Source organism: Pinus tabuliformis, chromosome 8, assembly GCF_031772625.1.
Source record: "Pinus tabuliformis cultivar Carrire ecotype Pingquan chromosome 8, CPIR1, whole genome shotgun sequence".
NCBI classification, from domain to species: Eukaryota; Viridiplantae; Streptophyta; class Pinopsida; order Pinales; family Pinaceae; genus Pinus; species Pinus tabuliformis.
Window position 1 is genome coordinate 889,421,784 of NC_142294.1, and position 72,089 is coordinate 889,493,872.

At 38.4% G+C, this 72,089-nt stretch overlaps 1 protein-coding gene across 1 annotated transcript; it reads left to right on the top strand.

Moving 5' to 3' along the window:
* The first annotated feature begins 3,080 nt into the window (after positions 1-3,080).
* LOC149238402 (peroxidase 1-like) lies at positions 3,081-57,053 on the top strand. Its single transcript, XM_089369552.1, has 5 exons — positions 3,081-3,386; positions 3,507-3,671; positions 3,776-3,845; positions 56,763-56,843; positions 56,932-57,053. The coding sequence occupies exons 1-5, from the start codon at positions 3,081-3,083 to the stop codon at positions 57,051-57,053; spliced, it is 744 nt and encodes a 247-aa protein (XP_089225678.1).
* The last annotated feature ends 15,036 nt before the right edge of the window (positions 57,054-72,089 follow it).

The window sequence follows — 72,089 nt, forward strand, 5'->3', positions numbered from 1 at the left end:
ATTATTTCCATAAATTGATTTCAATAATTAACGTGACGGCCTTGTTGCATATCAATTTTGCAATTTAAATATCCGGATGCCGCATTCTAATGGATATTGAAATTGTTGTGAAAAAGGCTAGATTCAAGGTTTTCTTTTCCTCACAATAAATAATAGTAATAAATCCTTTTGTGTGTCCGTGGCAATAGAGGTACATTACCTTTTGTATTAATAATATTTCTCCTTACGACGGGTTTGCGATAACAAAGATATCGGCGGGCGAACATCAAATAAAGTGGGGCGCCAATTTTGGGAGAATTACGTCAACACATGGACAACTTGTGCCAACTCATTAAAATAAACAACTATCAACTTGTGCCAACTCAGTAAAAATCTCAAATGGCAATGGGTTGAAATGATTGAATTAAACAATTCCAATGTAAAATAAAATAGAATAAACTAAATCAAGAGTATGATGGAACCTTTCTTTATTACCACATTCTCACAATACTATGGGTCACTAATTTACAATTGAACTTGTCAAATAGAATAGCGTAGCGTTTATACATAGACTTGATAAAAACCATATATCATGGATTTATTCATTTACAAAGCAAATATGTTTACACGTATGTACAACCTGTAATAGGTTGAAGAAGGGTCTACCAGTGTCTACTTTTTGTACATCAATACTTTTAATAATGATTTTTTTTATTAGGCTTATGTTTATGTTTATGATAATTAAATATTAAAGATGATGATTTTATTATTATTATTATTATTATGTTTATGATAATTAAATATTAAAAATTGATTTATATTATTTTGAAAATTTTTATCATAAAGTTTTTGATAATTTTGTATTTTTTAAAATTAAAATTAAAATTAAATGTTATTAAAAAATATATATTTATATTGAAAATATTTTTAATAAGTATTAGGAGAGATACTTATTGTTTTTAGAATATTATTAAAAATATTATTTTTTAATATTATGATAAGTAATATTGAAATTTTTTTAAGTGTTATATTTTTTTTGAATAATGGTAATAAATTAATCTATATTTACTAATAAAAGCAAGTGATAATTATTTAGGTTGTGTGATGGGAACAATTTATTGTAATTTCATGTTATGAGATATTTATCTATAACATGATTATCTACTTTGATTTCTTGGAATAACAAGTAGATGTTAGTGGACTTAGCATGTTATTAGATATTTGTCTATAACATGATTATCTACCTTGATTTCTGAGAAGAACAGGTAGATGTTAGTGGACTTAACATGTTATAAGATATTTGTCTATAACATGATTATCTACCTTGTAGATGTTGGTAGATGTTAGTGGAGGTAGATGTTGGTAGATGTTAGTGGACATAGCTAGTACTAATAGATGTTGTATGTGGACGTAACTAGTACCAGATTTGTACAATAAACCACATAAAAAAGGAAAAAAAAATTAAGAAAAAGTAAGTCGGAATTATCTCCAATATTAATTAACCTCTCAATATGTTACAATATTCTTTTGAAAATTGATAAATAAATAAAATAGATTTTTTATTTTATTATCTTTTATATCCGTAAGTGTCACTACTATTACATTAGTTACCCCTTAAATGGATATAATTAATATTTTATACTCTCTCTACTTAGGTTTAATTCCTAAAATGAAAATTCATGAGAATTACTCTATTTCAAAGAATTATAATGGCAATAAATTGGATTGATCTCAAGTGTAACCTATAAATTATTTTAAACTCCATAATTTAATTATATATCTTCATAGTTAAAATGAAAAAGACAATAAACATTATTTAGAATTTTTGTCAGGGCTTATGGAGTATTAATGATATTATATCTATCTATATTTTATAAATATTCTTTAAACTATTTGTGTTTGATTTATATGGACAAATTTATTAACAATAAACATGTGGTTAAGGGGAAAGTTAAATTGTGAGTAGGTAAGTCTTGGATTAAGTATGGTACTCTTTTTATTTATGTTATTCTCCAATAAAAATTCATGATGATTACTTCATTAAAAAAATTATAATAATAATTTATTGATCTCAAATGTAATCTAAAAATTATTTAAAACTCTAATTAATTTAGATTTAATTACACTTTTATAATTAAAACGAACCAACAATAAACATTTCATTTAAAAATTTTGTTACTCCTATAGAGTATTATTAATATTATATCTATCTATATGTTATAAATAGTCTTTTTTAGAAAAAAAAGAAAAACCTAAATTGAAAAACTTGTGTACACTAATAAAATGATAAGAGATTTATTGAATTTAAAAATTAAATTATAATTGAAATACTATTTAATTTGATATTTAAAACTAAAATTAAATGTTATTAATAAAGTTTTCAGTAGTTGTATAATTTAAATTCAAATGTAAAAACATTTAATTATTCACCTGCAAAACATCATATTTACAACACTGTAATGAAGTCAAAACAATTGTATCCACAAAAACACAAGGAAATCAGCACACTTATATTAGGTTATGATTTTAGGTCACATCCAAAATACACCGTAAATCATTTAGCATTTCCTGTTCGGCGGTGACTGAACTCTGAAACAACTTTTAGTATTTTATCCAGTGGTTGACTTTTGAACCAAGATATACACAGTGCAACTTCATAAAATAATAATCTCGTCTTATCACAACGAGCTTACCACGTCGTATCTTTCCAGTTATAGAGCAGCTGTACGAAAGAATATGTGATGAATCTATACACAGACATTTCCACGTTGTATCTTTGCAATGATAAAATAACAACCTGCGAAGGTCCGGATAGGCTGTATTATTGCATAAAATAATATGTAATCATGATCCTGCTCTACCTAAATCCAAACTGGAAACCACGTTCGCCTTGCCAAGACGAACCCCTACGAAGACTTTTCACTATTCGAACTCGCCCACAGAGAATTGAACCCTGCAGCACAACAATACCCATCCATATAAATACCCATCCCTTCACATTCAGATTCTTCTACTCCTTGTTTCTTCCTCCACATTCTATAGCGCCACTGCTTACCATCAATTCTCCTTGCCCGGCCCCGCTTTACTGCCCTGAAACGCCAATGTCGAAGCTTCATCATCAGCACTGTAAATCAGCCCTCCTCCTCCTATTATTTTGGTCCTTAGATGCTGTTGCACTAAGCGTGGACCTTGGAGTTGTTAATGAAATAGTGGGTGGTCAGAACCTCGGAAATGCCAAATCTAAAGCACCGGGTTTTTATAGTCATCAACTTACAGTGGGTTTCTACCGTTGGAGTTGTCCAGCTGCGGAATCCATTGTGTTTGAGGCTGTGCGAAATGCATACATGAAGAACAGTGGAGTAACTCCTGGGCTCATTCGAATGCATTTCAATGATTGTTTCGTCAGGGTAAGGCGCAATACTCATCAATCCATCATACCATACATGGATTTATCAACATTTTCTCCTGCCTCTGTTAATACTTTATCACCTATTGGTTTCAGGGATGCGATGGGTCTGTTCTCATAGACTCCACTGCCAGCAATACCGCAGAGAAAGAGTCCAGCTAACAATCCAAGTCTTCACGGATTTGATGTCATTGACGCAGCGAAATCAAGATTAGAGGAGGTCTGCCCAAACACTGTTTCTTGTGCAGACATCCTCGCATTTGCTGCTAGAGCTAGCGCAAAGCTGGTAATTTTATTGTCTTTTCTTTCGCTCACAATTTTATGGAAAATGTCCTGCACGACAAATACGCAATATTGAAAATCCACTAATTTTTTAATAAATGTTGGCAGGTATCTCCATACAGATATGGTCTTAGTTGGGATGTTCTGGCTGGACGGAGGGATGGAAGAATTTCACGAGGTTCAGATATTCCGGGAAACTTTTTTCCAGAGGAAAAAACCATCATGGATTTATATTAAGAAAATATAAAGATCTGCAATACATAACATTTTTTAGGGGGCAATGAGATGCCCAGAAACAGATACTATATAAAGGGACAGATTTTTCCAGTTCATCAAAACCTAAAGCAGAAACATACCCATATCTACTTATCAGATTTGATACAGAAACATTCAGCCGCAGAAGTAACAAAACGACTAAGGAATGCATGATAATACACATTCATATAGAACTGAAGCTCAGTGAGCTCGCAAGCCTTGCCATGGATAAGAGTCACATTCCATTGATACTGAAATCCTGAATAAGGAAAGAGATTCCTTCATGCATGACTGATAATGAGCACAGACCTGGCGGCATGCCAAGACCATCCTTTGAGAGGATATCAGCCTGGGTGTTCCTGGAACGGGGAATATGCTGAAACGATATCTGGTTTATTGAGTTCCGAAAGAACATGATATGGCTTAGCCATCCAAAGAGGTGTGGATTGTTTATGAAACTCAAGCCATTTACATGATCAATGAGCGATTTCCAGTCACAGAAGATTGAAATAGACTAGATGCCTAATAGACGGGAAACTTACCTCCCCCATTTTTCAATGTAACACATCTAACCCAAATCTTTGCAACCAAAGGTCTGTCACAGGAAGAGATGGTCATACAGTCGGGTACGTACTAATTATTGTGAATGTTTATTAACACACTGTATTGCAACCACTAATTATTATGAATGTTTATTAACAAACTGTATTGCAACCAGTTCCAGTACCTAGCAGTCCCAGTAGTAATATTGTATTTAAAATCATTATTAGTATTTTTCGGAAAATTTTATTAGTAGAAATGCTGAAGTTTTAATTATTGAGTATTTAGAAGAACATAAAAGCGTTAATTTGTAAATTATAAATCACAACAATTAAAACTAACTCAAATAGTATGAATATTGCTATATAAATGTTCATCATTGTAATTAATTTGTTATGTTAATGCGCCGAGCTTATCTCGATTGCAGATTGCTGAAGTTGGTTGACGTGGCTAGTGGGCTCATCTGTCTCTGTTGCCATTCCGTCAGTTGACAATTCAATTAATACTTTCAATATTCCGACTACTCCACAGCTATCTTGATTTCCGGCGGCAAGAGCTAACCAGCCTGCCATAGGGCATTAAATGCCCGGTTATATGCACACTGAATCTCCCGAACTTTATCTATGGAACATTTTGTTTCTTTTATAAACACCATATTTGGGTTTTCTTCTTTTATTCTATTGCTGAGATTCCTTTGTTTTCTTTTACTTCCTAGACCCCTAATATTCCAGGTTGTGAGCTTCATAATGATGGGTTTTTAAATGAGTAACTGGTGAGATCTTTCATCTTACCTGAGTTGAGCATGAGTTTCCCACACTCTGTTAGCAGCTCATTTTGTCTCTTCCTTCCTCTTTTCTTGCCTGGGTTCTTGGCCGAGTGTCCTGACGCTTCCTCCATTGATTTGACCCCTCTATGTTCCTGGCTATCATGGCTTCTTTTGACTCCAGTGGTTTTTGTCTGAGATCTCCAGAGGAAGAGTTGTTGTACTCTATCAAACTCCTCTTGTGGTAGGGAGTCTATCCCTTTGTTGGTTCCCTAGTCTAAGAATTTTTCTAGATCAAGATTCTCCCTCTCAAGAATCTCCTGTAGTTCATGGTCCTCTGTTCCAACTTCACTTGGGGTCATCTCCTGGTCCCTGCTTGATTCCATATTGCTTGGTATAGTCTCCCTTTGTTCGTTGTTTTCCTGTATTATTTCCATATTGTCCTCCTTTTCCTTCTCTGTGGGATGGTTGTCTGGTGTATCATCTTTTCGAATGTTCCCTCCTTCTTCTTCTAAAATCTCAAAACTGTTGCGACTTGGTATCTTGTTCTCACTGGGTTTCTTTTGGTACTTTCTTCCCCCTCCTTTCCCTCTGCCTCCCATCTTGGTGAATCCTTCAGGATCTTTGCCTGTATTGGTTCTTGGATTATCCTCCCTTTTGTTTTGTGGGCAGTCCCTAAAGAGGTGCCCATGTTCATGACATTTCCAACATCTAAATGGGACATGTTCATAGTCCACCGCCTGTACCCATTCCTCATCGTATACTTCTAGGACAACTTCATCCGGGAGTGCTCCCGATAGATCCATTTCCACACATATTCATGCGAAGGAGGTATATTTACCTCGCAGAGTTGCCTCTGATATTTTTAGAAAATGTCCTAATTTATTTCCTATTGCTTTTAAGGATTCAGGCAGCCAATAATCTAGAGGTAAGGAGTATAGTCTTATCCATACCAGGACTGATGTGAACGTTTCTCGTTCTGGGACAAAGTTCATCACCCAGGGTCGCATGTATAGGCCTGCAACAACATAGAAATAGGGTCCTCCTTCAAACACTCTGTCTTTGTCCTCTAGGCTAGTGAAAACCACTGTGAAGAAACCCTTGGACCCTAGATGCAGAGTTATTTCTCCCTTTGGTTTCCAGTTGTTTCTTATCCATGTGTACAGATTCTTCTCTGTAGGCCATATACCCATAAACTTGCATATAATAGCATAAGTCGCCATGTGATCTCTGTGCGCCTGTAGTGCAGGATCATTCAGAACCACCCGGGGTTTGATGGTTGACTTGGGTTTACAGGGTCCTGTTGCAGATTTGTACTCATTTCTCTGACTGTTGTCCCCTGGTCTCTCCTCCCTTCTGACCTCCCCGTGAGTCTCTTCCTGTTCATCGGAATTGCTGCTTTCTGGTTTTTTTGTGTTTGTCTTCTTTTTTCTGCCTCCAAGGGTTTCCTGAATCCATTCAAAATCGTTTCCTTGCTTCTGTTTGATACGACGTTACTATAGGAGGGAGTGGAACTCCCTCCTCCCAGCCCCTCCATTGCTACCAGCTCGCTCCTTTTGTTGCTCCCTGTTCTAAACCCTAACTCCTTCTTGCCTATCTCCAGGTTTTTCAAAATCATGTATCATAGTATACATACCAATTCTAATTTTCCTCTAGAGGCATGTATTTCTTAGTCTTCTTCTAGAAAAAACTTATATTTTTGCAGCTCCACTTTCATTTCTAGTAGGGATGTACTTGGATTGATTTAATAATGAAGTTTGGTGTCATTTTTAGCTTATAAAGCTTGGTCTCCTTCATAAGACTTTGAATATCCTTGGGCTTGGCCATCCCAAGAGCCTTAGCGCAGTTTTGTATAATTTTATTTTCTTCTTTTCACTTCTTATTCACATGCATCTCGTGTTCTTGTTTTTCTTATTTCTGCATTTAGTATTGATGCTTCTTTTGCGGTAGGATTGGGTTAAATGATTGAATTAAGTTATTTTGCAGGTTATTTATAGAGTTACAAGTGTTATGCATCCTTAGAACAACTTTGAAAAGTCATCTTCATCATTGAGCTACTTGGATTGGTTTACTAGTTCACAAATATAGAATTTCTGGAAGTTCCTTGTAGCAAAATAGTAGTATTTTTCTGCTATTTTTTAGAACGTGTTAATGAGCTTCATTTGAGTTGATTCCACATGTATTAGGTCATAAAAACATTCAAGTAAATAAAAAAAATTACCCCAATGCATTTCACTTGATTAGGTTAGACATTTGATAGGTTAACTAGCTCATTAGTTCTTGAATTTCCAATTTTTAGACTTGTAATTTTCTGTTATTTTTTAGCACATGTTCACAGGGGTATTTTGGAGTGATTCCACTTGGAATGGAGACTTATGATATCCTAATTAATAACAAAAAAAATTCCATTCTATTTGAATTTTATTTACTTGGGGATTTAGCAAGATTCTCGCTCTTGTAGCATTACACGCCTCCTGTAGCAAACTTGTAGCATCACTTTCCTCGCCAATCTTGATCCCCACCGCAACTTTAACTTAGTATAGATTCTTGTCTTTGAGGTTTCTGCGAGTTTCATTATTGCTTAGATTATCTTCCGGATCCATCGCATACGGATTCTTTTTCATCGACGTTTCGAACCAGCAACGGTGGTTCATCGACGTTTCGAACCAGCAACGGTGGTTAGTATAGATTAACAATTATCCCTAGGATCTAAACCAATGATTGGGGAAGACCAAATTCCACTTAGTATTTGCCTTTTTACACCTGCAACACATCTCAACAATTTGGGTTAATGAACAGATTTATGAATTGAATAACATAATAATGATTTCCTTGATTGCCACATGAAGTATATAATGAACTATGTCAATGAATCTAACCTATTTGGATGCAATGACTTAGTACATTATCTTTCCTTCACGCATGTTAGATTAGTTTACTTTCTTTATTCTTAAGTTAAGACTAGGTTCCCTTTTCAATGCAAATTTCACATCTTGCAATTACGCTAGTGTTTGATTTCCATTTCTGCAATTAGGATTAGTGTTTACATTTGAGCAAGTAGCATTTTTTAGGATTTGGTTTCATGATATTCACTCCATTACATCATATCAACGAGAGTACGACACATTTTATGTTGCACATATAGTGTCGACACCTGTTAAATTTGTACGAACCCCGGGTTGATAATTTAAGTTGGTAGCCTTGGGAGTTGCAACATTCTTGTTGCAATGCTAAGGTTCATCACTTTTTCACACTGTTTCCAGGGAGGTGTCAAAGTATGCATTATTTTCTTCCCTAGTTGATTCATTTCTTTTATTTTTTGCAAAAATACACAAAGTTTTCATTAGGCATATTTCATTTCAAGAACAGAAAATTCCATTTCATTAGCATTATAATTCATTTTTTTATAAAAAAAATACTTCTCCAACACCAAACCCCCCCCCCCCCGCCTCATTTGATCACGTGGTGCAGTAAAAGCCACACCACCGTCCACTTTTGCAGGTAGAAGAAGAAGAGGTGGCAGAGAAGCTAGAAGAAATGGATGGAGATGATGATAATGAAGAAGATCATCTTGGATTTCCCATTCAAGACACTGAAAACACAGTTCATACGAAGAACACCCCTCCATATTTCCTTCCCAACTTCCATGGTATGAGGTCAGAGGATTCATAAATGTTTCTCTTTGACTTTGAAATATTTTGTAGATGTTATGGTTACATATTAAACACTCAAAAATTGAGATTGTTTCTAGAAACATTGAAGGATAGAGCTCTTAAATGGTTCATGAGTTTAGGGACTAATTCAATAAGATCATGGAATGATATGAAAAATATATTTCCAGAAAAAAGATAAAGATCATGATCTTAAAGAAGAAATATTTAAAATGAATCAAAAAAAAGATGAGAGCCTTGAGTATCTAATAGAGAGGTTCATGTATAATGTTAAGAGGGAAAAATTACATCATTTAGGATTTGACAAACTAAAAATCCTCTTACTTAGAACAATTATGGATGAGTGGATTGATCTCCTTGATCTCATGAATAGAGGTGATGTATACCAATTATCAATTGAAGAAATTTGTGAAACATGCAAACACATATCAAGAGTAAGGACAAGAGTAAGTATATCAACATCAAGATTGGTAAGTAAACTAACATGGAAATTTGGTTGATGACTTTAAAACATAAATTATTAGCAATCTAAGTGAACAAGTAGAAATGTTAAGAATGCAAAATGAGAAAAAAGAGGATGCTGATATTTTTGTTATCCATACAGAATCACATGCTACTAAATATTGCCCATCATTACCGAAGTTGAAGGAAGTTTACTAAGAGGACAATGGAGAGAGTCAATCACCAAAGAAGATATGTTATGTAGCTCCAAGAAGACCATGGTAGCCTAGTCAACCTAGGATGATGTAAGAACCTAATTCAGAATTTCAAGGTTATGCACATCCATCTCAAAGTAATTGGAACACATCCTTTCCTTGGCAACATTTGTCATCTCAACCCCAAACTAATCTTGGCAACAAGGTTGGGAAGGACCTTATGGGAGAAATACACAATATCCTCAATATCCTCCATACCCAACTCTATGTTATCCGTACCATCCACCTCCACCACAACCACAACCCCAACCACATCCATCTCAAATATACACTCCCAATCAACTACATGTACTACCATTTCAAAACCCACACAAGGAAGTAGCCCAACACGCTTACAATGTTGAGGTACAACACTTCCTAACATCTCCTCTTGATCTCAATAGTATTCATCTTTGCTCAGGAAGAGTGTTACAAAAAAAGAGATTATCTTTATGTCATTGAAGGACAACATTGAGAAAAAGAAGATTCAAATAAGAAGACCAAAGAATCATGGGTTGCATTTGATGAAGAACAGGCATCAGAATCAGAGATAGAGAAAGTTCCCTCATGTTTACCATCAAATCCTCCATGTGTTTAAGATAATAATCAACAAAAAGAGGAATATTTGAATGACATGGTAGAAGAGGACACAAAAGAGATCCAAATGTGCAAGTGGACCAGGGGCATCACAACTATATTGAAATATGGTTCCATACAATCATCAAGTTGTAGCAACACACTCTTCTTCAATAATTCCTAATCTCATCTCAGTCAAAGCAGTTGGTCTCTCATATTCAGGTACATGTCAAAGAATATATTTTGAGCCTACACATGATTTTAACTGTAATCTTGATGTGCACATGGCTCCATTGGATGTATTCCTATACTTGAAAGAGATTTTGTTTTTTCAAGTCGAGTAGGATAGAAAAAGGAAATAAAAAATGAAAAAATAAGAGGAAAAATAAAATCTTAAGTGAAAACCTCCTTTGAGGTGCCTAAGATTGACTTATTGATTGAAAACCTCCATGAGGCAGTCAATGGGTTGGAAGAAGAGAAAAAAAAAAAGATCCTAGCTGAAAACCTCCTTTGAGGTGCCTAGGAAAACCTACTCGTTGAAAAGCTCATTGAGGCAGCCAGTAGGTCTAAATGAAAATAAAAATGAAAAAATTATTTGCTCCATGTATCTCCCTCTGATGAATGTAGGTGCTCTCCAACCTTTGCAAGAAACAACAGCAATTTAGCATAAAAAGAAAAAATTGATCAAAAACCTAGTCAAAGGAAGTCAAACTTGGACTTTTTCCTCATTTACACAGATGCTCCAATAGGACCAAGGCTATGTCAATCTATCACCCTCATCCATTTCCAACATCCACCCACAATTCCCAAGCCTTTCTCATGCATTTTCCTCGTTGTCCTAAAATGCTACAGGAGGATTTTGTTTTTAACACGGGAGGCCAAGATACACAGAGCACAAAATTATTTTTATCATATCTTGAAAATAGTGCATCAATTGGTCAATTCATTTGGTGGGGAGATGCATATGGATGATGGTAACATGCTCAATCAATTTCAACAAATTCCAATGCACACTTTTCAAGAAATTAGCCTCCATCACCTACAACCATTTTTAAGTTTTCACGATATTCGTGCATACATTGGAAAACATTGTATATGGGGAGGTGTATAAGGATGATGGAAACATGCTCAAAACATTTCAGGACAATCTAGTCTATCATTTGAGAGATATGAATAAAACAGTTATGCTACAAGAGAATGTCCTAAAATACTACAGGAGGGACCAAATTGCTACAGAAACTCACCTACAAACTCTCCTCCATCCTTCCATTCATACCATCTGATATAAATGCCCCTCACTCATATAACCATCTCTCTCCACCCTCCAATCAACCAAAAAGACAAATTTCACCTCCTAATTGTAATGCTACATGAGGAGTTTTTGCAGCTACAGGAGGGAGATCCAATGAGAAGAACATCCCAAAATGCCATGATGCCTTGAGGAAATGATGAAGAATTCCCTCCAATTATTTAATCATCACCCATCCATCACTCATCCACTCCATTTCACCTAAACTTGCTCAAAATGTTCACTTTGTCTTACCTAAAAAACACACAAAGACCATTGTTCTCCATTTTTCCATTCTTCACACTACCTCCTCATGACTCCAACCTTGTTTACATGGCTTTTCATCACTCCCCTCAACACTGCCATGTCAACTGAAGACTAGGAGAAAGGATCAACAAGCTACTACAAGTAGAAACTCCTCATGTAGCAACCTGTGTAGTCAAAATAAATCTCTGGTATTTTTTCACCCCCACCAATAGGAAGCATGAGGGAGGATTGTTTGCACCTAGGAAGGGACTCATCACCTTCAGAAAAGAACTCCACTAGTAGATATAGCCCAGTGATGAGAGAAACACATGCACACACACAAGAACATCATTAGTCAAGGTGCAATCAAGTTCAGAAGACATGAACAACAACCTTACCTATGTTTAGAAATAACATACAATCAACTACAACACTCACATCAAGAGCATCTTAGGAGTAGAGAAACAACAACAACAAGAAAACCTAGAGGAACTCCAACAAATTATCACATGCAGCTTCAGTATCATCAAAGTTAGCCTCTACAACTACAGCAGCATCCTACACAGAAAAATACACTCATGGTAAGATACAGGTATGCAACTCTAAAACCTCACCCTTTGAACCTGTTCTAGCTTAAGAAAATATTAAAAGTGTGAGAAGGAAAGGTCTTTTATAGCCAAAATTAATAGCAGGAAGCCTCGGTCTTATCTAACAAGTCACTTAACTTTTCTCCAAAGGAAATCCACACATGTGGGAGATAAATGAGACAAAAGTGAAAAATACTTAAGAAAGTAGGATGTTATCATGGAGTTCAAAAATTAGTTGGGGGCCAACTCAGTTAACTCAAAGCACTTTGAGTTTATTTTGCATGCAATAAAATAAGAGAAAAATTTGAAAAAAAAATAACATAATGAAAAAAATCAATGAAAAATAAAAATAAAAGAATAAAAAATTGAACCCACCACCTCTTGGCATGCAAGGAGTAGCTTCTACAGAAAGGAACATCACTGCTATAGGAAGAACAAATTTTCTACGCGAAGCTAACAGAGTGCTACAACAAGGAAAATTTCGCCCAGAATAGCTACTAGAGCCTTGGGAAGCAAGGAAATATTCAAAGGAAAAGGCAAGGGTGCATGTTGTAATTCTTCTTTCCCCAAACTTGAAACAATATTGCCAAAAATTTCTTCTACTACAATAGCGTCCACTGCATATGAGCCTACAGGGTCTACAAAAAGTGCTATAGGAAAGTCACAAGTTGTTATAGGAAGCTTGTTAGTGGACATAATTTCCCTCAAATCCTGAGGAGGAGGAAAGAATCATGAGGGAAAGGGTAAGTACAAATTTTCTCCACCAATACTTGGCATGAAAACCCTTAAAACACTCTCAATTATCAAAAGCATACTTTGTAGCTGCCACATATTTAAATCTTAGTAAAAAGGATTAGTGAATTTGTGTCATTAAGGATGAAGTGTCTTGGGTTGCATGTTGAATTCTACCTTCTCCTCATCATCATAAAAAGAACATTTATTATTCCTTTGTTTACATAAACACTCTCACTCCTATAGTAGAAAAGAGAAACTCCTTTGTTTCACATTGATAAAATTTCATTAAAGTTATGAGATGAGGGGAATCAACACATACTTCCAAAATACTAAAACCGAGAGGGAGAATCAAAGGAATAATGGGAAATTGAGATAAACATAAATCTTATCCAACAATGGCAGTTACATCCACATCGGTATGGAACATCATGAAATTCAGCTGAAGCATAAGAAAATAACAATAGTGTAAGAACATGGATAGTGTTATCACTTGGAACTTTAGTTCATGTATATAAGGTTGTCCATAAGTTTTATATAAAGCTTTGAAGTCTTGTGAATAGGTTTATTAGTATATGTCAATTTGAAATTTGAAATTCAAGAGGTATTGATGTGAATTCGTGTAAAGGAAAAATCATTAGACACCCTCCATCATTGTTAGTTAAAAGCATGTCATGTCATTGGTACTTGCGCAGTTTCGCAGCGCAGGTTTGATTGGTCAGTTTAGCTGCGAAATGATGTTTTCGTGTTTTCGTAGCGTTCTGTTTGTCAGCGATTTCGTAGCGCATCTTATTAAATTTGAACTGCCCGCGCTACGAAATCGGGGTTTCAGGGTTTTTTGTAGCGCTTTTCCTTTGAATGTAAAATCCGAGAGTATTGAGTCATAAGTCCGTTCATGATTGTTAGTTCACATCCTCTCCATGTCATGATAAACCATTATTTCGCCATAAGGCCCGAAGTCATGTTTTTGAGTGTTAGTTTAGGGGATGTTACAAGAGATGGTTATATCATAATGGGTTCTTCGTATTATGTAAACATGTTTGCTGTATGAGAAGCCCAAGTTCTTATTTAAACGGACTACTGCAAGCGAGCCTGCACTCCAAAGTCGAAATTTGTTTTCGTGCTACAAGCTACCATTAGTTTCCTGTGTAAAAATATTCAAAGCAGCATGGAAAGAAAGGAACACCGATCTGGTAAGTGTGTGAGGACAGAGCCGGAGGGGTTAGATGTTAATCTCAGGAATGAAGAGGTAGCAAAGGCCTTTCGAAGTGCTGGCTGCTGGCGGTTTTGCGAAAAATTGAAGGGAGGACATGCAGAAGTGACCAAGGCTTTCGCATTAAACTTCACTGGACTGAATTCGAAGGTGGCAATGTTGGAGTTTCCGGTGTCTCCTGAAGTTATTTCCATTGTCACTGAAATTCCGAGGGGTGGCCAAGAATGGTTCAAAAACTTCAAGTTCGACATGGGTCCCTGCAAAGAGTTTTTGAAGGCACCTTATGTAGATGAAGACCTCAACAAAGCAGTCCCAAGGAGTTATATAAAAGAGAATTATGCTATGCTCTTGACATGTATCCAGAAGTACCTGACATGTGAGGGTAGGTACAATAAAGTTTACTCCTACCACTTCAAACTTCTGTTACACTTCACAGGTAAGGCTTCAATAGACATACCTTTCTATTTGTTCAGGAACATTAGCAAAATGTGTGATAAGATTCAGTTAAAGAAAGATGGTTGTGAAACATCCCTTTTTCATCATGGTCTAGTAAAATTGCTGGTGTTGGATAGTTTACAAAAAATTGGTAAAGATTGGGATTCATTTGTGTTTATGGCCGGTTTCCCAAGCAAAACAGGCCTCACTCCATTACCTGTGAGAGAAAGAGAAGAGAAGAGTGAGGAACCCACTTTGGCTGAACTTAGAAGAGAAGTGACAGACCATAAGAAGTCTAAAACTAAATCAAAGAAATCAGAGAGGTTTGTGGCAGCTAAAGAGACACCTGAAGCATCAATGAGGAAAACTCCTAAGTCATCTAGAGTATCTGAAAAGGAAACCCCTAAGTCATCACCTAAGGAAACACCTCAGTCATCAAAGCAGAAGACTCAGAAAAGGAAAGATGAAACTAAGTCCAGTGAAGTTGAAAATATTTCAAGGGTGAGAACTAGAGGCCAACTAAGCAAGGAGAAAGGAAAGTCAGTCCCTGTGGAAGAAAGTCCTATTTCAAAAGGTAGTTTAAATGACTTACTTGAAGCCATTGAACTAGAGCAAGATCATCCAATACAAATTGAACCACTAGAATTTGAGCGAGATCACTCGGTGCAACCAATGCATATTGATCTAACTCAGTCCTCACCTGAAAGTTCTAAAAAATCAAGGGCTTCTAAAAGGTTAAAATTTGAAGAGCCAAGTGAAGAATATGCCTTTAAGCCACGCAGACCAGTGACAAGAAGGCAAATTAAAGAAGTGGAGAAAGCTCAGAAAGAGAAAGCACCTTTAGAAATGCCTAGGACGGAGGTACTTGAAGTTTTCACTGAAATAGTTCAAGCAGCCAAAAGCAAGAACAAGGATAATAAGGTTATCATCAGTCAAAGTGGAAATGTTATTGCTATTAAGAAACAAGCTGGAGCAACAAAGGAAGAAATACCTCAGATTAAAAATGTTTTTAAGGAAAAGGCAGTAAGATATACAAGTTATAAAAAGGCTGTAATGAAAGGCAGAACAAGTTTGATTAGCCAAGCTGACTCAGTATCTGATGCATATGTGTGGACAGTGCCAGCTCTGAAGCAGGCAAAAATCATGAAACAAATGAATACAAGCTTAAGAGCAGAAAACAAGATGTTAAAGGAAGAAGTCAGCAGCTTGAAAGGGAAGCTAGGCAAACTAGCTAAATGATCCAAGGGGAAATTTGCTTTCCAAATTTTGGTATATTTTGGCTGTCATCATTTTAAAACTTGTTGAAACTTTTTGAAGTCCTTACACCTGTGTAGAATGGCTGAAGAAATCACAGAGTTAAGTTATTGTTGCTTTAAGGTTCATATGCTTAGTTTTGATTACCTACAGCAGTTTCGTAGCGCGCTACGAAACTGCTGTAGATGACTGTTTATGTAAAAAACTTGAGTTTGAATGCTGAGGTCAGCAAATCTTAAAAGGGATGGCTCGAGGCTAGCATGGAGACTATAGAAAGTCATTCAGATGTTTAAAAAGGTGCCAGGTGTAAGTATTCGAAGAAAAGGTGAAATTTTGTCTTTTGTTGAAGTTTTCACTTTATGTCCGAATTTTTAGGGTTCTGGTAGGGTTGCCGAGGTGTTGAGTGGTACACCTGTTCAGTTATGGGATGGCCAGATCATAAGTTTTCTTCCATCATACGGGACTATCAGAGGATTAAATGGCTTGAAACGTGATCTTAAATGCATCAACACTAATGGGAGGCAGAAACCGTGAACATAGGGTACAGATTCTTATTGGTTGATGAATCATCTACACATCAGGCATCCGAAGCTGCTCATCCAGTGAATGTGTTTTCAGTTTGGTTTGGATATTATTGAAGGGCTACAGGTGTCAAGTTTCAAGAACGCAGCAATGTACACGAGGAGATAGACTTGAAGTTTCAATGTAATGGAGTCCTCTGTTTTCGTAGCACAATATCTTTTGTAATTAATTAGTTTGTTTAAGATATAGATAAGGTAATTAATGATAGAATTCCGAGCTCCCTTCATGCTTGTTGAGGAGTCTCAGGTAGTAGTATTTTGGTTTGCTATATATAGAAATGACTCTTATGTAAAAAAGGTTGGACATTATATACAAAAACAGAGTTGTTTTGGGCCATTGTAAGACTTGTGACAGTAATAGTAAAACAGTGTTGATTTCTTCTCAAGATTCTCGATGGATTATTGTGTTCAAATGTAATGGTGGTGTTTTATATCATATGTTCTTTTACAGCCTTGTTATAGTACAATCACTCAGAATTCATATCCTATGCTCTGACTTCCTGTGTATTTGGCAAGCTGTGGTTTTTATGGAATATGTTTGGACATGTAATGCAAAGAGCCTTGACTTCCATGAAATGACTTTGTTTTTCTTGTTCACTTAGTGTATGAGACTCCATAGCCCAATGAAGACCAGTTTGATATGTTTCCAACCAGCTTTTGCTTTTATGAATGAGTAAAGAGTTAGCCATCTGTTGTAGTGAAGGATTTTTATCAAGAGTTTGTGAGAGAGCCCTCTCTGATCAAAGAGGCTAAGCTTTGATCTAAAGTTAGGTTGAAAGAGTTACATGAAATCTTGCTTGGTTGCAGCCCTCAGTAGTGATTTTGTGATAACAGATAGGTTGCTCAAAGGATGAGCAATAGTTTCAATAGGAGGTATGGTGGGCCTCTAAATTAGACACAAATTAAGGCCCATCTAACCTTTCTTACGCACTTGAAGGCTATATTAAACCTCTCCTTATACACTTAATAATTTTTTTTTTGCTTTAATATGTTCTTAGGAAGGCTTAGAGATGATTTCATATTGTGTCTAATATTATTTATTTTTGAAGAATATTGTGAGAATATTGGGCAGATTATGAAGATTTGAAGGAGGAGATAATCTAGGGACTTTCTCCCTACTATAGGAGGATCAAGAATGGATAATAAATGAAAAAAATATCAAGAAACCATTGACAAATTCTAGAGCTCTAGTGATTGAGAAAATGTAGGAGTGTGTTCCCTGTCATTTAATGCAGATTCCTAGTGTTGGGAACCATATCCACTATTTGAGGGATTTTGGAGGGTAAAGCTTCCTCCTTTCAAGGAAAATTCTTCCTCATCATTTTGTATAAGTACCAATTCAATTTTTCCTCTAGAAGCATGTATTTCTTAGTCTTCTTGTGGAGAAAACTTGTATTTTTGCAGCTCCACTTTCATTTCTAGCAGGGATGTACTTGGATTAATTCAAATAGTGAAGTTTGGTGTCATTTTTAGCTTCTAAAGCTTGGTCTTCTTCATAGGGCTTTGAGCATCCTTACGCTTGGCCATCCTAGGAGCCTTAGATCCCTTTTGTATAATTTTATTTTCTTATTTTCACTTCTTATTTACATGCATCTCTTATTTTTGTTTTTCCTATTTTTTCATTTAGTATTGATGCTTCTTTTGTTGTAGGATTAGGTTAAATGATTGAAGTAAGTTATTTTGTCAGTTATTTATAGAGTCAGAAGCATGATGCATCCTTAGAACAAATTTTAAAATTCATCTTCATCATTGATCTACTTGGATTGGTTTACTAGTTCACAAATCTAGAATTTCTGGAAGTCCCTTGTAGTAAAATAGTAGTAATTTTCTGCTATTTTTAGAACGTGTTAATGAGCTTCATTTGAGTTGATTCCACTTGGATTAGTTCATAAAAAAATTCAAGTAAATAAAAAAATTACCCCAATGCAATTCCACTTGATTAAGTTAGGCATTTGATAGGTTAACTAGCTCATTAGTTCTTGAATTTCCATTTTTTTGAGTAGTAAGTTCTGTTATTTTTTAGCACATGTTAACAGGGGTATTTTGGAGTGATTCCACTTGGAATGGAGACCTGATACATCTTAATCAATAAAAAAATGTTTTCCATCCCATTTGAATTTTATTTACTTGGTAATTTAGCTAGATTATCGCTCTCGTATCGTTATAGGTCTCCTGTAGCAATCATTTGTGGCAAACCTGTAGCATCACTTTCTTTCACCAGTTTTGATCCCCACAACAACTCTGACTTAGTATAGATAAATAATGACCTTGTTGTAGCAGCTACAACCACCCTCCAAAATTTTTTCGTACACCAATTTCGGAGCCTCCCTTGAGAGTTTCACTTGATAACTGCGCACACGCGGGTTCGATCTGTGAGCTCGTGTGAGTCCTCGCACCCGCCTTGTTTGTTCATTTCATTCAAGTTTCTGAATGCTGATTTCTAATTCATGTTTGTGACCATGTTCTGGTTATGCTCAAAATCTTCACTTCGTATTTACTTGTTGTGTTCGCTATGAAAGCATCTGTTGCACTCACACACGGAGTCTCGTTCACTGTCGTGCAAGTGTCATCTCGATTAATGAATGGTCAATCACGAGTGTTGCGCTTGTTACTTGCACCATCGGTCAGTCATGTTGAACATGTGTCTCTGGATGGTTTGAGTCGTTTCGTAACCGAGTCAATTGAGTGTGTGTTTGCATGATCACCTATGCTGCGCTATGCATCTTTCGATCGTTCACACACTTAGTCATTTTTGCTGAAGTTATGACGACCAGACTCCCCTCTGACAACCTGACCATCACCCCGCCATCGACTCGATCGTCTGTCAACCAAAACAATGCAAAAGCGCCAAGCTAATATTTTCAAGTTGCATTTCCCGCAAGCAGTTCAATTGAATTCCATGCTGACCACCCAGACAGTCGGACCCGGTAGTCACCCCGGGACTGACTCCCTTCAAAAATTGCAGAGAGGCCACTGACCTCACTCAATCAAATAACTGACGAAATTTTGCAGACAGTCCGGATAGACACCAAGCTCTGATCCCTGTCTTATTCAGAAAATTGCGCGGTTTTCCTAGTCAGACATCTGGACACTTGACCAGCTGCTCATCCAAGGAATTGTGTAGTTTTCATGAGCAAGCCTTTTATTGTCCAGTAGCCCACTCAACTCAGAAATTGCGTAGAGATGATCAACAGGCTGACTTCCCAAATTCAATGCAATTTCCCCGCCAGCAGCTCCTAGCAACAGACTGCAAGTTCCCTCCAGGAATTGCGTAGTTTCTACTATCAGTGACTAAGCATTTAACTTCTAGTTCCCTCTGAGAATTGCACAGTTTTGGATGCCAGTGACCCCAATAGACAACTACCAATTCCCTTTGGGAATTGCGTAGTTTTGGCTGCCAATCTCCTGGGCAATTCCTCCCAAAATCTACGCAATTTCTGCTTGCTGACCCTTCATGCACCCCGACCCATTCCTCTGGAAAATTGCGCAAATCTGGCCCGTCTCCATCACTTAGTGACTCTTGCGCAGTTTTCATTAGTAGTTCCCAGAGCCATCATCCCACTTCACAACCTTGCCGCCTCTCTTGGTCGCCTGCATCCGAAATGATCATGTGCCATGGTAGACTAGGAGGTTTTGGATTTGATGTCGTCTCGTCATGAGTGACTACAAGTATAGGTACACCAACAAACATTGCAAGATGACGAATGGGATGAATGAAGGGAGCACATGCAGAAGGACAGGTTCACCAAAGGACGAACAAACAAAGCATGTGAAGTAGACGAACGGGATGAACATGCACCTTCACGAACAAATGAGCATGTCAAGCCTTCCAGCATGCAAGCAAGGAACAACATGCTAAAGCTTCATCAAGTGAACCAAGGACCATCAAAGACTCTACATAATTCACCATGTGGAGGTGAAGCTATGATACACCATGAAGACATCCATCACCCAACATCACTGTAGCTCGACATGCACTCTAGAAGCAACACGAATGTACCAGCACTGTCATGTCAAGTCATGTTGAGTCATGTCACCCACATCTCCACTATGGGCTATGTTGTCAATCAATGTGATGTAACGTGGAAGTCCAAGAGACCCACTTGTTGAACAAAGAGTCATGTAAGTCAAAAGTCATGGAAGCCAAATGGTCATGAGGGTAGTTGAACATCCAAAAGGGTCAGTTTCACCCTTGGCTATAAATACCCCCTCATTTGTACATGCAAAGGACTTTTCACTTCAGCTCCTCTGACATAGCCAAGAGAGTCTATAATCTTTTCTTTAAGGAGTAAGTAGTGGATCCAACGTCCCACACTTGAGGTTAGTGATGTATGGTGTAACGATGTGTCTTGGAACTTTAGCTTAGTTCAGAAGCTTGCTAATAGGCCAACACGTTTTCACACATGTATTGTATCTGTTGTAAGAATGATCTTTAACACTTGTAATGCATGTTGCTTTAACTTGTGTTCTACATCTGAGCTGCTTCATTTGTTGTAATGCATAATCTATTAATGGAAATGTGGTTTATATGATGTTAACATTGTCCCGCCCGTGTAGCCTTCTCTCTCGGACTTCAAACACACCTTTCACATGAAGCTTGTTGTAACAACCGTTGCACTCGTTCGGACTGATCCATTGAGTGTTGTACGTTTTATCTTACCTTGTATGTTCTGACTTCTGCATCCATGTGGACTGCTCCTACGAAAGATGTGCACATCCTGTGGTGTTGTGTGTTCCTATCAGTGTTTGGATTGCTCCCAATCGACCTGGAACTCACTCTCACCCTCTCCCTCGACAATGAAATAACCATTGACACAAGTACACTTACACTCACTAGGCACACGAAACTCACTTCCTAAAGACAAAGCAGACCACTCTCCTGTGCCGAAAGCAAGAGTTGAGGCAAATCTTTAAAATAATGGCAATCGGGCCATCGTGCCGGATGGGACTCCTACACCAAACGGTGTGAGGTCTAGCTGTGACTTCATTCTAGGGAGATCCCCTGATGTTCGTGGGTCCAGCACCATCAACATTTTGGTGTAGAAGGAGGGCTAAATGACAAGTTGAGTCCTCACATTTGATTCAAATCTCTACATATCTATAATGACTAACTACCAAGTTTCTCTTTCGGATTGTATGTCCTATGGAAATGATTTCATCATCTTGGAAAAGCTCTCGGATAACTTGTCTGATAAACCATTTGAAGGTGGAGGCTACGTAGCCTTGGTTAGGCACACGATCGGTGTGGTAGGCTCATGCGAAAGACATGGATTCTTTGAAGAATACATGAGTTGCGTGTTTTTCATCTACACGCTTCGAGGGAACCACATGCATTGGTGTGCCATGCTGCCAGAAAAATATATTCATTCTCTTTCTCATCTGGTCACAGAGATAGACTGTGATTTTAATCACTTTAACTGGAAAGCACTTGATCAAGAAATTCTGTAATTACGAAAAGAACACGATGAATCCGTTGATCAGTTTTACACACGCTTTTGTAATATTGCATACCGATTCCCCAAAGATGATATTGATTGGGAATTTCTTGATGGAAGATTTGAGTATCTTCTTCACATATCCGAACCCCGCTCAACACACTTCGGTGATGGAGCTGCGAAATCACAAGCAGACACAATTGTTGTCACAAGTGACTGTCTGCCTTCACCTCATCAAATAGCTCCACCATCGTGAAGTGATGTGGGAGATCATGCACACACCTCTGTTGAACTTTCACATCCTCCCACCCCACCTGCTCCTGAGATTTGTGCAGATTTGGCTTGCAAGCCTGTTGGTTGTCATGTGGACTCGTTCCCTCGACCTCTATCCTCACGTTATGTTGATCCTCCGGATTGTACTGTCTTGTGTTCTCCCATGACAGACTCCTCATCTGTTGTGAACAAGGATCAAGCTGTCGACGGAGTTGGTGTTATGCAGCCAACCTGTGCCATCATTCATGATGAGTGTGTGCGGGAATCTAAAGAAGAGCCCATGGTGAAGGATGACTCCCTTCTAGTCGCGCCTCATCCACTTCATCCTGACATCCCTTGTGATTCTGCCACTGCTGATTTCTCCTGTGAAAACCCATTTCTAGATGTTTCTACTTTTGATCATTCACAAGACACCTCGGATGTCAGTCTGTCATTACAGTGCAGAGAGGGAACATCTTCCTTGGAAAATACGTTCAATTTGTCATTTATCTTTCTTGAAAACACAGAGGGTGAACATATTTTCTTCTCATCTACCCTTTGCCCGATTCCTCAAATCATGAGGATGCCGACAAACATCCTGGATTTTGTGACTTTGGTTGTTGTGATCTATTCACTTCCTCATCCGATCACGATGTGGATTCAACCATTGTTAATATATCCAAGACATTGGTCTATGATGATCTATCTACTAATGAGGTCGAAACCCCCCAGACTATCGAGGCACTTCAACCTGAGCTGATGGTTATGTCAGGCCCTCATTGTCCTGAGGTTGGTTTCACTTCCGGTCAGGAAATTGTTGAAACACTCAAGGCTCCTCATCACTCTCTGCTTTGCATTGAAGATAAACCAAACACCCAGATTTCACTTCCTCTGCTCGAACTACACGATCCCATCGCTCATGCATTGGAGGAATCCTACACAACAAGCAGACATGCACAACATAAGTGGCCTACCTTTCTCACATTTGCTTGCACGTCACAGTCAAGAGAATGCACACCCTTAACATCTGCATGCAGTGTACCACAACACCATCGTAGCTCTACAAAGTGCATGTCATGTGTGTTCACTCATCTTTGTTCTATGGTCACTCGTAAACTCAAAGTGTGTATGTCTTCACTGTTATATCTTTCTTGTTTGCTGGTTCGAATAGTTGTCTTGTCCGCAAACCATGCCTTCACAACATGGGTCAACCAATGTGCCGATGGCTGCATAGGAAGTATCAACTCACGTGAGATGGCCCATGCACCATTAGCTTAGGAGTAGGAGTAGGGTTTGCTTTTTTGCTTGTCTTTGCTTTCTGGTTTGCATGACTGTTTGCTTGCTAACTTGGTTGCTTTTCTTGCTTGTTGTTGTTTTCACTTTGTTTGCTTTGCTTACTATTTTTGTTTATGTTTGTATTTTTTGCTTGGTATATTACTATTTTTGTTTCCGGAAATAAGTGTTGCCAACTACTACATTCTGGATTTTGAATAGAGTATGTGGCTGAAATTTGAGGAAAACGCATGACACTGCAGCACTTGGCAAATATTGTGTCTGCCTTCTCTGTGCTTGGTTGTAACCTTCAGCTGATGAAGTCCTTACGGAAAATATGAACCATCTCCAAGGGAAGTTTCGGTCCAACCGTGAACCTGTGTACACACTGGGAAGCCCCATTCCTGTACCAGCCTTTTGCTCAGTGTGTTTAAGCTCATCCAACTAGTAGAAACGGAGAAGGGAAAATTTTAAACGAGCAAACCTATGTTAGAGTTATTACATGCTTCTCTAAAGGAACAACCTATTTTGTTCTCAATAAGTCGTGATCTTTCTTCCGCCCCAAAAATAAATAAGTTTCTATGAACAATCCTCTTGAAAAATACAAAGGCGAAAGAAGAGAAAGGCTTCCTACGCAGAGAGATGAAGCATGCAACTCCACTAGGGTACTGACCAAGCTCGCTGGCAGTGGATCAATGTGTGTGTTCCTGCGTGACTCCGTCGGGGTATTGTCCAGGCCGACTGGTAGCGGAGCAACACAAGAGATAAAAACTTATACTCTGAAAATCTTCAACTCGCGAGCTTAACTACCCTTCCTGGATTCGAAACACTGAGATCTAGGCTGAAATTTTGATTGTGTTTGACTGAGTTGGCAAAGAGTGAACCATGTATGTCCATGGGGTAAGCGGGGAAGATGAAGTAACCTGCATAGCGATTCAATACTCCTCAAAAGACCAAGGCCCTGTGCTAGCAATGAACCGAAACAAAGAAGCTGGAGTTCTACTAGTGTGTCGCCAAGTGTTGTATCAGCTACAACCACCGTTCAAAATTTTGGCCTGCACCAATTTCGGAGCCTCCCTTGAGAGTTTCACTTAATAAATGCACACACGCAGTTTCACTCTGCGAGCTCGTGTGAGTCCTCACATCCACTCTGCTTGATCATTTCATTCAAGTTTCTGCATGCTGGTGTCTAAGTCATGCTTACGACCATGTTCTGGTTATGCTCAAAGTCTTCGCTACATATGTGCTTGTTGTGTTCGCTATGAAAGCATCTATCGCACTCACACATGGAGTCCCATTCGCTATCGTGCAAGCATCATCTCAATCATTGAATGGTCAATCTCGAGTGTCGCGCTTGTCTTTTGCACCATTGGTCAGTCATGTTGAACATGTGTGTCTGGATGGTTTCATTCATTTCGTTATCGATTCATGTGAGTGTGTGTTTGCATGATCACCTATGCATATTTTGATCTTTCACACACTTAGTCATTTTTTATGAAGTTCTGACAACCAAACTCCTCTCTAACAGTCGGACCATCACCCTGCTATCGAATGGATCGACTGTCAACCAGAACAATGCAGAAGCACCAAGATAATCTTTCCAAGCTGCGCTACCCGCAAGAAGTACAATCAACTTCCATGCTGACCACCCAGGCATTTGGACCTGGCAGTCTCCCCGGGACTGACTTCCTTCAAAAATTGCACAGAGGCCACTAACCTCACTCGATCAACTGACTGAGGAAATTGCGCAAACAGGTCGGACAGACACCAAGTGCCCGTCCTTGTCTCCTTCAAAAAATTTCGCAGTTTTCCCAGCCAGTCATTAGGACAGTCGACTAGCTTCTCATCCAAGGAATTGCGCAGTTTTCATGAGCAGGCCTTCTATTGTCCAGCAGTCCGCTTAGCTTAGAAATTGCATAGAGGTGATCAGCAAGCTGACTTCCCAACTTCAATGCAATTTCACCACCAGCAACTCCTAGCAGCAGATTGCCAGTTCCCTCCAGGAATAGCACAGTTTCTCCTGCCAGTGACTAAGCAGCCAACTACCAGTTCCCTTTGGGAATTACATAGTATCCCATGCCAGTGACCCCAGCAGCCAACTGCCAGTTCCCTCTAGGAATTGCGTAGTTTTGGTTGCTAGTCTCCTCGGCAGTTCCTCCCAAAAACCATGTAATTTCCACAGGCTAACCCTTCATGCAACCCAGCCCGTTCCTCTGGAAAATTGTGCAAATCTAGCTGTCCGGCCCCCTTTGTTTGTTCATTCTAAAAAATGCACAGAGCATGCCTTCCTTGCCTTCCTACAGCCTAGACTGACCCTCCCAAAATTTGCGCAATTTTACCTCCCAGCCGAGCCAGACCTCATAGGCAGTCATTGTCGACTCACATTTCTTGTCTCCATCACTCAGTGACTCTTGCATATTTTTCATCAGTAGTGCCTAAAGCCATCATCTCGCTTCACAAACTTGCCGCCTCTACCGGCCACCTGCATCTGAAATGATCATGTGCCATGGTAGACTAGGAGGTTTTGGATTTGATGGCATCTTGTCATGAGTGACTGCAAGTACATGTACACCAACAAACATGGCAAGATGACGAATGGGATGAACGAAGGGAGCACATGCAGAAGGACAGGTTCACCAAAGGATGAAAAAACAAAGCATGTGAAGCAGATGAATGCAACAAACATGCACCTTTGCGAACAGATGAGCCTGTTAATCCTTCCAACATGCAAGCAAGGAACAACATGCTAAAGCTTCATCAAGCAAACCAAGGACCATCAAATACTCTACGCACTTCACCATGCAGAGGTGAAGCTATGATACACCATGAAGACATCCATCACCTAGCAACACTATAGCTCGACATGCACTCTAGCAGCAGCACAAATGTACCAGCACTGTCATGTCAAGTCATGTCGCCCACATCTCCACTATGGGCTATGTTGTCAATCAGTGTGATGTAACGTGGAAGTCCAAGAGACCCACCCACTTGTTGAACAAAGAGTCATGTAAGTTGAAAATTCATGGAAGCTAAACGGTCATGAGGGTAGTCGAACAGCCACAAGGGTCAGTTTTACCATTGGCTATAAATACCCCCTCACTTGTACATGCAAAGGAGTTTTCATCTCAGCTCCTCCCACATAGCCAAGAGAGTCTGTAATATTTTTTTTGAGGAGTAAGTAGTGGCTCCAACGCCCCGGATTCAGGGTTAGTGATGTATGGTGTAACGATGTGTCTTGGAAATTTCACTTAATTCAGAAGCCTGATAACAGGCCAGCACGTTTTCACACATGTATTTTATCTGTTGTAAGACTGATCTTTAACACTTGTAATGCATGTTTCTTTAACCTGTGTTCTACATCTGAACTACTTCATTTGTTGTAATGCATAATCTATTAATGGAAATGTGTTGTATATGACATTAACAATGTCCCACCCATGTAGACTGCTCTCTTGGTCATTAGACAGACCTTTCACATGAAGCTTGTTGTAACAACCATTGCACTTGTTCAGACTGGTCCATTGATCCATTGAGTGTTGTAAGTGTTATCTTACCTTGTATGTTGTGACTGTCGCATCCGTGTGGATTGCTCCTCAGGAAGCTGTGCACGTCCTGTTGTGTTGTGTGTTCCTAGTAATGTTAGGACTGCTCCTAATTGACCTAGAACTCACTCTCAACCTCTCCCTAGACAGTGATAAAACCATTGACACAAGTAGACTTACACTCACTAGGCATGCGAAACTCACTTCCTGAAGACAAAGCAGACCACTCTCTTGTGTTGACAAGCAAGAGTTGAGGCAAATATTTTAGATAATGGAAATCGGGCCATCGTACCAGATGGGACTCCTACACCAAACGATGTGAGGTCTAGTTGGGACTTCATACCGGGTAGATCCCCTGATGTTGGCGGGTCCAGCACTGTCAACGTTTTGGCACTAGAATGAGGGCCGGATGACAAGCTGATTCCTCACATCTATTTTGAATCTCTACATATCTATCATGACTAACTACCGAGTTGCTCTTCCAGAGAGTATGTCTTATGGAAATGATTTCATCATCTTGGAAAAGCTCTCGAATAACTTGTCTCATAAAAAATTTGATGGTGCAGGCTACATAGTCTTGGTTAGGCACACGGTCGATGTTGTAGACTCATGCGAAAGACATGGATTCTTTGAAGAATACATGAGTTGTGCTTTTTTCATCTACACGCTTCGAGGGCACCCCATGCACTGGTGTGCCACACTGCCGGAAAAATCTATTCATTCTCTTACTCATCTGGTCGCAGAGATAGACCGTGATTTTAATCACTTTAACTGGAAAGCACTTGATCAAGAAATTAAGAAATTACGAAAAAGCACCCGATGATTCGTTGATCAGTTTTACACACACTTTTGTAATCTTGCATATCGATTCCCTGAAGATGATGTTGATTGGGAATTTCTTGATGGAAGATTTGAGTATCTTCTTCACGTATCCAAACCCTGCTCAACACACTTCAGTGATGGAGCTGCACAATCACAGGGAAGCACATTTGCTGTCATAAGTGATTGTCTACCTTCACCTCATCAAACAACTCCGCCACCACGGAATGATGTGGGAGATCATGCACACACCTTTGTTGAACTATCACGTCCTCCCACCCCACCTGCTCCTAAGATTTGCGTAGATTTGGCTTGCAAGCCTGTTGGTTGTCACGTGGACTCGTTCCCTCAACCTCTATCCTCGTGTTATGTTGATCCTCTAGATTGTACTGTCTTGTGTTCTCCCATGCCGGACTCCTCACCTGTTGTGAACGAGGATCAAGTTGTCGACGGAGTTGTTGTTATGCAGCCAACCTGCACCATCATTCATGATGAGTGTGTGCGGGAATCTAAAGAAGAGCCCGTGGTGAAGGATGAATCCCTTCTAGCCGCACCTCATCCGCTTCATCCTGAAATCCCTTATGATTCTTCCACTGCTGATTTCTCTTGTGAAAACCCATTTGTGGATGTTTCTACTTCTGATCATTCACAGGACACCTCGGATGTCAGTCTAGCATTACAGTGGAGAGGACGCATCTTCCTTGGAAAATCAATTCAATTTTTCATTTATCTTTCTTGAAAACACAGAGGGTGAACATCTTTGCTTCTCATCTACCCCTCTGCTCGATTCATCAAATCATGAGGATGCTGACAAACATCCTGAATTTTCTGATCTTGGTTGTTGTGATCTATTCACTTCCTCATCTGATCATGTTGTTGATTCAACCATTGTTAATATATCCAAGACACTGGTCTACGATGATCTATCTGTCAATGAGTTTGAAACCCCCCATATTGTAGAGGCACTTCAACCCAAGCTGGTGATTATGTCAGGCCCTTGCTGTCCTGAGGTTGGTTTCACTTTCGGTTAGGAAATTGTTGAAACACTCAAGGTTCCTCATCACTCTCTGTTTTGCATTGAAGATCAACCAAACACCCAAATTTTGCTTCCTCCGCTCGAACTACACGATCCCATCGCTCATGCATTGGAGGAATCCTACACAGCAAGAACACCTGCACAACATAAGTGGCCTACCTTTCTCACGTTTGCTTTCACGTCACATTCAAGAGAATGCACACCCTCAACATCTGTATGCAGTGTAGCACAACACCATGGTAGCTCCATAGGGTGCATTTCATGCACGTTCACTAATCTCTGTTCTGTGGTCGCTCGTAAACTTGGAGTGTGTTTGTCTTCACTATTATATGTTTCTTGTTTGTTGATTTGCATAGCTGTCTTGTTCGCGAACCATGCCTTCACCAACATGGGTCAACCAATGCGTTGGTGGCTGCATTGGAAGTATCACCTCACATGAGATGGCCCATGCACCATTAGCTTAGGAGTAGGAGTGGGGTTTTCTTTTTCACTTGTCTTTTCTTTCTGGTTTGCATGACTGTTTTCTTACTGACTTGGTTTCTTTTCTTGCTTGTTGTTATTTTCACTTTGTTTGCTTTGCTTACTATTTTTGTTTACGTTTGTTTGTTTGCTTGGTATATTACTATTTTTGTTTTCGGAAATAAGTTCTACCAACTACTATGTTCTGGCTTTTGAATAGAGTATGTGGTTGAAATTTGAGGAAAACTCATGACACTACAGGACTTAGCCAGTATTGTGTCCGCCTTCTCTGTGCTTGGTTGCAACCTTCGGTGATGAAGTCCTAACGGAAAATACAAACCGTCTGCAAGGAAAGTTTTGGTCCAACCGTGAACCTGTGTCCATACTGGGAAGCCCCATGCCTGTATTCAGCCTTCTGCTCTGTGTGTTTAAGCTCATTCAACTAGTAGAAATAGAGAAGGGGAAAATCTAAACAAGAAAACATATGTCAGAGGTCTTACATTCTTCTCTGAAGGAACAGCTTCTTCTGCTCTCAATAAGTCGGGATCCCTCTTCCGCCCCAAAAATAAATAAGTTCCTATGCACAATCCTCTTGAAAAATACAAAGGCAAAAGAAGAGAAAGGCTTCCTACGCAGAGAGGTGAAGCATACAACTCCATTGGGGTAGTGACCAGGCTCGCTGGCAGTGGAGCAATGTGTGTGTTCCTCCATGACTCCATCGGGGTACTGTCCATGCCTACTGGCAGTGGAGCAACACCAGAGATGAAAACTTATACTCTAAAAATCTTCAACTCGCGAGCTTAACTACCCTTCCTGGATTTGAAACACTGAGATCTAATATGAACTTTTGATTGTGTTTGATTAAGTTGGCAAAGGGTGAACCATGTATGTCCATGGGGTAATTGGGGAAGCTGAAGTAACCCACACATCGATTCAATACTCCCCGAAAGACCAAGGCCCTGTGCTAGCAATGAACCGAAACAGAGAAGCCAGAGTTCTACCAATGTGTCGCCAAGTGTTGTAGTAGCTAAAACCACCCTCCAAAATTTTGGCCTACACCAATTTCAGAGCCTCCCTTGAGAGTTTCGCTTGATGACTGCACACACACAGGTTCGCTCCGTGAGCTCCTATGATTCCTCGCATCCGCCTTGCTTGTTCATTTCATTCAAGTTTCTGCATGCTGGTGTCTAGTTCATGCTTGCGACCATGTTTTGGTTATGCTCAAAGTCTTTGCTTCGTATGTGCTTTATGTGTTCGCTATGAAAGAATTTGTCACACTCGCACACAAAATCCTATTGACTGTCGTGCAAGTGTCGTCTCGATCAATGAATGGTCAATCACGAGTGCTGTTCTTGTAACTTGTACCGTTGTTCAGCCATGTTGAACATGTGTGTCTGGATGGTTTGAGTTGTTTCGTCGTCGAGTCATGTGAGTGTGTGTTTGCATGATCACCTATGCATCTTTCGACTGTTCACACACTTCGTCATTTTTGTTGAAGTTCTGATGACGAGACTCCCCTCTAATAGTCGGACCATCACCCCGCCATCGACTCGATCGACTGTCAACCAGAACAACGTAGAAGCACCAGGCTAATCTTTTCAAGTTGCGCTGTCTGCAAGTAATTCAATCAATGTCCATGCTGACCACCCAGACAATCAGACCCAACAGTCACCCCGAGATTGACTCCCTTCAAAAATTGTGCAGAGGCCACTGACCTCAGTCGCTTAACTGATTGAGGAAATTGCACAGACAGGCCGGACAGACACCAAGTGCCCGTCCCTGTCTCCTTCATAAAATTACACAATTTTCCTAGTCAGTCATCCTGACAGTCAACAAGTTGCTCATCCAAAGAATTGCACAATTTTCATGAGCAAGCCTTCTGCTATCCAGCAGTTCACTCAACTCAGAAATTGCACAGAGATGATTAGCAAGTCGGCTTCCCAGCTTCAGTGCAATTTCCCTACCTACAACGCCTATCAGCAGTCTTCCAATTCCCTCCAGGAAATGCGTAATTTCTACTGCCAGTGACTGAGCAAGCAACTACTAGTTCCCTATGGGAATTGCATAGTTTTGGATGCCAATGACCCCAGCAGCCAACTACCAGTTCCCTCTGGGAATTTCGCAGTTTTGGCTGCCAGTCTCCCGGGTAGTTCCTCCAAAAAACTGCGCAATTTTTGCCTATCCAACACTAGAAAATTGTGCAAATCTAGCTATCCAACACCCACTTCCCATTCGTTTCGAAAAATGCGCAGAGCACGCCTGGCTTGCCTTCCAGCAGCCCAGACTATCCCTCCCTAAATTTTTGCAATTTTGCCTCCCAGCCGAGCCAGACCTCACAGGCAGTCACTGTCAACTCAAATTGCCCGTCTCCATCACTCAGTGACTCTTGCACAGTTTTCTTCAGTAGTGCCTGGGCCATCATCTCACTTCACAACCTTGCCGCCTGTCTCGGTTGCCTGCATCTGAAATGGTCATGTGCCATGGTAGACTAGGAGGTTTTGGATTTGATGTAGTCTCGTCATGAGTGACTGCAAGTACAGGTACACCAACAAACATGGAAAGACGATGAATGGGATGAACGAAGGGAGCACATGCAGAAGGACATGTTCACCAACAGACGAATGAATGAAGCATGCGAAGCAGATGAACACGACGAACATGCACACATTCACAAACAAATGAGCCTGTTAAGCCTTCCAGCATGCAAGCAAGGAACAACATGCTAAAGCTTCATCAAGAGAACCAAGGACCATCGAAGACTCCAAACAGTTCACCATGCGGAGATGAAGCTTTAATACACCATGAAGACATCCATAACCCAACAACACTGTAGCTCGACATGCACTTTAGCAACATCACGAATGTACCAGCACTGTCATGTCAAGTCATGTTGAGTCATGTTGCCCACATCTCCACTGTGGGCTATGTTGTCAATTAATGTGATGTAACGTTGAAGTCCAAGAGACCCACTTGTTGAACAAAGATTCATGTAAGTCGAAAAGTCATGGAAGCCAAACGGTCATGAGGGTAGTTGAAAATCCACAAGGGTCAGTTTCACCCTTGGCTGTAAATACTCCCTCATTTGTACATGCAAATGACTTTTCACCTCAACTCCTCCAACATAGCCAAGAGAGTCTGTAATCTTTTCGTTGAGGAGTAAGTAGTGGCTCCAACACCCCGCACTCGGGGTTAGTGATGTATGGTGTAACAATGTGTCTTGGAACTTTCGCTTAATTTAGAAGTCTGCTAACAGGGCAACACGTTTTCACACATGTATTGTATATGTTGTAATACTGATCTTTAACACTTGTAATGCATGTTTCTTTAACCTGTCTTCTACATCTTAACTGCTTCATTTGTTGTAATGCATAATCTATTAATGGAAATGTGTTGTAGATGATGTTAACATTGTCCCGCCCATGTAGACTGCACTCTTGGACATCATACAGAGCTTTCACATGAAGCTTGTTGTAACAACCGTTGCACTCATTCAGACTGATCCGTTGAGTGTTGTACGTGTTATCTTACCTTGTATGTTGTGACTGCCGCATCCGTGTGGACTTCTCTTCCGAAAGCTATGCACGTCCTGTTGTGTTGTGTGTTCCTAGCAGTGTTGGGACTAGTTAGGACCGGTGTTCTGATCATCCCTGATCATCCTTTTGTAATAAAACAGTTGTTATGGTGTGTTCTCATGCAAAAGAAAAAATGATGAAATCTCTATCAAATTGTGGACTAGTTAGGACCGATGTTCTGGTTAAGGCCATTTTGATTTCTTCAAATGATTGCTTGGCCTCTACTGTCCATTTGATACTTGAATCCTTTTTAAGCATGTTATTTAGTAATCTAATGAGTCCTGCTAAGTTAGAAATGAATCTTCTTAAAAAAATTATCTTCCCTAGAAAAGCTTGAAGTTCTTTAATACTTCTTGGATGAGGTATCTGTAGTATAGCTTCGATCCTAGAAGGGTCAATTCGAATGCCATCCTTGGATATGATGTGACCTAAAAGTTTACCTTCCTCCAGACCAAACAAGGACTTCTTTGGATTCAAGGAAATGCCATCTTTTCTGCATTTTAAAAAGACTTGTTTGAGATGGTCTAAGTGTTGTTGATTAGATTTAGAAAAAAAAACAGTTAAATCATCCAGATATATAACAAGAAAATCATGAATTTCTTTGGCAAAGGCAATGTCCATTGCCCTTTGGAAGGTTGCTCCTGCGTTTTTTAGTCCAAATGGCATTTTGATGTACATAAAAGTGCCCCATGGTGTTGTAAAAGAAGTTTTTTCTTGGTCATCAGGATGAACCAAAATCTGGTTATATCCTAAAAACCCATCTAAAAGTGAAATTCTAGAAGAACCCACTACCCTTTGCAAAATATGATGCATTTTGGGTAAAGGGTAGTTATCTTTAAGAGAGACCTTATTCACATTCCTCATATTAACACAAAACCTTATCTCCCCAGTCTTCTTTCTAGTAGGCACTAAGTTAGACACCCACTCTGAAAATATAATAGGGGCAATAATCCCTGCTTCATACATGCGTTTAAATGGTAATAGCACAGGGTTGATTCTTCTAAGTTTTTGTTTGAAGGGCTTTTGATTTTCTTCAGAGGTATAGTATGCTGGATAATGGAGGTGTCATATGACTTCAAATCCTCGTAACTCCAGGCAAAGACATGCTGGAATTCCCTCATAAGCTCAACATACTTTAGCTTCTGATCAGGAGGTAAAGACTTCGACAGTTTTATCATTTTTGGATTGTCCTCTGTACCTAAGTTGTATTCTTCAATATCTACTTTTAATGGTTCCATTTTAGGTTTCTTGGGGATGTCATTTGAATCAAAGAGGTCTTCTAGGGGAGTCAATCCTTTAGGCAAATGATTGTCTTTTAAGTTGATAACCTCTGTTTCTTCTTCAATTATCTCATCAAGGTCCATTTGTTTCAGGTCTTGAACTTCTTTTTGTGTGAATTTTGTGGGATGAAGCATATTTATTGAATCTTCCTCAAAAATGTTTGTTTCTACCTCATCTATTTGATTAGAATTAATAACTGTATCAACATCTATGTAACTATTAGAAAACTCTTCATCTAAAGTTAAAAAGTTATTGATCTGCTCATCACTATCAAAGACCTGCCAGTTCTTCAGATTATCAGGGATGGCTGGTCTATGCCTAATTTCAGCAGTAAACTGATGATTAGGTTCGAAAGGTAATTTGCAGGTGCTAGCAAACATGGCCAGGCTGTGGGCTTGCAAGTTGTGTTTTCTAGGAATTGTAGCAAGCTGAGTTTCCAGAAAAGTATTAAGGATCTCTATGATTGTTCCTCTATAATATCCTAATCTAGGATCCCTAGTTAGATATTTCCCTTTAATCTATTTGATTATTAATTCTGAATCTCCTATGACAGATACTCTGATTTCTCCTAATCCTTTGACCAGTTTAAGACCCAACAAGAGAGCCTCATACTCTGCCATATTATTGGTGCACTTAAAATTTAATCTGTAGGCATGGCCTTTAGCATGATCATTTTCTAAATTGTACACCCAAACTCCTACTCCTGCCCCTAGTTTATTGATTGAGCCATCAAATTCTAAATGCCAAAGAATTTCATGCTCATAATTGGTGTCAGGGGTGGTAGGAATTTGTTTAACAGTGGGATCTGGTTTTTCTTTGTTATTTGATATTTCCTGAATGTGAACACTTGATTTTTCTTTTTTAATTTCTTTTGGTTCTGCTGCTAAAACTTCTAAAGTATTGGAAGGATTGGTTTCTGCATTGTAAAGAATGAATGAGTCCATATCAGAGTGTACTGAGTAGATGGGGAAATTTTGTGGTTTTTCCTAACTACTTACTACATATTTCATCAATGTTTCTCTGTATAGCTTCTTTGGTTGGCCGAAAACCGAGATAGTAGCATATGACATATCTAATTGAAGAGATCCCTGAAGCTTAGCACCCCAGGACCTGGACAATAACATGCCATATTTTGGTGGTATATCTGCTACCACTATATCCATTAAAATTGTTTTTGCAGGGTATTGAACCAATGAGACACACAAGTCTTTTATTAATCCTAAACATCTCACCTGACTAGAATCAAAAGAAAAGAGATCTTTGTATGGTCTAGTGATGTCTAGGTCTAGTTTTTCCATTACAAACTTGGGCATGAGGTTATGAGATGCCCTAGAGTCAAACATGGCATTGTGAAGAATCTTATCATGTATGTTTAAGCTCACATAGAAAGGAGGAATTCCTCCTTCTAATGGTTTTCCATTCACTTCTGGGCCAAAGATTAATTCAGGCTGGTCATCAAAAACATTAACTGAGTCTTTAGTTCCAGTAATTTTCAGTGATCTATTGATTTGAGTTCGGTAAGCATCATGTTTAGCTAATTTAGATAATGGGACAACAATTTTTAGCTTACCTACTTTAGTCTCCAGATTAAAGGGTTTTTCTGTTTGGGCCTTTGGATTTCGAACAACATTATTCTCTTTGTTTTCTGTATTTTCTGTGTTTTCTGTGTTTTTCTCCTTTTCAGGAGTGGAATCATGATTTGTTGGTTCTCCTAAATCAACTTCTAGAGGTTCTTCCACAGTTCCCTTGGAAGGAAGGGGAGTGGAGGGCTGTCTATTGTTTGGTTGATTATCAGAGACATCTTCAATTATTGGGTTAGAAGGATTATTGTTTGATCTAGAAAGAATATGTACAGGTGTGGTGACTGTCTTACCTTTTATGGGTTGTTTTGGAACCTTTTGTTTGTTTGCTTCAGGAACATCAATTCTCCTACTTCTTAAGTTGTATTGCTTATGCACCTCAAAGATGGTTGTGTCATATCCTTCCCTAAAGTCGAATGATTCACCTGACTAAGTTTGAAACTGCTTAAGAATGTGGGCCTCTTGATCTTCTTGGGTCAAGAAAACTTCTCCTTCATTACTGAGTCCCATTAGATTAATTTGAGTATCTTCTTCTGGTTCTTCAGAGTTGGAAGCTTCTACATAATTCTCCTGGAAAGGGGGTCTAATGTTTTGGTCTAGACCAGTCTTCCCAATGTTCTGGTTTTGATTTTTTCTGAAGTTAGGATTTCTCCCAATGTTGGTTGGCTGACCTTCCCAAGGAGCTTTCCTTTCAATTGTTTCCACTCTATCTCCTAGTCTATCCATCCCTTTAATTATAGCATCTAGCTTCTGTTCAAAGGGTGAGGATTCTTCCTTTAATGGTATTCTCCTTTCAATCCTAATCTTGGCTCTTTTAGACATCAGGTTGGCTTCAACACTGACTGCTATGCTTTGCATATCTTCCAAAGTATGAGGGGCTCGTTCCCTCAGCTGGAAAGCCATGTCAGAATCAAATCCATTTGGGAATTTGATTAAGGCTAAATCAGGTGGGGGTCTAAGATTTTGAGGGATGGCATTATAGACATTGTTGAATCTAGTGCAATAATCCTGCACAGTTTCTTGTGTTCCTCTTTTTAGGTTTGCATACTCAGATAGAATCTGAAGAGGATCTTTCTTTTTCTCTTATTGGTTCAAGAATTGTCTATAGAGAGTTTCTACGTTGTATATATTGTTTGCTGCTAGAGCTCTGAACAAGGTTCTAACTTCCTAGTTAAACTTTGAACAAATATTCTCATCCGCACATCATCAGCATCTATTTCATAAATTTCAAAGTAATCAGTCATTTTCTTGGTGTGTTGTTGGGCTGTATAGGTACCAGTACCATCAAATTGAGTGATCTTACTTTGGTAATCCTAGGGCATGGCACCCAGGTTTGTTGGTAGTACTAGGGGGGCATATTTGTTTGCCATTGTTGTAGGTAACGAGGAAACAACAGCTGGGGTTGGAATGACAGTGGGTGTTTGAGTTGTGGTTGGATGGCTAGAAGGGGTGGTCTGATGTGGAGTGGTTTGAGGTTGAGATGAATGAAGAAATGGTGATGAGTTTGCAGAGGCAGAAGTGACTACATAGGGATTAGGTGTTCCTTCAGTGGTAAGATCAAATTATAATGAGTTCTGCAAATATCTGTCAATTGACGAATTGACAGCTTGAAGTTGTAATTCTTCGATGAACAATGGGTCTGGGATCAGGTCAATTAATTCAAAATCAGATGAAGTCCTAAACAAAGAGGTCTCAAAGTATTCATCAAAGGGTTGGTCTTCAAGGTAAATCCACCTAACAGGGCAAGATGTGGACCTAAAGGTGGGCCGAGAACTAGCAGAACTTTCTTGACTTTCTTGTCTCCAAAGAATTTTGGGGATTAGATTAGGGTTCTCAAACACTTGTGGTGGATTGGGATCAGCATTAGCTCTAGTGTAACGAGTCCTTTCTGAACCCAGGTATTAAGGTTTTGTTTTTTGTTTTTCTTAATTGATATCAACAAACAACTTCTGTGATTTATTTAATATGCTTTAGATTTAGGATTTAAACTTTCTTAAAGATTTGTTATGATTGAGGAATTGATTTCCCCAGTGGAGTCGCCACTATGTTATCACTCAGATTTTTCTTGAAGTTGTCATAAGAGGAAAGGGGTCCGAGGTAACCACAAACCAACTTTTAAGTACATAATCTAGCCAATTTGTACTCAGAGAGGGCTCTGTCTTTATGATTTAGCTTTGTTTTATAAGATATTAGGCTAGTTATGAAAGCTTGGGGTTTTCTATTGTGTTTGGTGATGGAATTTAGGAGCGGATGGATAGAACAGAGTATCTCAGGCCATTGGGCTATGGAGTCAACTGCATATGGCTAAACTGGATTAAGATGATTCAACAAAGGAGGGCTTCATAGGGCAAGATAGCTAAACAAGGAACAAATGGTAACTTGAAAGGGTGAAATGGACTTAAAAGGGAAGAAGGGCAGTTAAGAATCCTTCAACATGTTTTAAGAAGAGGGAAATTGGGTGATCACTAATAAAAAGAAATTAAGAATTTCTTATTAAATGGCCACAGTGAATAAACTAAGAAACAAGGAGCAATTAAGAATTCCTTGCCTATGATAGCTTAGAAGAAAACATTTAGAATAAAAACGATTTTAAAGACAGATTGCAATTAAGCACTTTCTAAAATATACTTTTTCGTTTTAATATTCAGATATGAAACACAAGTGAAATATTAAACCAGAAAACAATAACACATAAGATATAGAATACTTATTTGTCCGGTGTTTGACACATGAATCCTATAAAAGTCCTTTGCTTTATTTCTTCATCCAACCAGCCATACAAAATTTGTTCAATAGCTTTTCTTTTCCAAAATAATAAGTCTACAGAAATGTCTAAGAATCCACACTAAGTACTCCGAATGAGGGAGTATTTATACAAAGATTTACAATAAAATATCTCATAACTGAGAGAGATATAATCTAGGATGACTAACTAAATTTTACATAAAAGTAGAGACAGATGGTCTCGAAGATAGAAGCTAAAGGTGGACTAATGGTTTGTTGTCCCTGTTTTTGTGAATGAGCTGGAGGTAGGCCCTATGATGGAGCATCTTGCTATCTTCCTCGTAACCCTGTGCTGGCTATTTGCTTTTTATCTTCTTACTAATACTATTTGACCTGTTCTAATACTCTTTACCTGCTTTATCCTTATTCACCTTCTTTTACCAAAATTGACTATGGTAAATACTGAAAACTTACTTTTTTACCAAGGTAAATTATAAAATTTCTGTCATATCTGTCCACCAATCTTCCTTTGGTATTCTGGTCCTTTGTAGCTTCCTGAAGATTTCATCAGCCTCTATGTATTTTACAAAATTAGGCTGCACTGGAAACAAATGTTTTATTTCATGTTCAACATAGAAAAGGTTCTCTAGACTGTCATAGAGAACTCTGCCTGTAGGTAGTGCCTTGGGTGCAGATGCACTAGCTGATGAACTAGCCTGGTTATTTGCATACTGACCCAATTTGTTGACATAATCTTCATGCCTCATCAATTTATCATTAATCACTAGAGGACTGGGAAATCCTTTGCTCTGTAAAATGCCAAGTTTTCTCATAAAATTATCAATGTCCTCTTGCATGTTCTTGTATTTCCTTTCCAAATTTTGCATCAAAGACCTTTTGGTCAATACCTTCTTGATTTCTAGGATAGTCCCAGTTCTATCCTCAATGTTTAGCTCTTCTAGCTGGTACTTATTTCTGTTGTCCAAAAAATTTATTAGCCTAATGGCTTCCTCAGGCTTCCCTCCCAGCTCTTCCTTAGTTTTCTAAATCTCTTGAAGAGCCACTTTCACCAGGTCAATCTATTCAAAAATAATTTGTATGGATGACCAAGCATCATTTATTGACTGAGTAATGTTGGTCCATAAAATTTTCCTAATGTCTGTTAAGGGATTTTCAAAGGTGAGGTCCTTCTCTAGTGTTTTCACCTGCTGAGCTAAGCCTTTATTCTTCCTCACCTCTTCAGCAAAATTAATCTTTGAAACATCATATTTCTGCTCTAAGGTGACAAATTTTTCTTTTACCTTTTGGAGTTCAGAAACTTGGAGTTTCATCTCCTCCATTGACTTGATTAATTCTTCTGTACTCAAACCTGAAGTTCCTAGTTGTGCTGTTCCTGAGCTTGTACCTGTAATTGTTTCTGTTGTGGCCAAAGGGACATTGGGTGCCAAAGCTATTGCAAGTGTTGAAGGGACTACCATGGAGACCACTGGTATCACATTTTGAGGCTGAGAGGTCGACTCACTCTGCCTGCTTTTCAATGAATTTTCTAATTCCTGCTCAGTCTCCTTCAACTGTTCATTTAGCTTGAGGACTAAGTCCATAAGCTCTTCTTCAGACTTCTTTTGAATGACTTCAGCAGTTTGTGGATGCCTTGATGGAGGTAACTTTAACTGCTTTCTCAAGGCAGCTATGTCTTCATCTTTCTTCTTTATCAAAGCGTCTGCAGCTTTTACATCCTTTGGGTTATGTCCCAATCCAATAACCAACTCCTCCAGTGATTTGATTCTATTGTCTTTAGCCTGTGAGGAGGCTCTTTCTAGCTGTAGTTGAACAGTTGTGTTATTTAATGAATTTTCCAATATTTGGGCCATCATAGCTTTGCTTGTCAAGGTGGAATACACGATATCCTCTGTCTGCTTATTTAATTCAATCTGATCTAGGGGGTGAATGTCCTTGGCCATGACCTCAAAATCAGTTTTGAGGTAATCTGCAATTGACTGAGGTTGTTGTACTTTGGGCTTGAAAAAGCTCATCTACATCTTGCCTTCCTTGATGTCATAGGCTGACATCAACCTATTCTGATTGGTGGGAGCCATCTTCAAATACTGATTGTAGACCTGGACCCTTAGTGGTTCATTTCTGGCTTTTATTTCTTTGAACTTCTCTTTAATGTCTAAGTTCTTATTACCTGAAGGCCTGAAGGATGACACTTCAACACTTTTTTGTCTCTCCAACTCCTGTCTTTGTGAGCTAGAAGGTGTCCCACCTGCTGGGAAAGTATGCTGACTGTCTGCACCTTCTTTTCTTTGACTCTCTGTAGTTTCTTCAAAAAATTCCTCCTCTGAATGGGGGTTTAGCCGGTGCCTCTTAGCACCAGGCTGATCTGATGGACCACTGGCAGGGGTAGCTACTTCCCTGTCTCTCTTTAAGCTCTTTTCCTCATTCAGAGGAGTCTACAAAATTGGGGGGTCTCCCATGTTGACTTGAGTTGGGTGGGCCTGTGTTTGAGCCTGCTCCTGAGAGGTTTGAGGCTGCTTTGACATGGTTGATTGTTTTGTTGCTGGAGTGTTGGTCTCTTTTTCTCTTCCCTGTGATGTCTCTGCAAGTGGTGCACTGGTCTCCTGTGAGTGCCTTTGTGAGGTATCAGCTGTTGAGGCACTAGTCCCTGATGTTGGCTTCTGAGAAGTCTCAAATTGCACCTGTCCAAAAGAATCCAGGTCAAGTGTCTTTTCCAGATCTTTCATTACATTTTCTACATTGACCTGATCACTATCCATTTCTACTAGGGTCCCTTCCCTCCATTCATCCATGTTAGCATATTGCTCAATCTCTGGAATTCTGTGATGAAAATATGGTGATAGTCTATTTTTCATTCTTCTATCACAGATGAAATTGTGGGGGTCATATGGAGTCCAACTAAAACTTTTGTTTAATTTCATGTAGTCTTCTAGGATTTGTTCTGCTACTTTCCATGCTTCCCTACTGTTGCAAACAAATGGGCCTAAGTGATCCTTGATCCTCAGTTGTGCTTTCTTCTTGGCCTTAGTAAAATGAATCAGATCTGAGTTTATCATCTGTCTATAATACTCCAATGCAAACAACCTCATTGGAACATATTTAGGTAGCTTGAATGGGGAAAGCTCACACCCATATACCCTGATTTCTGTGTGATTCTGGTACAAGTACCAGTCACCTACTCTGTACTGTTTTGATAGCTGAAGGATCCTTTTGATTTCATCATTAATCCTAGGAGGAGGATTTCCTATCAGCAAGGTGGTCGCTGGGTGGACAAACTGGTCAATGAACTCATTATATGAATAAGGGCAAGCAAAAGATTCATGGAAGATAGAAGTCCAAAAGATGACAGACCTTGGATTACCCTTTGTATCAAGTTTCTTGACAGAAAATGGGAATTTGTCAGATTGATAGTAGAGGATGAGGTGATATATGAAGGTGGAATACTTGAAAACCTTTTCATTCTCCAGTCTCATGAACTGGTCATGGATTTTCTCAGCAATGAATGAAGCATAATCGTACTTGACAACAGGGGGTTGTCTAGGGGTAAAGATAGACATCAACACTAGGGTCAATTCATCTACATACTCACTAGTGTTGAATCCCATGACTGTAGATATCATATCAACTATGATTTTGCCTGTATCTATGAAGAAAACTGACATATAAGGAGGGGGATCTTTAGGTTGATGCTATTTTAATATGAAAGTCTGGTAGAGGCGATTGAGTTCAGATTGGGATAATTTAGTTGATTTCTCAAGTAAATTTCCAAGGGAAATGGGGGTGAGGGCTTGACTAGGATGAAATTGCAGCATCTCATTGATTGAGTCAATAGTTATTGTGAAGAGGACTATTTGGTTGGGAGACATCACTGCTCTAAGGTTGGGGTCGTAATTTGCATGGCACTGATGGATTATGTCAGGGAAAATGTGCACAGAGGGGAGAAAATACATTGGAAGATTGGATTCCCACAGTCTTATGGGATCATTGCCATTCAAGTGATTATCTCGGCATTGGTAGAACACTTTTAGATGGTCTTTATTAGTGATTAGGTCTTTTATTTGAAAATCCTTATCTGCCAGGGGCAGATAGTCTAAATCCCGATGAGGGGTGGTAATGGGTGCAATATTTAGGGCTACCGGAGTTTCCATACTGGTTCTTGTGGATTCAGAAAGGAAACTGAGGTTTTTTAAGTGAAAATGATGGAATAGCAGGTCTGGGAACTTGAATTTCAAGTATAGTGACTGAATTATGGTGAATTGGGATTCTTTTCAATTAAATTTGCAGTGAAAGCAAGTATTCAGAGGGTTTCTTGACGGGAAATTGGTAAATACCTGCTTTTAGGGACGAGCAATAGAATGCAGGTACACTGGGTGTGAATGGATGGCTCTGGGCGGCATCGACTGCAAAGTTTGAAGTTGGTTGGCGGCTGGGAGCACAAGCTGGTTGACCTCGTCGTTAAGTTTGCATGGATGTACAGGTTCACAGAATAGAACGACGAAATGATTTTCTTTTTTTTTATATACAAAGTCAAGAATTTGGTGGGTTTGGGGATTTGGACGGGTGGCGTCAGCGGGTGAATGATATGATGTTTTGTCATTTAGTGGGAAGCGGTAAGCAGTTTTTATCGCACCGCTTATGGAGGGGAGGCGGTATTTGGGCTCATTCGCGTGATACCATAGGATGGGTGACGTGTGGTGAGGGCACTGTTCACAAAACCGCTTCGCGATCGCACGCTAACGTTCGGTCGCGGAGGGCCATGCGATATACACGACAGTCGTTGGATCTCAGAGGCTTGATCAGACAGCTATCGGGGAGGTAAGGTGATGGGGGTTTAATGAAGGCACGGCCCGATATAATTAAGAGTTTTTTAATCATATCGGGAGCAGCGGGATTGGCTGGGAAAGTTATTAATTAACCATGGGGGTTAATTAATCTTTTTTTAATGTGGCTAGGAGTCGGGGTTCTTAATTAGTTACAGATTAACTAATTAATCCCATTCACAAATGTATTATGGTTATATTTTAACCGAAGGGGCGGGATATTAAGATTTTGGGGTTTTTCATATTTATAGTAATACGGGAATGGGTAGATTTTTATAGGGGAAATATATATTAATATCAATTAGTAGTTAATATGACCAAGTGAAGTAAGCGCTAAGTCTAAACATTTTCATGTATATATTAAAACTTAGGCTAAGTGAGAAATGAGGGTTTTTTATGGAAAATGTTTTAATTTCCCTAAGTAAAATAGGATTTTACTTAAGAAAAACTTTATCAAGGGAATGAATGATTTATGAAAGGGTGTGATCTTTGATGAATGCGCTTAAGTAATTAGGAATTATAAATTATTTGGCCGAGGGTCCGATCCCTTCAGAAGTCAGAGAAATGCTCTGAGCCCCTCTAATTTGATAGATACCTTGACACTTAGGGGAACTTAGTGAAAATTTAGGGGAAATGAGTAGGGGAGTTAATTATTTTGATTTTTCTTGCTTGATATGTCTTTCATGTGTTGCATGCCATTTGCCTTGTGATGAAAGTAAAATATTTACACATTTAAACTTATTATTCAGCACACATTTATTCTGCAACCATCATCTACCTACCCTACCTACTTAACCTAGAATTTTTACTTCTTTATTAGGGTGCACTTAGACTGGAAAACCCTTATCAAACTTTCTTTTATCTTACATGGTAATGCCTATCTAACTCTACACTTATTACATCCAAGGGCTCAGATTAAACTGTTGAGCTCCTTTTTTCACTCTACCTATCTACTTATCTGCCAAGATTAAACTATTTGGTCATATTTTTATTCTCTACTTCTAAAACATGAAATTGAAAATATGAACTAGTCAAGCTTAAACTATTTGACTATTCATGAATTGTGGCATGAGTGACAAACTGCACACAATTGTTTATTATACAAAAAGTGAAAAAGTAGTGGTATTTAGACTTGCACACTTTCCTAGTCTTTTCTTTTCGGTGGGGTTCATTTTCTTTCCTTTTTTGACCATATTTTTATTCTTTTCACCCTTTGATTTTTCTTTAAGGTATACCCTCTTTACATTTTTTTAACTTTTCAATTTTTTCACAAATATGGAAAACCTTTGCAACAAGTAAAGGTATGAACATATTACATAGCTTATCAAGTCAATCATGATGTATGACACCTATTGGTATAGGGGCATAACACCTTCATATCGGCATCCATCCTTCGAATTCCACCCTTCTTTTCCTGAAGCAAAGTGATAACGTTAAAATCCCCTCCCAAGATCCATAACTCCTCCTCATATAGTCTTTTTAGTTTTCCTAGATTGTCAAGGAAAACTTTTTTCCCCTAGAATGTGAGGCCCGTATACCCCCTTCAACATAGCCCAATGTCTGGACCCAATGTGTCGGTACTTTCCTAATAGGATCCTTGGAAAGCTCACCCATTCATAAAATATCACCTACATCGGGTTCCAAAGGATAGCCAATACCCCCGAGCTCCCATTGGAATCATGTGCTACCACCTCATATTGCAGTTTCATGCTTTTTACAAGTTCTTTCAGTCGACTTTCTAAAATTTTTGTCTCTTGAATGTTCATTATACTCAAGTGGTACTTGTGAATCCTATCTTTCAGGTACCTTTGATTTCCCATACTATTGAGGCCTTGAACATTCCAGGATGTAATCATCATTGGGAAGGTTTATTAAGGTGGTGGAACACCGCTAATAACGATACCACCTTTCCAAAATTTACCAACATATCTCCCACCATCTATATGGATTCTTGTAGGTTTTTGTGACCTCTTTTCTTCCCGCCTTTGGCTATTATGGTTGGTTCTGTCCCCTGCCTTAGTTGTGAGCCCAGATGAAATGGTGGATCTGAGGTTAGCGGACCCTGCTTAGCTTTAAAACTATGGAAGGTTTCCCGATATAGTTGTTTTTGTTCTTCGAGGATGAATCTCTCGTCTAAATGCTTCCATTCATTCAATAACCTTCTCATCACCTGTTCCTATGTGCTCAATTCCTATTTCACTCCATCTATTTCCATATTTTCATGCTCCTCCTGCAATGTTGGGGCTTCTTTCTCTTGGGGTTCGTCTTATGCTTTCCTTTTAGGTTTTTGTCCGGTTTTTTACCGTTTCTAGGGGTTCTCCAGTTTTACTGTGTCCCTAGATTCATTTACACTCTCCTCTTCCTCCTCTGTCAAAACCTCGAATCGATTTCTCTAGCTCGATCCTTTCTTTGGTTGTTGTTTAGTCGAGTTAGTTGGGGTTTTCGCGTTCCTTTTCTTCTTTTGAACCTCTTGAAACCCTTCCTTATACTCCTTCCCTTTACCATTGCCTTTAACTTCTGGCTAGTCCATCGTTTCACTTTGGTTTAGAGGGCATGCTTTGTACAAATATATGTACTCATAAAATTGCCTGCATTGAAAGGGAATATGTTCGTAATCCAGGGTTTGTTGCCATACCTCATATTGATATTCCAGCTCTATAAACTTCGACAATGGTTCCGTTATGTTCATGTAAACACATATTCGTGCGTAGGAGGTGTATCTTCCTCTCTTGGTAGTGTCTGCCACTTTCACAAAACTCCCTATTGAGTTTCCTATACCTTCTAGTATCTCTGGATCCCAAAAATCCATCAGAAGTCCAAACAATCTGACGCACACTGGGGCGGCCATTAGTTTCTCCTGATCAGGGTTATAGCATTCCTCCCAGTGCCTCATGAAGAGTCCTACATTGTAATAGAAATATGGGTCGTTCTCAAAGATACGTTCCTTGTCTTCGAGGTTGGTGAAGATCACTGTAAAGAACCCTCTAGCCCCCAAATTCATATATATATGTCCTTTTAGCTACCATTTTTGTTGTATCCATTTCACAAGTTCTTTATCTTAAGGCCATTCCCTAATAAAATTGCAAATTAAGGTATGGTCCTTTATATACTTCTGGTATGTATCTAATTTGCAAGTTAAGGCATGGTCCTTCATATACTTCTGGTATGTATCTAATTTGTTGTTCGGTATTACATACCTCGGTTTCTTAATGGCTTTGGGCATGCATTGTCCTCTGAATCTGTTCTACCATTCAACCCCTAGTTCTAGCATTCCATTGACTCCACTAGTTTCATCACTGCTTCTCGTTGTTGTTGCGCCTTGTGCGCTTGTTTCTCCCGTTGTTACATTTTTGTAGGAGGGGACCCTCCCCCCCCCATGTGAATGCTCATCCCTGCCGTCAGAGCCTATAGGGGTCGCATCAATCCTGCCTAGGTCAGAAGGAATTCAAAATGTTTGCAGGGTTCGCAGCAACCCTAACCATGCTCATTCGTTTCGCTTTACCATATTCTAGATAATATTTAACTTTAATTTATTTTTTATAATTTGAATTGTAATATAATTTTAATTAATTAATTTTATAATTGTAGTTAGATTGTATATTTAATTAATATAATAATTGTAATTAATTAATTTTAATTGTTTAGTTAATTAATAAATATTAATTTGCCCACGGGGCTTTGGATTGACGGTGAATGGGTGCGCTGTTAAGGCACTCTTTGCGATAGGTCACCGGTTCAAATCCCCCGTGGGTACTTAGGTTAGTCTTAAACAAAGAAAAAAAAAATTAATAAATATTAATTTATTTTAGACTAGGATTTTTAATTAAATTGCCTAATTTTCGCCCATGCATGCATTTTTCTAGAATTGTAACAGTTTTGACACTTCAACTTTGGAGGCTCATAGGTTGACTTTTACTTGTCTAAATGAGGTCAAGGATAGCTCGTTAGAAAGATAAAATCATGGAGAATATTTCTAAAGTGGTTGCATTACCAGATTTGGTTATTAACTTAGCCTAAAATTAGCAGAAAATTAAACTTTGAATTTGCAATCAAAACTAATTTTCTAAGTTTTGTTTTTTGCATTTTGATTTGCCCAAAGCTTCTGTTGATCACATATCCATTTGATTATGTCATATTTTACCAAAAAGATCTTTGCAGAGATCAATGGGAAGCTCTGATTTCTTTTTATTTGTTTATTTATTTGAATTTTGATTGGAGAAGTTTGTTTTCCCAGATTTTGTAATTCTGATTTTGATTTGCAATTTAAATTATTTTTGATTGGTTTTTGGCAAGAGATAAGTTGAGGAGATGAAGCAAAGAATATATGGAGCATTGGAAAGAGACCAGCAAAGAGAATAATGGAAAATTTAGATCTTTAATTGAATATTTGGAGAACCACTCCTAACAGCTCTCATATTTTATATTTTTGTAAATTATTAAATAACAATCTTGAGAATGAAGAAAGGGTTCCTCTTCTCTGCAACTAGAGGCTCTAAAAGCACTATTGTAATAGGATATTATAGTTGTAGGTGAGGGGAAAACTTCAAATCTGAGGTTTGGGGAAAACTTTGTGATTTTTCTTGTTGTGCATTTGCACTATTATAATGTATTGTGAGTTGAATTATGGAGAGACAGAGTATTTTTAGTTCTGAAAGAGAAGGTTGTTTTGCACTATTGTTAGAAATTTCTCCAAGGAGTTGAAGCTGCTCAAGGACTGCAAATTCTTGTAATGATATTTTGGTATGCTTTTAATTAATTTTCATTTCATGTGCACTATTGTCTGGGATGTAAATTAATCATTTTGTTATCAGAATTTCTGCAATTGATTTTAATTCTTGTTCTAAATAGTGTATGACATTCTAATATTGAGCACTACTGTTGTATCGATTGTTTTATGCTATTGAAGTTTTGTAAGAGCTATCTCTGAGGAACATAACAGAATTAGAGTTAATATGAATTCATCGAGATAGGAATTTATTAGGCAGTAATTATTTATTGTTTAAATACATTCCCATTTTGTTTTCTCTTTCATTAATTGAATGAACTACTTCTTTAATTAATGAAAATTATATAATGGATTCAATCATATAAACAATCCTCTTCCCCTGATTAGCTAGTTCATCTACTCTTGAATTGAGAGAAGGTTATCTTATTCCAATTCAAGATAGGATTAGATTTGTGCTTTCATATTAGCATAAATATGCAGTAGACTTAATTCTACATTCTAGAAGTCCCCTCATACAGGGGAAAACCTTAGTTTCGGTTTGGCTAAGTTGTATATTCAGCTTAAGGATCACTTTCTTGCATTAGCTCTACAAGAGGGCAGATCTGATTTCTCTTTTTCTGTTGGAAAGTAATAAACATACTATAAGCCAGCAGAGAGAGAGAGGGTAACTAGACCCAATTGGACTAGTCAGAATCACTACACCAAACAGATAAGAGCTTAGTTGGGGCTCTGACCAGGTGGTCTCCCTTACATGTTGATAAGGCCAATTTTGACCATCAACATTTTTGGCACTAAAAGGAGGGCCACAGTAAATTTTTTCTTTGAAGTTTTTGTGCTTCAATATTTTATATTATTACCATGGATCCATTTAAAATACCTCCTTATATTTTCTTTATTGGACCTCACCCAACTACTACTCCGATAAAGGCAGTTCAGACCATGTCTAACGTAAATTATAATGGTGTGTCATCTACTTTTAATCATCTACTTCAATATATTTTAAGTTGCAATAATTTGAATATTGATGAAGATATTATTTGAAGGATCTTCACTCTTACTTTGACGGGTAAAGCCAAAGACTAGTGCTTATCTCTTCCAGTTGCCTCCATATGTAGTTGGGATGAATTTTCGAAGATTTTCCTTCATGAATTTCAGGAATGTGATTAGTTAGAAGAATTATGTAGGATGAGAGGTGAGACTTTGGATCATTTTTACATTAGATTTAAATTAACTTTAATGCAATTTCAGTCCAAAGATTTGCCTCCTCAATTTCAATTAATTGGATGGTTACGACATTTAGTGTCTTTGTCCTGTGATAATTATGAAGAACTAGAAATCATATCCATTGTTGATAAAGAATCAATTACTCAAAATGACAACATTGATCCTTCACAAAATGAAATTGCAAATATTCTTAATCAACAAACATAAATTGTTGTTGCTCAAATAAATGATGCTTATGCTAGAATTTCTCCAAATTTACATAATGTTGATGAAGTAGAAATTCGACAAGATGCACAATTCATTAGCAGCAATCATCATCAAATAAATCAGCAACAATTAAATCATCCAAAGAATGTTAGCAACGCACAAACTGTTGCAATTAATTTAGAATCCTCTTCTGTTGATAATAAATTGCAAGTTATGGAGCAACTTAGCAACAATTTGCATATCTATCAAATGCACAAAAAATCTATTTTTTACGAAGAAATTGATCAGCAGTTTGAAGTTGCAATGACTCAAATGTAGAAGAATCTGAAAATGAGCAATCTTCTATAAACAGATAAGCTTTCAGGTATCTATCTTTAACCTCTTATTTATGTCTCTATCCTAATCTTTTCAATAATGATGATTTAATTGTTAATCAATTAATAGTGCCCCTTGACACAAATTTAATTTTAAAAAACAAATGAGTTGTTACTAATTTATTTGATATTGAATCATCGTCTAATTCTGCTTTTGATAGAGAAATTTTAATTAATAATATTTACAATGATCCTGGAGATTCTTCTTATCTTGCATATGGTCTTCCACCTGGTTCTGATTTATTTCATTCTAAGGAATAGAAAACTAATGAAGTAATTTATAATGAAGACTTAAAGACTGAAAATGTTGAGCCTCTTTTCTCTTCAAAAATGGTTTTGTTTGACTCTCATATTCCCAATTCCTTAAGAAAATCTATTTTTGAAGATGAAAAGAACACTAATCAAGAAATTATTTCGGTCCATGCTCAATCATTCAATTATCATAGTGATTTCAGTAGTCATGAATCCATTCCAATTTATGATTCATACAACGATGAAATAGTCTTTTTAAATCATAATCTTGAAATTTTCTCATCCCTGCAAGTGAATGCAAACAATGATTTTAACTTCATAATTTTTGTTGACACTTGTGGGAAGGAAAATTTTGCAAATGAATCCCAACCATGTTGTACCATTATTTGTAACATTAATGTAAATTGAATTAATGTTTCTCATGTTGAATTAATTCATTTTTCTTAGTTTGAATTAATGTATCTTTCAAATTTCATTTTTAAATTTCTGAGCACATTGTACTGGCACTTTGAGAATTCAAACTCTAGACACTCGTTAGGTGCATTAATAAGATTGTATGAAAATCAATTTTAGAATTTCAAGCATGAACATTGGCTACTTCTTATTTTGAAATTTTATATGATAATCATGTTTGTTAAATTTATTTTGGACTTTCAAATAAGTTCTTCACAAATTCTGGCACTTGAGAGTGCATCATTACATTTTGGCCAGTAATGTAACACTTCTAGAAATATTCTAGATGTTCATTCATGCTTTATTGATTCATGTGGAACATGTCTGGAAGTTCCAGTTCTGGAGGTTATTTCTGACTTTGTTAGTTTTTAATGGAATATTTGAAAATATATCATTCAAGCATGGCCTGATGTTTCCTCTTCCTTTGAACATCTTCCAATCATTCATTGAAATACATCTTGATTTTTACAATCCTGTAGGCATATGGTTGGAAGAATTTCAAGGTATGATTTTTGTAAATAAATTTATTTTGCCAAATTTTGATGTAAATAGTAGGTTGAGTTTTCCTTTTAATAATTTAGTTGCAGTTTTATTTTTGCTAATTTTTTACATTTTCATTAGTGCAGAAATAAAACTAAGAGAATGGCTTCACTGGAAGTATGAGTATACTTAGTCATATGCTTTCTCAGTCAGTTAGATTAGGAATAGAATTAGTTTAGTTATATTTCTCTTTCTTGTTTTTATTTATTTCAATATTGTTGATTTTTAATAAACAGGTAATGAAGCCCAAACATTTACCTTAATATTCACTGGATTTTTGGTAAAGAGTGGCTTAGAGCATATTTACCATCTTGTATTTTCATATCATTTTCATGCTTATGGTGCACTTGTTTATCTTGCTCCTTTACAGCTAGGCACTTTTGAAATAATAATTTCTCAAGTAGTGCTAAGTGATATCATTCACCACTCTTGCTCTTCCACCACTTTTGTTCTTCAATATGAAGTTGATATAAATTAATGGCTCATTACTTAGTATTTAATTTAGATTGAATAATGAGATGATTTTGAACATATGCAAAATTGAAGATAACACACGTAAGAATGTCGAGATCTACAAGGTAAACTCAAAATTAGACTCTTTCAGGTATGCATAGGCATGTTCATCTCCATCTGTTGTTAATTTCTCTTTTTCATAGTTTATTTCTTATTCATGTTTTGCTTCTTTTTGCAGGTCTTCATTAGCTTGGTTTGGAGACTTAATTTTTACAAGCAAATTTAATTAGCTTTAGAATAAAGCGAGCAATCAGCCCTTTCCATACCATTAACATGTCCAGGGAAATATTTGCTTTCTCATCAGAGTTTTGGTATTTTATATTTGTGCTTATGTTCATATTTCTTTTCTTTGCAAATTTTCGAGATTAGTCAAGATTCATATTTCGCTTTGCAGTTGAAATTGAATGCTTGGCTTCTTCTTGTTTAGATTTTTCACGGGCTTGTAGCTGTCTACATTTCAAATAGTTAATCAAAAGGGCCTACAAGCAAAGGAAAATTGCAAAATCTTGTAGCAAATACTCTTGTCCATGATATTACCTCTGCTTCTTCTGAATCGTTCATTTGTTGAGTTGAGTCAAATCATTGCATCACACTCGTTCATCTTGTTACCCCTTTAGTCACATTTCCTTCTCCCGAGATTATTCAAAGCCTTTATTTTATAAATCTAGGAATCTCATACTCCTTTTCTCGGAAGTTTATTTTACATATAATACGATGTTTCTCTTCTGAGATTTCCATTTCCCTCTATATTGAGCCTCTTAATTTCTCGAATTAGTGAGATATCAGACTAATGTAATCTTATTTTCCTTTCATCAATTCACCCATTATTTGACAATTGGACTCATCACTATGTTCACATGGAGTATTCTTTGATTATCTTTGTATCTTCAAGTTGAATTTCATGTTACTCGAGTATTCGAGAGCTTGGATGCATTTTTAATTACAATATCATCAAACCCCAAGCATTCATTTCTCGAGATGACTTTGTGACTTTAGGGATATCTATTTTTCATGGTGTGTGCACATGTATCTTATCGTTATGTCTTCATTGGACATACTTCCTCACATGTATAGTTGGAATTTTTTTACTCTTCACGATAATATTCCTCGTTAATGAAAAGTTCATCACCTACGGCTTACTCGTATTTTGGTCTTTATTCTGCTATTGGATGCCATATCTTTTTCTTTTGTCATATAACATGCATCCTTTTAGCTTTTCAAGGCGTTCTTGAGCAACCACTATGGTAATGCAGCAGTTGGTAAAGAAATTTGGAACACGCAAAGGCAACGGATTATGGTAAATTTACGTTTGAACCCTCTTGTGGTTTTTGTTAGTGTGAAAATTCCTGGAAGGTGTACCAAAAACCCTCGCTTAAGTCACTAAGTGACAAGACAAGTGACCCTAAAAACGAGTTGATGGTTGTTGTCATTCTAGATCTGCAATACAAATGGAAAATCTACAGTAAAAGAAAACAAGATCTAAAACAAATAGCAGCAGAATAATGTATCCAGAATAATAACCCAATTGGAAAGACAATTTTAAATGAACAAATCTTTACTGATAACACCTAGTGAAGGAGATCTACAAATTGGTTTGTAAGTCCCCCTCCATGGGATGGGTCCTTTGATATCCTTGATGCTTCAGAAATAGAATTCCCTCTCTCAATCGTGTGAAAAACCCAAACAAAGTGAAGAACTCAAATGGGAGCTCAAGAAAATGATGATAATGTTGATGATGATAATGATCATGGTGAAGAATGAATGAAAAACCCTCCTTTATATAGCAAAGTATGGAGTTAATCTCGAAAATGGAGAATAATAAAATATTATTGACCAAATTCAGATCTAACTACTTGGAATACTTTATTATATTTATTGGAGAGGGAAAAGGAATTTAAAATGGTTAAATTCCTTTATTTAGAAATAATTAACAAATAAAATGATTTATTAACTATTTCGCGAGAAACAAGAAAGGTGTGAAATCAAAATAATTATTAAATAGTGATTTAATAATTATTCTAATAACATAAATAAGGAAATTCAAATAAATAATGATTTATTTAAATATTCCTAAGAGATTTTATCAAATGTGACAATGAATAATTATTAAATAATGATTTAATAATAATTCCTAGAGAAAATTAAATAAATAATGATTTATCTAATTATTCTCATGGGATTTTTTTATTTAAATCATAAAATAATTTAATAAAAGTGGTTTACTAAATTATTTTCCACAATGAAAGTGATTTTACTATGGTAAAATTAAATCCACATGGTGTATTTCGATCCACCTAGTTAGAAATGGCTAGGTGATCATTTTTTGGTGATAACAGATTGCCCCCACACGTATGAGTGTTAGGAGCAAATCATATGACTGAAATACGTTGTAGATTACACTTCCACAAGACACCAAAAGGGGAGTCAGAGAGAGAGAGAGAGATCTGAAGCAAGTCAAGGATGGACAAATAATGGAGGGGGCGAGACCTACAATACTGATAGAAGTCTCCTTTTATGTGGTAGTACATGATCTCAAATGAGGTGGGGGAGGCATACCCATACCCACTGAGATAACTAAGTACAAAGAATAATGCTGAGCCCGGGAATGTGGGATTGAGCTACAAAGTACATGGTAGATGATACATGATACACTGGCATCAATATGCCATAAAATAATACAATGGATCCCATATACATAATGTGCCTGGAAAAACATAGGTCGAGATTGAATACAATAACATATTAGTACATGAGATACAATGCCCCTCAAACTGACATGGGAAGGGGGGATCTCAACCGAAGAAGCCTTGTTGAACAGGGAAGGGGTCTGAAGATCTGAATGGATCATATGCATGTTATGGGCACTGCAAGCGGCGGAAACCAAACCCATCAAATCTACGGAACTACATCAGAGGCTGGATCAACATATGTGGTCATCCAGGCATGTGGGAGGCTACCTGAAGGGCCACCCCCTCATGAGGTCTGAAACATCTCACACTCACCCGGGAATCACTAGGACTATCGTCTGGATCACCAAACCATTAAGCGTACGAATCTCAATCATGCAATAAGGACTGATGTCGACCACGTGAGAAACAACCAACTCAAAGGGAAATAATGAGTCCATGTGCCTAATGCAAGGCACAGAAAAAAATATGGAAGTCGTAACCAAGGTACACCGCCCTCTAGACTACTCTTCTAGAATAAATGTGTTGAGGTCGACAGAAGAGAGCCCGCCAGAGTTAAGGTAATGAGGAATCCTTAACAAAGGCACGAGGGAATATAACAAAGTGACTGATGGACTGACACCAGGGATGATGATGGAAGGAAACATGATGGATGATGGACTAACGACTTCCCTTGTCAGAGCATAATAAAAATGGTTGACTTAGTAGTGACTGACTCAAATCCAGAGAGGATGGTTGATGACTCAAATGGGGATTCATAAAAGACAAAGCAGAAGGACTAGAGGCCAAATATAAGTATAATGGAAGAAATGTCGCATGACGACGAATGAAACATTGTAAAGGGATGCAATGTGGACTCGAAACAGACTCCATAAGTACAACGGTGACACATCTGAGATGCTCTGAACAAGGGTGACTCAATGTTACTACCACATGGGGGAGGCCCAGTGGGGACCATAAAAACATGAGTAAATGATGGTTACTCATGATGAAAATTGACACGAAAGTCAACCAATACAAAGGTAAAGTGGTACCAGAGAAAAAGTGGCTCGAATGAAGATATTTGACTTTAAAGGGCGACAAAGTGAAACTTCATGGAAAAATGGCTTCCAGGTGAAGTGTCAAATTACTAAAAAAAAAAGAGACCCATTATAGAACTCGATGAAATATTTCCAACGATGTTGATGCTTCATCAAATGGAGCAACAGTTTGATCACAGTGGACGAAGGAAAATACTAGCGTTTTTCCTATAAAAGGGCTTCTTGCCTCCAAATTCAATTCATTTGCATAGTGAGTTGTGAAGAATTGGTAAAGGAGGAGAAGGCCCTAAATCTTGTGGAGATTGTAGTGAACAAACCAACCATCAGAATCAAGATTTGCGAGTTGGAGGTAGGTGGCCTAACCATACTCATCAATTTCAGTGGTTTAGATTTTCAAATTAGGTCCTCAGTTTTTGCTAGGATACCCCTGTCGTCCCTTATGGTTGTAGCGCACTATTTGGGGCCAAATTTGTGCTCCAGAGCATAGAAATAGGGCCCTAAAGTGCACTCAGTGCAGTTTTTGAGGCAAAAACTGTGCTCTGGACTAAGAGGGTGGGCAGGACGGTGGTCTGCTAGGAACTAAGGTTAAGTGCATCCATGACTGTCTTTTGTATTTTGAACTGACAAAACTTAGTGGTGTCTTGCAGGTATGGTAGAGTTAAAGATATCATGGCGAGAAAGATATTTTGATACCCTTTGTGCTAAGATTCAGGGGAATCAAGTAGTGAGAGGGATACTAACATGATGTGGCATGCTAAAGTTCTTGGATAATTCACTAATGAGGGTTGGTGAGCCCTTTCTATCAAGGATAGTGAGCTATTGGGATCCAAATTAGGTGGCCTTTGTAGTGCAAGGGCACCGGATCGAGCTCGCGATCCAGGATATATACTTTTTTATTGGATTGCCCCCCTTAGGGGTGGTAGGGGAGATACATCCAGTGCTGCCTCATGGGAGGCATATTGAAGAGTTTGTTTAGCGTCATTGTAGATGGGGTAGTCATGCGATGGGTAAGGCTATTTGAATTGATGACATGGAGAGATTGGAGACACGAGCTATAGCCGCAACAATGTTGCGAATTTGTGGTAGCCATGCCTTCCATCATATCACTGGAGGGCAAATGATGCTGGTGGAGAGTGTTTTAGGAGGGACCTACTATGGGTGGGCACAAATTTTGTTGTCGTCGTTGAAATGACAGTTGACATTATGCAGACAAGGAACCAATGATAGTTGTTCATTTGGGACAGTCTTATGCTCACTCTTCTTTGAGAAGATCCCCACTATTCGACCTCATGTTTAGATTCGTGATGGGGGCCCACAGGAACCCAAGATGCATTTTTGGGGGCAACTACTGAGACGAGGAGGTGGAGGAGGAGTTAGACAAGTGTTCCACCCTGAGCTTTTTTCTCATTAGGACTAGATGTCGCTATACATAGATGACTATCCATACAGTGGCATGAACTATCAGGGGGATCCTGACTTACCACTTCCACCAAGACGAGCATGGGGCCCAGATGGTAAGTGAAATTTACTATATATTTGGTGCATTTATAGTTTAAGAAATATGTGTATATGGTACTGATTTCTAAACTTTGTGATATGCAGATATAGCATCGGTGAGGCCGGCAGGATATGTAGGGCAAGTTGCAGCACCTGGGGCTGCAAATCAGGGTGGAACCTCATCACGACAGAGGTTGGATGATAGGGCTCTGCTGGAGGACCTCTGACTTAGATACAACATACTACTGACTGGGGTGACAGAGTGCAGATGGCATGATCTAGAAGATCGATACATAGATGAGTACATAAGTCTTCCCCCATAGTGACGGGGAAGCACATGGCACCTTATGATGGTTGGTCAGGCAGTACGAGATATACGGGTTGGTGGGATGGAGCCATTGGCTCGAGGATCTATAGAGGAGAGTGATTAGGCATAGGGGCATGTGGTTCCCCATTTTTATTTTTTGATAACATGCTAGTGGGCATGTTGGATTTATTTAGAGTTATGGACTCAAAACACTTGTATGAAGATACATATATATATATATATATATATATGATTATGCATATTTTTTGTGATAAATGTGGTTCACCATTTGTTTTATGGATGTCTGCTTACATGTGATAAATGCCAATTTAGAATGTTATTAGAAATGGTATCTACATAGTGATTTTGGGCTCTAGGTACATGATTGAATGAAATGGATTCAATCCATACATCAAAAACTTAACTCGTAGATATTTTCTAAATAGGACAGGATTATGCACAAAACAAACGTCATTCAATTGCATGACAAGTATCAAGGAATATAGACAAACATGAAGTTGAAGGATGCGATGATCAAGGGCATCGACTAACAAACCTATTACTGCATCATATTCAATCTGGTTATTGGTGACAGGTCCAATGCAAATGCCATTGGAGTGGACTAACGAATGCATGGGGGTAAAAATGGCCCAAGATGTCGAGGCAAGATTCCTAGTGAAGCAACTCGCACCATCGGCAAAACCGATATAACGTGTGGATGATGGATCCATCTGAAAGACGCAAGAAGATAAAGTGTAAGAAATTTTGGGATGCAAGCTACCTAAATGCAAGAAGAAAGACAGAGATACACGCACTTCGATGGGAAATGTTATGGGTAAAATTTCTTGAGGTAGAGCGCATTCTGAGGATTAGGAAGGATTTGGCCCTCTAGATCCTCTAATAGGTATGCCCCTTTGCCCAAACACTTATGGATGATATAAGGCCCTAGCCATAAAGGTTCAAACTTTCCACGTCCCAGGACATCATGAGCTTGGTCATACACGAGAACAAGGTCACCTTCATGGAAGGTACGAGGGTGGACTTTGCAGTCATATTGAGCTTTGGTACGTTTATTTTCCACTTCAGTGGAGTCACCATTTGTTAGTGTGAAAATTCCTAGAAGGTGTACCAAAAACCCTCACTTAAGTCACTAGGTGAAAAGTGACCCTAACAACAAGTTGATGGTTGTTGTCATTCTAGATCCGCAATACAAATAGAAAATCTACAGTAAAAGAAAGCAAGATCTAAAACAAATAGCAGCAGAATAATAACCCAATTGGAAAGATAATTTTAAACGAACAAATCTTTATTGATAACACCTAGCGAAGGAGATCTATAGATTGGTCTGTGAGTCCCCCTCCGTGGGATGGGTCCTTTGATATCCTTGATGCTTCAGAAATAGAATTCCCTCTCCCAATTGTGTGAAAAACCCAAACAAATTGAAGAAATCAAATGGGAGCTCAAGAAAATGACGATAATGTTGATGATGATAATGATCATGGTGAGGAATGAACGAAAAACCCTCCTTTGTATAGCAAAATATGGAGTTAATCTCGAAAATAGAGAATAGTAAAATATTATTGATCAAATTCATATCTAACTACTTGGAATACTTTATTATATTTATTGGAGAGGGAAAATGAATTTCAAATGGTTGAATTCCTTTATTTAGAAATAATTAACAAATAAAATGATTTATTAACTATTTCATGAGAAACAAGAAAGTGTGAAATCAAAATAATTATTAAATAATGATTTAATAATTATTCTAATAACATAAATAAGGAAATTCAAATAAATAATGATTTATTAAATATTCCTAAGGGATTTAGTGAAATGTGACAAGGAATAATTATTAAATAATGATTTAATAATAATCCTTAGAGAAAATTAAATAAATAATGGTTTATCTACTTATTCCATGGGGTTTTTTTATTTAAATCATAAAATAATATAATAAAAGTCATTTACGTATTCCAGCGTCTATGATCCATAATGAATTAAACAAATTCTTTCGGTAGAAATCACATGAGAGAACTTTTTGGCCGACGTGTTTCGAACCAACAAGTGTGGTTCATCATCTGGTCCAACAAGTGTGATTCATCATCAGGACCAGATGATGAACCACACTTGTTAGTTCGAAACGTGTAGGCCAAAAAATTCTCTCATGTGATTTCTACCGAAAGACTTTGTTTAAAAGTCATTTAATAAATTATTTTCCACAATGAAAGTGATTTTACTATGGTAAAATTAAATCCACATCGTGTATTTTGATCCACCTAGTTATAAATGGTTATAAATGGTTAGGTGGTCATTTTTTGGTGATAACAGTTTTCTTATCTTTAACATATCGCTCCATATTTATCCTGCAAAATATTTTAGTCTTCTCCATACACACATAAGTACTACATAGGTTGGGGCTTGATCTTGATTTTATAAAAAAACTTGGAGTTGATATGAAATTTGAAAAAGATAATGAAAAATTGCCACTCCAATTAATTGTGAATCACATCTTAATTTCCATTCCTGATGGATTTTGTTCAATTCCAATTCTTGAACATGAATCATTATTTTTCCTAGCTTCATTGCTCATTTTAATTTAGATTTAATAAGTTATGATTTTGGGTCAATGATATTTCATAGAATACAACTTGTTCATGCTTTTAATTCCAATTTAAAGAAGAAGTTATCTTTTGTTGGAGAAAATCAACATCTTTCAAGTAAAATTTTAATGAGATTCTTCAAATAGTAAGTTTTGTATTCCCATTTTAATCCTTTTCTATTTCTTTGCATTTTTGTTTCAACTTTGTTTTAGTTTTTGCTGATATAAAACTATGTTTTGCAGGACTTCAAGAATTGTTTTGTACCCCTACCAGCTCATATTTGGCACTCACTCTCCTTTATTTTGTTTGCTTTCGAGTTTTTGGGAGAAACAATAATGATGTTTATCAAGTCAGCTAAATTGGAGAGTCCCTAAACCTTCAATTTTTTTTATAAGCATTTATTTTATTAAAAAATTGTTAAGATGTTCTTATGAAACCAAAAAAATTGCAAAGGGCAGAAACTTCTCATTTGGCTTCATTTTACCTCATCATTGCTAGTCATTTTATGGTTTGAGAGCCTAATTGTTTATAACTTTGCAAGATAAAATTTATTAAAATCTCAACATAAGATGATCACACACATGCTTGTCTTATTTTACCTTTTTTTGAGACATTTTTATAGTTAGTCTTATTGGGGTTGTCTTTTTAATTTCGACTTTTCTTTCATTTTTCCTTTCTTCATTTTGACATTTTTGGAGTTTGTTGAGTTATTCTTTCACTACAGTTTGTATTTCTTTTTCCTTTTTGATTTTGGTGATTCCGCCAAGATTTATGTAGAAGGAATTTTTCTCACCCAATAGTGATTGGCATACATGGGAAATTTGTACTCTATCTATTTCAATGGGTTTCATTTACCTTAAAGGGATATTCTTTGAATCCTAAAACCCTCTTCCCTTAAATATTTTCCATGGAGGAACATACATCATTTCTAAGTAATATAGTTCATATTTTCAAGGAAAGAACTGAACTTGAGTTTAACTCAATGAATCCTTCCCATCCCTTCGCTTCATACAAAATTCTTTGAATGAATATTCGTGGGGAAGGATATGGAGTCAACATTATGGAAGTATTATATCCATTTGCTTAAGTCTCTTTTACCATTCTACCTATTTCACTTAGGTACATCATAAACGTAACTCACAAATGTTCTTATCAAAAGGGTGATTAAAAGGGGAAGCAAGGGAAATACAAGTAAACTTGGTGGGGATATGGACGATTGCTAGTAGCGGGGCCATGCTTGTATGGCATAAAATACAACTTCATCGGGGTATTGACTAGGCTCACTGGCAGCGAAGCAATGTGAGAGACCATTCATATCGACGGATATATACTTTATCAAAAAAGTATTATATGTACTTTCTTTTACCACTCATACGAGGTAACCTTAAATATTAAATATTCCCCAAATTCAAATTCATGAATTTAGACTCAGTCTACTTTTAGTACATATCTTTTTGAACTGATATTGCTTAATCTATTAACATGAGACCCATGTGAAATGTTTTACTGTTTGACGGATTAATATAATTCATCATTTTTAACCTTTGGGTAAAATGGATTTCATCGCCTTTTAACCATAGATAATTGGTTCTTCCCCGTGTGTCATCATTGCTGTGGTGAAATCACAACACCCCCATTTTTAACTTATTATTTCATAATAATAATGGGGACCCTTTTCGTAAATTTTGGCTAAATCACATTTTAATATTTTCTTTTGGTTAAGTATCTCACAATTTTAGGAGAATTTTGTTTTCTTCGAATTTCTATTATGATTGCTTCATTGTGTTTAGTTTTTCGCTAGCTTTCCATCGGTATTCATTTCATCTCATTTGGACCCACGGTTTGTAAATAATGCTTATCCGAAGTTCGGTGATTTTTATTGCCTAGGCTAAAATATCTACAAAATGTATATTATTTTAATTTTTGAAAATTAATTGAAAATATTGATTTTGTATTAATTTTTATTAATTTTTATTTTATTTTGTTAACGGTCTTACAAAACTGGCACAGCAAAAATTGTAAAACAATTAAAATGATATATTATTGAATTTCGAAAATTAATTTAAATTTCAATTCTTAACGCTTCTGAAATCTCAACGTGGACGTCATCTCACACCTTACCTTACCTCACCTCCCTTTTTCCCACTTCATTCGGAACTTTCCCATTTTAGGATTTCTATTTTTATTTCCTTTCGAAATCCATACTCCCTCCTCTCATCTCACTTCTCACTCTCTCACTCATTGGGACATCAGAGCTTGTGATTTTCGTAACATTCATTTTCTAGGACCTCTTAAATTTGAACCCCTGAAATCATGCATCCACCTTATACCTCCCTTACTCCTTATCCATTATATCTCTCGAGCTCTGGAACTCCTGATCTCTCCACTTCAACCTCCCTCTTACCTCACACCACATTTCGGAACTTTTAATTATCAGAGCAACTATTTCAAACCCCTCCGAAATTTTCATTCCCGGAATCCCTTATCATTCCACCTTAGCTTAGAACTCTTTAAATTTGGAAACTCCTATCTATTTCCCCTCCGAAATTTTTCTTCCTGAAATCCAATGACCCCTTATACCTCCCTCCCTCCTTATGCCTCCCACTATGATCCATTACATGGGCCAATAGCCACTAATACCATGACATGTTTCACTATGTTGTTTTTATATTAAATTAAATTATTTTAATTTAAATTAATTTATATTCTTAATTATTTTAATTAATTTAATTTTTATAATTTGAATTATAATACAATTTGAATTAATTAATTTTATAATTGTAATTAAATTGTATATTTAATTAATGTAATAATTGTAATTAATTAATTTTAATTGTTTAGTTTATTAATAATTATTAATTTAGTTTAGATTCTCCAATGAGGGTGAGAACCTCAGAGCATGTGGCAATCGAGTCCCATGAATGACAACAAATGGCTCGACGGCGGAGGATTGGCCTCATGGTCCCCTTATCTCAATTGGCGCAAAGGGAGGTGTAGTGGCAGAGTTTATTGCAATCGTGTGAAACTTTGTTTCGTCTCGGAAAATGGGGTTGGTGTAAGGTTAACGGGCAGGATGGCGAGGAAGGTTGGCATTTGCATTTGTGTCTTGGTCTGGTATCAGGATCCTAGGTGGTATCATGCGCATAAGCAGGGAAAATTTTAAGAACCATCCTAAATTTATATGTATAATAAATGGTGAATCCCCATGATACATAGGAAAAACGGGAGGCGATTTTATCAATAATATAATATGTATATATAATTTTTTTGGTGAATCTCTCACCAAATTATATTATCTTGTAAAGTCATGGCGAATCTTTCACTGAATTATAAAATCTTGTAAGATCTTAGCAAATCTTTCACTGAATAATAAAACATTGTGAAGTCTTAGCGAATGTTTTGTTAAAGTATGAAACCATATATGATAATAGGAAAACATATTCATTAAATTGTAATATACTAACATACGTGTTTGGAAAAAAGAAACATAATTTTCTCTTCCTACAAGCAATGTTGCAAGTTTCAGTGGTCGTGTTTTTCAAGGTTCTTATTGTGCACTCTTTCATATCCTTCTATTAGTTTTGATAATATTCGACAACAAAGTTCTTGTAAGTGTTGATCTTGACCATCAGTTCTGTCAAGGTAGGAGAGATTAATCTTTTCTCTACCACTTTTGTCAAGCTATGAGAGATTAATTTTTGTACAAATTTTGTTTTACTTTTCTCCCAACTTTTGTTTCTTTGAGTGTTTCCATCACTACCTTGTCGATTCCATATCAAACCAATTTCTCAAATGCCAGCCTAACTGTGACAAAGGACTTTCTTGCTTCTACAAATTTGCAACCTCGTTGCAAGGAGAAGTTGTTATGTTTGCAGAGGCAATTTATAAACACTTTCATTCGCTCTCTGGGTAGTTTTTAATCCATCAACCTTCAGGTACTTCATCCTTCCATATGATATTTGGTCATAACACTCTGTTCTTCAAGAAATATATAAGTTATGAAAGTCATTCTTCCATGTCATGAAGTGTTAAATCGATGGAATACTATACCCATGAACCTTACATGTGTTCTTACGATGCAATCTTCTGTTTTGAGTCATTGTGTTAAAGTCCCTCCCCTTCAAGCAGGATTTATGCAAGTAGGAAAATGAAACAGGGCCCCCTTACTTACCAACCTTCCTTTCTCTTACCTGAATGGTTGTATCTTACCCAACCAACAAATGGTTCCTACCTTGAATTACGGAATTTAATAGACCAGCAATAAAAGATTTACGTAACTCTGGTCCCCACCACCTGAACACCTTATGGCCCAGCACGAATGAAGGCATGTTAAGGATTTCTTTATTAGTATTCGTAAAGATCATTTCAATTCATATTCATCATGGCTTCCGCTAACCACTCATGTAGGGTCACTTGGCTTGGCAATGCAAATTGCTCATTAATGCTTCCCATCACTCAACCACCTTCAATCATATTCATTTCAACAATTTCATTTTGATTAGCATTTGTAAAATTTATATGTGGTTTTTGTCATCAACAACTACTATGTTTTCTTGAATTTCTCCATCATATTCTTAAGTAGCATTGCCATGTTCGTCATCATCACCTAATGGATAATAACATCCTTGAGGTAGACTCAACATGTTTATAACAACTTTTGCATCTTTATCACCAGGTATTTCAAAAACTTGGCTACAAGCCTCATCATTGGTAAGAGCATCATAATTGACTAGCCAAATTCCATTGCACCTACATTCCACATTAATATTAGAGGGTGTCAAGGTCCTTTCAATAGATATGCTAGCAATTTCAATTGTTTCAAACCTTTTTACCTCTCTCCATGGGTTCTTTGCCATCCAATTTATTCTCTCAAACCTTAAATAATTCTTAAAAGGCCCAAACACACTTCTAGGGGTTGCAACTTATGAGTAATGTCTAAGCAGTGCCAACACTATGTATGCCTATTGTGTTTGCCTTTGTGGTTTGTAAAACTATGTTGTTGTGATGGCCATAAAAAATTAACAAGTATATGTTTGTAAGATAGACGCCTCCAGGTAAAAAGTGACAAAATGGTATAGCCAAATCATAAACAATTATTTAGTCATCCATGCATTAGGATGTGCAACCACGATATTCCTTGCTCACAATTCTTGACATGGTTCTTCATATTTTTATTTCCCTAAAACAAATATAGCCTAGACATTGATAAACCAATTGTAATTGCACAACAAAATATAGTTATCCACGTTGTTGTTAGGAAACACTTTGGCACATTTTCACTCATTCTCTTGGCATTTATCCACATGCCACAATTCCTTCCAACTTGGAAAGGAAACTCGTCACAATTGCATATATATTTTGTAAATTGTATGAATGATCTTTGTATGCCTTGGATAGAGTGTAATAGAACTTGGTCAGAATTGTAGGGTGTAAATCCATAGCTTTGTCTCTATTTAGGATTTCAATTGTTCATATTGTCAGCTCTTGATATATGTTCTTAGCTCCTACACACCCTGATTTCCCCAAAATCCATCTTTGAATGGACTCAAAGTGGAGCAACATTAGCCTTAAGTTGTATCAACTCTAGGTCATGGCCAATTTCAAGTATCTCCTTACACCAATCAACTATTTCCTCCTTTTGTTCAATTAACACTGTAATAACCCCTTTCTTCTTCTTCCTTGCATGAGGTATTTAGCCAATAATGTATTTATGCTGGTGAGTTCCATATTTTCTCACTACAACTCTTATTAAGCATCCATTGAAGTCAACATCATCAATTTCCTTCAGCATATCCTCTTTAGTTTGGCCTCTGTTAACACTAATATTCTTGGTTAAACTTGCACCTTGCACTATAATTCATGCAGAAGCACCACCTTCAACATCTACATCATATGCTCTTCAGCTTTTATATCATTATTCTCTTCAAAACCTACCGGATTTAACTTCTCATTTGAGGAAGATTTTTGTCGATGATCAACCCTTGTCACTTGCATTATTACCCTCATAAGAGAAACACTATTTCCTCGTGCATGATAGAAAAACATTAAAAAAACAAATATTGTAGAATAATAGAGGTTGATGCAGTGCATAGCAACAAGGAAACAAAAAACTTTAAGGTAAACATAGGTGACAAGAAACAAAAATAGGTGCAATGAATATGTTTGCACTTGAAACAAGAGATATCCTCTATACCCACTTCAAAATGTGAAAAATAATCAAATATCAGGAGACATGTGAATCTAGAACTTGATGTATTGTGGATAATTCTCTAGCAGAGGTAGACATGAAAGACACCAAAAGCAGCACCAGTTTGAATTTGCCTCCTGCACGTTGCTAACTTGGGTTCGAATCACAGATAATATACAGAACAAGAATATCACACATGCAGGAGCAGTTGACTTGGGTTCGAATCGCAAATAATATATAGAACAAGAATATCACACATATTCACAGATAATATATATAACAATAATATCACCTTGGCAAGCACCAACAAAGAAAGGCCATGGATAAGTTTTATCAACCTCCAGATTGCAACCCACCTTGGAACTTTAACCTTTGGAGTCATTTTTATGCCTTCATATAGGTATTTTATTTGATGATGTACCTGAAAAGGAGGGATCTCCTTGTCTACAAAATTGTTATTCCTTCTTTCCTATCCAAATGGCTCTAGAGGCAATCAGGGGCAATGATCTATGTTATTTGAGTGCTCTATCATCAAACAGTCCAACAAGGAAACCTCTTGCTAGGTACCCTATCCTCAAATAAGGGGAGAATAACACCCCATACCTCTTGAGCAAAAATACAAATGAACACCAGCATGTGGTCAATTGTTTCCCCTTCACATTTTGTTGGCTTATATGGGCCTGACCCAGGTTCGGAAGATTTATTTAGCCAAACAAATCCCGCAGCTACCAGCCCTTTCGGCAACAGCCCACAGAGCGCAGACTGAGGTCTCACCCGAGGTAGCAGGGGAGGGTGTTGGAACCAGGTTTCCACACCCTAGGGATGTCTAGATATGGTCTGGAGGTTTCGCGCACTGGTCTACAGCTCCGCGCTGCTCAGTATTCACACAGATCTAGATTGATTATATCTTTCTTATTAGTGCGCTATTCTACTGGAGGATGTGGTTATAAATCAGATCTGTTCAACAGGGTCTTTAAGCAAACATTTAACCAACGCAACTGATTCGCGCATTTAAAATGAACCCAGATTTACATACATTCATACAATAAGCAGATTAATTAAACAGATATTATGAAAGTCAGATTCGCGATAGCTTAGAAGGAACATAGAATTTTCAGAAGAAACTTATCTTTATTTCCACTTATCCTCAATACATCCAGATCTGCCCTGCGCACTCAGCTGCAGGGGTCCACACACACAGCTGCAGACTTTCCAGGCCTCTGCGCACACAGCTGCAAAGCCTCTATCTACTACCCCAACCCTCGACTCGGACTTACAAATGCTTCAGACTATATTCTTCAAAAACACATTACATTTCATATTCAAGATTAACTATCCAAACTTAACTTTTTCTACCCATAGAGCCTCGCTCTATTTATACCCTTCCTTGGCTCGCAACCCCTGCATGGGCCAACTCTATTTACATTTCTTTACATTATTTTCTGAGCGGACTACCCTTTGACTCAACCTATTATAATTCGCGCTCGGCGCTTTCATCGGAGTCTTTACCCAAAACTTCAGGCTTCGAACCCCCTAACCATTGCGCGGGGCTTCCGCTACCCAACAGTCCCCCAACACAATCATCATGACTCGTTCCGAGTCACTTGACTGGCGCGGTAATCTTCTCGCGTAGGGCGGTTAGCAGCCTCTATGCTTCGCTTGTACCAACGGAAAATTCTTTCGTCATCCGTTGCATCATTTCCACGCATGTGGCCATCAACTCAGTCTCGGGCAGCGCTGTCTCAATGGTGGCATACTCACTTTGCATATGAACTACCCTGTGCTCTATGGTGGTCGAAACTGCAAATGCGTCGTCCAGCCATGGCTTCGCAGTTCAATGTCTTTCCCTCCTCCTGTACGTCGCGGCAATTGGTCTGAAACTCTTCACAAAGGAACTGTGACCAATTGAACCGTACGCCGGCTGCGCATTCCTCAGCAAGGGCGATAACTACGGTGGGGACCTCAGTGCCACGGCATTTCCTCATGACTTTCCCTGCCAGCAACTGAGTGGCAATGCGGACTGCGTTGTCTGAGATACTGTCAATGATGTACCCTCGCTATCCCTTGGCGAGCTGATACTTCTTTTTCAGTCGCTCTATCATCGCGACATCGTTACCTTTATCAGTAATCTCCCGAGGGTCTCTTCTGTCGCAGGGAAGGTGCGAAACCCGATGAACAAGTTCCGTTGTGATACTGACGGGTTTACCAACCCATAATATGTCCTCATGAACTAAACAGAGCAACTGCTTTATGACCAACATGGTGATAGGGGGCCAGAGAAAGTGAGGAATCAACAAGAGACAGAGCAATCCAGCTTTGTCCACCTCCTATAGCCACTCCTTTGGTTGTAGGGTTGTCACCGTCCCTTCTACCTTTTGGTCCATTAGTTCGCCGTCGCCAGGTGGGGAAATTTTACTATATCTGCAAGGTCCCAATCTTCGAACTTCATTGTCACAACACGGCCAACCACCGAGTTTTCCACTAGAACAGCTTTTGGTAGCGATGGGGTAATGATTACAGAGTCAACTTCATCCAGATTTGCAGGTACTTTGGCCTTCCCTTTGCTTGGCAGCACATACTTGGGTCGTCGTACTGGCTGTATGGGATCTTCTTCAAGGAGGGTTTCTTCGACGTATGTGGGAGGACCCTCATCTTCTTCCTCGCTTTCAATTATAACAGTTTTAGCCTTCTCCTCCATCGTGAATTTTCCAGATTGCAGGTGCCGGGGCGACCTTCTTACTAGGTCTGGGCTCTAGGGATCCTTCTTGGTCCGCGGTGTCCGGGGAGATTTGGGGAGCTCGGTGGTCTACGGTGTGGCTATCTATAGGTTGTCTGTGGTAGAATTTTGCGCCTTCCAGATTACATCTTGGTAATACTTGGGCAATTCCTAAAACCACGGACTATTTTCGAATTGCTCGTCACTCATCATGTTGTTGACGCAGGGCGGTTTTCTTGCAGAGCAGTAAGACGTGGTGGTGTGACCCTGACTCTGATTATATATGGTTCGACATTCAAAATTGGTTGCTTGCCCTTGCGGTAGCTCATAAATGCAATTTTGGCAGTTATTCTTTTGCCTTAATTGCCCACCGTCGGCTTCATAGTGCTTTAAATGGGTCATCATATCATGAACAGTACCTGCAATGGTCGCTTTCCATCTTTCCTTCGCGGCAGCGAATCCCCAAGGACGTAGATGCAGTTTTTGTATGTATGCAGTGGTTCTATCGTGCAACTTCACAGCAGCCTAGTTTATCATCCCGCGCCCTCTTCCAACTGCATGGGGTGCTGGGACTAGGCCTCCTACGGATAGTCAGGTGGGCGAACCCCTAATGCGAGTCTTCCATTTCCCGACTAGCCCGGGTCACGAGCACCCTATATGTTCCCTTGATTCTACTACTGAAGTATGGTGTGCGCATCCCTGTTCTCTCGGGTGCAGTCGCAACCATGCTAGCAGGGTCAATGCTTGTAGTAGGGTAGGAGAGCCAGCCACGTCGGTTTCCTTTGGTAATTCCTTTCTGTAATCCAGGTAGGCAACTTCTAACTGCAATTCCGCAATTGCTTTGTCCAGCTTCATACTTTGTGCACGAAGTTGAGCCCTGGTTTCTTCTAACTTATCAAGTCGTAGTTTTCCCTGCAGAATGGTTGCCCAAAGCTACTGAACTCTGTCGTGGACGTCATCGCCGGTGGAGTGAGCTGCACCTGTAGTGGTTGGTTGGGTCGTAGAGAGATGGTCCCCCCCGGCTTTGTGACCTTGTGTTCCACGCAAGTACGATTGAGTTGTCAATCATCCGATGTGCACCTGTATCTTTCGAACTACCGCTTTATGCCATTGTGGCCACTGTGCACGTCCTCTAATCTGGACTTGAAATTGCCGCCTATATCCCAGCTTCTGCGGCTCCTCTCCAAGTGCACGCAACCTGTCTTTCGGCACACTGGGCTACCCCTGTATTACGCATAATGTGCCAAGCGGGACGAGCTGCGCTTCAGCTGTCGTGCCACTTTCCTCTGGGTGTGGTCTTTCTTCTGTCGTTACGTGCCATACTGACCGAGTCACCATATTATAGTTGAGTGTCGTAACTTCCTGCAATCGATTCTGCCATCACTCTGCCTCCTCCTCGGAGTCCATGGTGCAGATGCTATCGTGTTCCCACGAGGTTCTTCTATTATTGGCGGAATGCATCCGATCTTGGTCTTGCGCTGTTATCTGATAAATGCAATCTAGTTCATCGTCACTTTCCTCGTCACGTACGGGTTTGGTGTAGCATTCCCCTTCTGCTGGGTCCAACGGAACTACTACCCGTAATGACTTCTTTTCGAATGTCATCTCGCGTCTCTTTAAGTTAATGATCCCTTTCATGTCGGTGGCCCAATCAATTCCGAGCAATGCAGGGTAAGGATTGTTATCATCAACAATCTCTATGACTTTGAAATTGATTTGGATACTTACACCGTCAATATCCACCGTCACTCCTTGCAATCGGCCCATTCATAAGATCTTTTGTTGGTTTGCCATTCGTAGCTAAATCGGGGACCATTCCAATGCGGGCTTGCCCATGCACTCCCAGGTTTGTTTAGGCAGTACATTTGCATCTGAGCCTAAATCCAGGATGACTTGATCCATTTCATAGTCACTGATTTGCGCTATCAGTCTCATCTCTCATCTGGTGCGCAGAGCATGTCTTCCTATCTTCCAGATGACCTAGGGTTTGCTGGATCTGGCGCACCTGGTGATCAGCTCTTGCAACCCTTGAACAGCCTTACGATCGCGCAGCAATTTCATGCAGGTTTCAAGAAAGGTAGTGATCATGGAGGGGTCCACTCCTGACTCCATTTGATCCCTCCTACCTGGGGTAGAAGCTTCCGTGAAGCTCCATTGAGCTTCTCTTGGCCCCGTCCTCCCCTGTTCCAGCTCAGTGTTATGTTCCTGCATAGGTGTGTCGCACCTCTTCCTGCCTTCATTCCCTCCTACAGTTGCGCCACTTCTTAGTACCATATTTATACTAGGGTCCTCTTCGCGAGGTTCTGCATGCATCATCTGGATATTCTGGGTTGGTGGAGATTGGAGTACTCCCTTTTCGCTCAATTGGGAAATTAAGGTTGGACAGTCTACCAATTCGTGATCAAACTACTCATAGTAGGGGCATGAGATCCTGGTTGGGTTAGTGCAGTCGCAAGCGTAGTGTCCTTGTCCACCACAATTATAACAAATTAACTGTTTGTGGCCCCGTCCAGGCCCCAATCCTCTTCCCCGGCCACGTCCTTGAAATCCTCCCCGCACTTCAATCTGCACCTGGTAGGCTGGGGTTCTCTCTATCATTAAGTCATAACTTTGACATGTTCGCTCATCGTGTCCCACCGATCGACAAAAGTTGCAATACAACTACTGTGAGGTCTGGGTATACTTTTGTAATAGGTGGCAGTTATCTGTTGCATGCTTCCCTCCCACCTGGCAAATCGCACACCAAAGCACAGGCACGGCACTTGGTCCTGCTTGTACCTCCACTTTTAACGGCATCGGGCCTCCTCCCGCCAGATAGTTCGCGAAGACAAGGAAATGGTCCTTGTCATGTGCTTGGCTCTTACATTTAATACAGCCTACCTCTAGACGTACCTCTGGTTGGGACACTCTTCCTTGCTTCAAGCTTTGCACTTCCAAACTCAAGTTTTGAAGTTGCGCATGGATTTGTTGAACTCCCAACCCTGGGTCCGGTATTGGGGTTGCATGTAACCTCATTGTTGTCTCCAGTGCCTCAGCTTGGGTTGAGATCTTATGTTGTGACAAAGCCATCCTCAGATGGGGTGTCAATGATGCCACAAACCACGTGCAATGTTGCCCATCTGTCAAAGTCATGTTAGCTTCGCGAATAGTACTCTTTAACCTTTGGTCTAGATCCCACGGAGTTTCGCCAGGCAACATTGCTATCTCCTTGAACCCAATGACCGACTAGGCTTCAGACTTTGGTCAGCCAAACTCTTTATTAAGCGCATCTTGGATTGCCGCTATTCCCTCATTCGGATGGTCGGTTGAGTATTTTATGTACCATGTCAGCGCGCGGTCCTGTAGTGCACTGACCAGCGTAGCCTTTTTGATGTTTTCATCTATTATGCCTTGTGCGTCCCATACAGATTTTATCACAAACCAAAACTGACTTGGCTCTTCATTCCCTAC

Excerpts from the sequence above, each read along its gene's own strand:
- LOC149238402 (XM_089369552.1), top strand. The coding sequence starts at position 3,081 with ATGTCGAAGCTTCATCATCAGCACTGTAAATCAGCCCTCCTCCTCCTA. Across the intron at positions 3,387-3,506 it reads TCAATGATTGTTTCGTCAGG|ACTCCACTGCCAGCAATACC; the intron begins GTAAGGCGCAAT and ends CTGTTCTCATAG. Across the intron at positions 56,844-56,931 it reads ACGAGCATGGGGCCCAGATG|ATATAGCATCGGTGAGGCCG; the intron begins GTAAGTGAAATT and ends TGTGATATGCAG.